The sequence below is a fragment of the Coregonus lavaretus genome (assembly GCF_964263955.1).
Source record: "Coregonus lavaretus genome assembly, chromosome: 17".
NCBI classification, from domain to species: Eukaryota; Metazoa; Chordata; class Actinopteri; order Salmoniformes; family Salmonidae; genus Coregonus; species Coregonus lavaretus.
Genome location: NC_140004.1, coordinates 16451542 through 16510623, shown reverse-complemented (window position 1 = coordinate 16510623; position 59082 = coordinate 16451542). Strand labels below are relative to the sequence as shown.

The 59082-nt window shown below is 43.7% G+C and overlaps 3 protein-coding genes across 4 annotated transcripts; 2 read left to right on the top strand and 1 right to left on the bottom strand.

Annotated features, from left to right (window-relative positions):
* Nucleotides 1-6122: 6122 nt before the first annotated feature.
* On the top strand, nucleotides 6123-21172 carry LOC311144876 (GDP-L-fucose synthase-like). 2 transcript variants are annotated; one of them, XM_084181040.1, is made up of 10 exons: nucleotides 6123-6282; nucleotides 6815-6929; nucleotides 7785-7913; nucleotides 8195-8268; nucleotides 18558-18691; nucleotides 18792-18856; nucleotides 18954-19020; nucleotides 19120-19199; nucleotides 19508-19607; nucleotides 19842-21172. In XM_084181040.1, exons 1-10 carry the CDS (start codon nucleotides 6128-6130, stop codon nucleotides 19895-19897), a joined length of 975 nt encoding a protein of 324 aa, XP_084037166.1. In that variant the 5' UTR covers nucleotides 6123-6127; the 3' UTR covers nucleotides 19898-21172. The 2 variants fall into 2 exon arrangements, with proteins under 2 accessions (XP_084037166.1, XP_084037167.1); XM_084181041.1 differs by lacking the exons at nucleotides 6123-6282; nucleotides 6815-6929 and adding an exon at nucleotides 7366-7471.
* Nucleotides 21173-22193: 1021 nt separating this feature from the next.
* On the bottom strand, nucleotides 22194-27008 carry LOC311145045 (general transcription factor IIF subunit 1-like; the record flags this gene model as incomplete). The annotated part of the gene is made up of 4 exons (XM_084181239.1): nucleotides 22194-22912; nucleotides 23820-23973; nucleotides 26551-26570; nucleotides 26905-27008. 4 exons carry the CDS (start codon nucleotides 27006-27008, stop codon nucleotides 22708-22710), a joined length of 483 nt encoding a protein of 160 aa, XP_084037365.1. The 3' UTR covers nucleotides 22194-22707.
* A 4900-nt stretch (nucleotides 27009-31908) lies between these two features.
* LOC311145044 (stromelysin-3-like) lies at nucleotides 31909-37954 on the top strand (the record flags this gene model as incomplete). The annotated part of the gene is made up of 8 exons (XM_084181238.1): nucleotides 31909-31926; nucleotides 32198-32463; nucleotides 33507-33650; nucleotides 33774-33907; nucleotides 34063-34304; nucleotides 34460-34664; nucleotides 36604-36864; nucleotides 37836-37954. 8 exons carry the CDS (start codon nucleotides 31909-31911, stop codon nucleotides 37952-37954), a joined length of 1389 nt encoding a protein of 462 aa, XP_084037364.1.
* Nucleotides 37955-59082: the final 21128 nt, after the last annotated feature.

The following is a 59082-nucleotide window of genomic DNA, read 5'->3' as shown; positions in this document are numbered from 1 at the left end:
GTGGTACCTGAGATGGTGCGAGAAACTTGGATCGTCAGATTCGCTGCACATGATGTCACCTGTAAGGCTACACTCAGTATAACCCTTTTTTTCCAAGGGTGTAGCTAGCGCACAGGTAGCCTATAAGAGCGACCGCACCTTGCGCCTGCGCCTTTACTATTGACATGTTTAGTGCGCAAGACAAGAGAGATAGCCTAGACCTCATTTATATTCTTCAGCGTACAGAAATAGGATTTAATACTGACTTTATTCGAGGAGGACAATCCTAACGAAACATTTTACAGGTTTGAATTCATACATTAACTTTGTGTATTGATGAGATACATATTTAAATAACATGAGGGTCTTGCCGAGTAAAACATTTGATTGATTATAATTCTAAATAGCCCACATAAACTATACGGATTAATATTTGAAATGTTTTGCCTTCATTCATATTTGAAATGTTTGCCTTCATTATCCTATTTATAGGCCTTTTTTCTTTTGTTGAATGAATGGGTGCTTTTGACTTCAACACATTATTTTTATTTAAAATAGTAGGCCTAGACATTTTCTTTCGACAAACTTCGTATAGGCTACTTTTAGCCTACTCTTGTTTGCGTTGCAAAAATAATGTCAGTGGTGTAGCCTATATGATCATCTGATGTTGTAATATACTATTTTGTAATATAAGCCTAATGAGCCTGTTATATCTAGCCTAGTTGTAGAAGAACGGACATCTGCACAGTTTCACATTGAACATCACTCTGTCGTTTAATGACATGTGCCACGCATTCTGACAACCCATTCATCCGTAACGCAGCACACTGTCGTAAACCATAACAACGTACAGTACGACGTACAGCACGTCGTACCATACATAACATCCCCCCCCCCCTTTCCAAAACCAGGGACTGATACCATATATAAAATGTCCATAGGGCAAGAACCTAGAGTGATACCTGTAAGAAATAAACATTAACCCTTAAACGGATGGACTCTCCAAACTAGCCAGTTCATTCCATTAACCTGGAGGTTGACTAAGACACCTAACGGAGCCTAAGAATGAAAAGAGGTTAAGTAGTCCCCCAGATAAGCAGGGCGAGTTCGTGCCCGCATAGGCCTTTCTTCCACCGCCACCGCTTGTGGCTCTGGCCCTTGGGGAACCCACAGAGGCTGGGGCTCAGGTGGTAGTGGTGGAGGAGGTCCATCCGGTGGCGTCTCTGGCCTGCATGTCTGTTTTGTGTGCCTTCGTGTTCCTTGAGGGGCAGGGACTTTTCTGAGGCGGCTGGCGTGCCAGCGTGATCCATTGCTCATCATGAATGTGGCGGGCCCCAGTTGTTGACTGACCTGCAAGGGGTCCGACCAGAATGAGGCCATTTTGTTGCACCGCTGAGGCCGTCGGGCTCGGACCCAGTCTGACACTTGAATGATCGACTTCTTCACCCTGTGTGCCTTGTCAAAACGCTGTTTCATTGCTCTTTGGTGCCTGGTCACTGCCTGCTGTTCTTGGGTGCGCCTAATCGCCGGTTCTGCTACTCTCTGTGTTCTGAGTCTGTCCAGTGGCAGTTCCATCTCACGACCTAGCATGAGGGATGCCGGGGAGACCTGTGTTGTTGTGTGTTTGCTTGCTCTGTAGTGCATTAGCGTTTGATTCAAAGCAGTTTGGAACGTGCACCCCTGGACCAGGTGCGCTCTGATGCCGTTCTTCAGCGTTTGGTTGAAGCGTTCCACCCCTCCGTTAGCTTGTGGGTTGTAGTAGGCCGTGCGGATGTGTTTGATTCCCTTGTTGCTGAGATATGAGGAGAACTCGGCAGAGGTTAGCTGGGGCCCATTGTCCGTGGTAAGGGTGAGGGGTAGGCCCCACCTTGTGAACAGGCTGTCTAGGATGTCCACGATGGCCTGTGCTGTGACAGTTCCGACAGGAACCACTTCTGGCCACTTAGAGTGGAGGTCATACACCACCACCAGGAAGCGCTGATGGTGAGGGACTGCGTGTCCATGGATCTCGCCACAGATGTCCAGTTGGATGTGCTCCCAGGGGTGGGACGGCCATGCGAGAGGCTGCAGGGGGGGTGGGGCGGACTGTCCTGTTTTCCCACTGAGGAGGCATGCAGCACAATCCCTGACCAGGGCTTCAATGTCGTGGTCGATGCCTGGCCACCACACCAGGTCTCGACATCGCTGTTTGACCTTGACTATGCCCAAGTGACCCTCGTGCGCCATGGATAGAACACGCGCACGCAGGCCACTCGGGACCACAGTGCAAAACCCTCGAGAGACACAGACTTCTTCCCAGCAAGAAAGTTCGTGCTTCACTCTGGCGAAAGTCGGCAGCTCTTCCGGCACATGTGCTGGCCATCCAGTGCGTATGTAGGTGCGCAGGGTAGACAGTGTGGGATCCTGTTCCGATGCTTGCTTCAGCTCCTCCAGTGAGACGACTGACTGAAGAGGAGCGTAGAGCATTTGTACAAGCTCTGTTTCGTTGTCGTCTGGCAAGACGGTCGGAGTAGGAGCGTCAAAGGAGCGTGAGAGGAGGTCTGCCACCACGTTATCCCTCCCCGGAGTGAACTTCAGCTGATAGTCATACTGTCTGAGGCGGTCGGCCCATCTGTGCAGCCGAAGTGGCTTGTGGCCAGTTCCTGATGCTGACAGTAGCGTTGTGAGGGACTGGTGGTCGGTTCGGAGTGTGAACAGACGGCCATATAGGTAGAGGTGCCACCTTTCGCACGCCCAGACACAGGCCAGTGCTTCTCGTTCGCCCACAGAGTACCGTTGTTCTGTGGGGCTCAGGGCCCTTGAGGCGAAGGCGACGGGCCTCTCAATGCCATTCTGCAGCTGTGAGAGGACAGCTCCTAGTGCTCCAGCTGAGGCGTCACATGTGACAATGGTGTGGCAGACGGGGTCAAAGTGAGCCAAGACTGGGGCTGTGGTGAGCTGGCTCTTCAGTGAGCGGACCGCGTCTGAGCAGGCTGCCGTCCAGGCCCATGGCTCATCCTTCTTGAGGAGCTGGCGAAGGGGCGCTGTGGTCTGAGAGTAGTGGGGCAGAAACCGGAGGTAGTAAGCTGTCATGCCCAAGAATGAGGCCACCTGAGAGGCTGAGGTCGGTTCCGGGATCCGGTGGACGGCTTCAATGTTCGACATGAGTGGGGCAATGCCTTTGGCCGACAGGCGGAAGCCCACAAACTCAACGGCTGGAGCTGCAAAGGTGCACTTTCCACCGTTCAGGGTCAGGTTGTTCCGCAGTAGAGCACTGAATACTCTGTGGAGTCGATAATCATGGATGTGGAGGTCAGGGCCGTGGACCACGATGTCATCCAGATAGACCGCCACCCCAGGTATTCCAGCGAGGATGGTGCTCATCACCTTCTGGAAGCAGCTGGGGGCGGAGCTAAGTCCAAAAGGCATGCGTGTATATCTGAACACGCCAGCATGTGTGACAAAGGCCGTGAGGTCTCTGCTAGCTGCATGGAGGGGTACCTGAAGATAACCCTGACGAAGGTCAAGCTTCGTGAAGATCGTGGAGCCATGGAATTGTGCGGTCAGCTCCTCAGCTGTAGGCAAGGGGTACTTATCCGGGACAACGGCCTTGTTCACAGCACGGAGATCCACACAGGTCCGGATTCCACCGGACTTTTTGGTTGCAATGACCAAGTTTGAAATCCAGGGGGCAGCGTTGACTGGCTCAATGATGCCTGCATCCAACTGTGACTGGAGATCTTTTGTGACGTCATCACGCAGTGCAAAGGGAATGCGCCGCAGGGGCTGCATGACTGGGGTCACTTCCGGATTCACTAGGGGCCTGTGAGTAAAGGCTGTGAGGCAGCCCAGTCCATCAAACAGAGTCGGCCAGTTCTGTTGCCATGTGCAGGTAACCTGGTAGATAGCTGACCCACTGTCATCTCTCAGTGTGAATCCCAAGCCTGTGAAGAGGTCGAGGCCCAGGAGGTTGGCACCCCGCTTTGCAACATGAAATGTGAATGATGGCAGATGTTTGGTGCCGTAGTGTACTGGGACCTGGAGGGTGCCTACAATGTCTATCTTAGATCTACCGTACCCACACAGGGCAGTGGAGGGCTGTTGGAGTGGTAGGTGACTGAAAAACTTGTAGTAAGTGGCAAGGTTGAGCAACGACACCGCAGCGCCAGTATCCAGCAGCAAAGGCAAACCCACCTCACCCAGCTGCACAGTGCATGTCCTGAATGACACATGGTTGGTGGAGACGGTTCGGATTTCCGTGTGTTCATGTTGAGAGTGAGATGAAACGAAGGGCCTGTTCTGGGTGGAGCTAGTAGCAGGGGCAGAACGACACACTTTCGCAAAGTGATTGTATTTTGAACAGTTCTTGCATATTTTCCCACGGGCTGGGCAGTTTGAAGCCCTTGAATTGTGAGAGCTAGCCCCACAGTTGCCACAGCTAGTTCTGTTTGTTTGTCTGTGTGCCTGCTGCACGGGCATGTCGGTGTCTGTGTCCATGCAGCTATCGACGCGGGAGGGCGTGCGCAGCGCGTGATCGTTGTAGTGCGCCTGCTCGGGCTGAAGCTGCTGTGTGAGAATGGCTGGGGGCCGAGTGTATGCTGCAGAGCTGTCTGTTAGCATAGAAGAGCATTCCAACGCCGCTTCAACCTGGAGTGCTATTTTAATAGCTCCATCTAGTTGTAAATTATCCGATTCCAAAAGCAGTTTCTCCCTTGTCTTTTCACATAACGCCCCCTCTATCAACTGATCCCTGATGATCTCGTCCTGAAGTGTCCCGTAGTTACAAGAGCTAGCCAAATCCCTCAGATTAGCCACGTAGCTTTGAATGGACTCACCCGGCCGTTGGTGTCTCTTCCGTAGCCAGTAGCGTCGGAGGAGCACTCGCTCTTTCCCGGCGAAGTGGTTCCGTAAGAGGCTGACTGCAGCAGTGAATGTAGGAGCCGATCCAAGCGCTCTGAAAATCCTCTGTCCCTCTGTACCAAGGCAGTGACGGAGCAGTGCTGTCCTCCGCTTGTCGGAGATTGTAGAAAAGTCCATAGCTTCTAGATAAGTGTGAAAACTATCAAGCCAGTTATTCCACGGGACTGGAGGTTCGCCAGGCACGGCGAGGAATGGTGCTGGCGGTGGTAAACTGAATTCAGCCATCTTCGTCGCCAATGTTATATCTAGCCTAGTTGTAGAAGAACGGACATCTGCACAGTTTCACATTGAACATCACTCTGTCGTTTAATGACATGTGTCACGCATTCTGACAACCCATTCATCCGTAACGCAGCACACTGTCGTAAACCATAACAACATACAGTACGACGTACAGCACGTCGTACCATACATAACAGAGCCTAACCATTATTTCGATTAAACACATATTTTTAATTTGAAAAATCAAATACTGTATCTGTCGGTATTGGCTTAAGCTATTTGTCCTTTTGCTAAAATTAACATTATCATAATGCAATTCATTCCGTTTTGGACTCTTGAGCTTAATATTTAATATGCCAAATTGAATTTATTTCAAAATAAAAAAGTCATTAAATGTAGACAGGAAATAAATACAATGAAGTAGTCTCCATGGTTAAACAAATAGGCTACAACGAAATCGTAAACGAAACGAAAAGTGTGTTAATACGTTTTCAACTTGCGTTTGATGTACTGAAGTGGCGCAGTGGTGTAAGGCACTGCATCGCAGTGCTAACTGTGCCACTAGAGATCCTGGTTCGAATCCAGGCTCTGTCGCAGCCGGCCGCGACCGGGAGACTCATGGGCGGCGCACAATTGGCCCAGGGTAGGGGAGGGAATGGCCGGCAGGGATGTAGCTCAGTTGATAGAGCATGGCGTTTGCAACGCCAGGGTTGTGGGTTCGATTCCCACGGGGGGCCAGTATAAAAAAAAAAAATGTATTCACTAACTGAAAGTCGCTCTGTATAAGAGCGTCTGCTAAATGACAAAAAAATGTATAGCATGTTATTAATTCCTTATTAGCCTAAATGTATAACTATTCTTAGTTTTGTATTATCATCATTATTACGTTTTAATGTGGGCTATAAATAGGGCCATGATCACACTGTCATTCGTATCAGCCTACTTTGCTTAGGGCTTCATCGTAATAGCGTTATGTGAATATCACAACTGAAAAATAAAAGTTAGCTTTCTTTGATCAGAGTGAGAGATGGATTCGCAGACTAAGGCTGCGCCGATGCGCGTGCTCGTCACGGGCGGATCCGGATTGGTCGGGAAGGCCATCGAGCACGTGGTGAAACAAGAAGGCGGCTGTCTCGAGGGCGAACAGTGGACCTTCCTCTGCTCCAAAGAAGCCAACCTCGTGTAAGTTATGTCACATAAACCTCATATTCTCAGCAGAGCTGGTCTGAGGCTTGGTCGTTGCAGATAAAAATGACCTAATCTATATAGAGATGCCATGATCCCATAGTCTACATGCCCGAGAAACACCAGCATGTCTGTTCTACATAACATATTTCTATAGGAAATGTATGTCACGTTGCACTGTATGAAACCCTGGTTTAAATATTAGTAAATTCCTGTTATGACCCTTTTGCTTCTGGGACTGGTTTTGTGGTTCCAACAGAAACGAAATGGATAAAAGAAGTCCAAAAAAGAAGTTCACTTATTATATTCTCTGCTATTCAATTATTTTCTATTCAATTCTATAGATAGATGGATTGATGGATAGATACAGTATATAGGTAGAGTTTCTATATAGTTCCTGTTGGAACCACATTAAATGTTTAGCTAATTACATTTGTGCATGCATACTTTTATGAGATTGATGTGTTTTCCATTAAATAGGATGATGATGATGATGATGAATGATGACAGTTGTACAATGTTCTGCCAGAGATCTACAACAGACAATAGCAGTTTTTAAGAAGTATCGGCCCACCCATGTCATCCACCTGGCTGCCAAGGTGGGAGGACTCTACCTTCAAATGAAGGAGAACCTACACTTTCTGGTGAGATTCATTATCTAACTACCCAGTTTGTTTCAATACCTAGGCTATATGTTTCAGTCCTAAAGTACATTTGTTCAATCAGGGATGGGACTAGAAATTCGGACCGGGCATTTCTAACTCACCGGACCATTTTTTTCCTCAAAGCTCCCACACTGGCCCATTTTTTAACCTAGAGGCCCCAATTGTTAACCAAATAATGATCATTCTGTACAAAACCCCCAATTTAGTCAAGCCGATGGGCTGAAGATGGAACCAGCCCACCTGGCATTTTGCCTGAACTGTCCAAAGGTCGGTCCGTTTCTGTGTTCAATTCTGTCGAGTATTTTGTTCAGATCAGTGACTTTTGGTCCCATAGCCTAGTATAATATTGAATGACACAAAACCGATACATCGAAACATACTATATGACTAAATATTTGTGTGTACTCTATTTGTTCTGTGTAGTTATGTCATATACAGTGTGTTTGTTTTGTGTTGTTCAGTACGTTTGTTGTCACAGCATTGCCGTGAAATGGTTTGTTTTATCTAGCTACCGGTTGACTGTAAGTAGCTCTGGAAAATATATTCTGCTAAATGAACTAAATATAAATGTCCATGTTTGCCTGGCTGGGCAACAATCTAGGCTGACATTTAGTTGAACTTGTCAAAGCGAAGTTTACACAGTGACTTTGTTGCCACACTTCTTAATCTTATTCCGAAAGGGTATTAATCCATCTGTGAGGAGAGTTTACAGGGGAGCTTGTTATCACAGTATCCAAATACATTCTTTGAATTCATTTGTGGGAAAACAAGTTATTGTGTAAAGCCGTAAAACGGGTTTGATTGAATTGAGACCACAGTGTTTTGCCTTCACAGAGGGACAACCTTCGCATCAATGACAACGTGCTGCAGACGTCTCACGAAATGGGCGTCATCAAGGTGGTGTCCTGCCTGTCCAGCTGCATTTTTCCTGACAAGACCACCTACCCTATCGATGAGAGCATGGTGAGTTGAACAACCAATAAGACCCTATCAATGAGAGCATGTTGAGTTTAATACTAAAATACTAGGGTTGCATCGCATGGCACCCAATTCACTATATAGTGCATTACTTTTGACCAGAGCCCTAATGGCCCTAGTCAAAAGAAGGAGATCAACAGTATAGGAAGCCTATGTGCCCAGTGACAGTATAACTACTGTATGTTTGGGAACCTCTGGCCCTTCAAAATGTGATTTTTAAGAAAAGCTGGTGTATGATCACTCATGCTTTCCTCCCCTTCACACAGATCCACAATGGGCCTCCACACGACTCAAACTTTGGCTACTCACATGCCAAAAGAATGATTGATATTCAGAACAGGTGAGCTGGTGACTAATCGGTTACCTGTGCAGGTACATTAGCACACAGTTTAAAGACCCACTCCAGCCTCCCTAGCACCTCATTTATCACCTGATTTACTTAACAAAAGGTGCATTTCAGTAGCTGGTACAGGTCCCTCATTACATGACACAACCTAGCTAGCACATAATGTTCTGAGAACCATATGTTTCTTAGAGCTTGGTGAGAGCGTGGTTGTCCAATGTTTATTTTCATTATAACCTTCCGACAATGTTCTGGGAATCGTGCAGGATACTGTTAGAAATTGCGTCAATTCAAATCTGGTATTAGGAACAAAAGAGGTCAACACGACTTCTAAGATATACTAGTTATTTTAATTAATGCATAAATCTTCAATGGTAAATATGATGTTTCGTATATACGGGCTCTCTGAGATGTCTCGCAGGACACTCCAGACAACTAACACATTGTTTCAGAAACAATACCCAAATACTCTGACAGAGGGAATTTCCCACTTCTCTGCTGGCCAATTAGAGTAGAGGACTGAGTGTGGTTTAAACTTTCTCAGCCAATCCGTTGGTTCAGGGGTTGGTCTCATCTCCTCGGCGCCATTTGTTGCACACTTCAGCCAGGCACAAGATTATCATAACAACCTATCATAGTGAGAAGAGCCAGCTCCCTTAGACATCATTCCTATGTCCAAGGAAGGCTCACAGATCACAAAGAACCAGTATAGTCTAGCATTTGAAGACACAATCCTTATCTTATTTTACCCCCTAAAACAGCTCTTCACATCAATCACAGCCTCCCCAAGTGTCACAACCTATATTAGCCCAGTCAAGAATGCATTCTTTCTAAGTTAGTCATCCCATCAATTTAGGAGAATAATAAATCCCCAATAGTCCCCCTTTTCACACCTAATAAGGTGTGATTCAAAAATAAGAAAACACAGATTGTCATTCATTATAATACAATACAAACAAAAAATCACACTTTTATTAATAGGCCATAATGATACAAAAAAATTCAAACCCTCAGTCCATCTACACCCAACTTGCAAATTGTTATCAGTCACCAAGGAACTTCAAACCATCACATAAGGAAAGACAAACATTCACATGATTAACTTGATTAATAAAGCATAAAACACAGGATTAATAGAACACAAAACATAAGACTATTAGAACATAAAACACAAACAGAGAAGTATATTTTGGCCCCCTTTAGACACCCTCTAGTGTCACTCCACCAAGCCTGGTAGGTCATATCCTCCATTCCTAGGTTGGAGTCCAGGATTGGGCCATATCTCACCATCTGTTGGGAAATCACCTTCCCCATCTCCTTTCTCACCAAACCTCAGACACAGGAAATAAGACAACATCCACAAAGAACAAGTATACCCATAGAAGCTATAACTTCACCCAGAATAGTTACAACAATAGTTTTCCATTTATCAAATATGTTATCAAACCAACCATTTATGGAGCTATCAATATCAGAGTTCTCAGCCAGTTTGTTCGTCAGTGTAGTTACTCCCCTGAAGCTCTTTTGTCACTGACCCGTCCGGTGCTATATTGTTTGAGGATGAAAATACAGCACATAGATCCAAACAGAACACAAACTCCGCCCCTCTCAGCCAGAAGCATATCTAAAGCTATTCTATTCTGCCTTGTCATTAAGATAGTTGCCGCTGTCTGCTCATCTAATCGCTTTATTGCATCACGAGTGTGGTTTATAAATCTTTGCTGGTTATAGTAAATATAATTTATCCAATCTACGTTTTTATTAATTGTTGACCACCAAAAAATACTTGATTCAAACTCAACTGCGATCTGATTCCTAGCTTTGAAATGTTCTGGAACCTCTCGAGGTACTCCTATCCCATCACAGGATCCTTTCATCAAAGGATCCCGGGAGGAGGTCCTACTTTCTACGTGACAACTCACCAGTCTCTGACACGTTTGATTGTTTACAAATGTAGTTGAGTTCACAATCAGTTATCACCACACAACCATCAGATGTCAGCACGGGCCTGGTTTTAGTTCCTACAATCCTCTGGCTGCAACAAAGAGGAGAGATTAGTCATGTTCTCTTTCAGTTGTGATATTCTCTGTGTAGGAGCAGAGCTAAGATGCCCTACTCTATATCCTATCTTACTAGTCCTAGAAAAACAATTAGAATCCCCTGAGACTTCAAACGTAGGCAACCTAGGTCGGAATGACTTTGTTATCGGGGGATACAGATAGTTCAAGTTACTACAAGACTCTTTCACCACATTCCCAGGTGGCTTGTATGGAGGATAAACCTGTTTTTGCGTACTTCAGACTTTCAGACAGTACCTACCCTTCTATGGGTCGCACTGCCATTTCTGGTAATTCCCTACCCTCACAACACTACACCTGTCCCCAAACTGTGCACGGAGACCTACACATCCCCCACGCTCTCGACATGAGCAACTACATAGTCCCAGGATGTACACGGCGACACACATATAGTGATGTCCTCCCCTAAAGTCCCTAATCTTCTCCTTTCCCTACGTCTAGCTGTCTCCTATGCCTTCATAGACTGTGCTCAGGTATTATTTTATCAACTTGTATTAGGTTAACTACTACTTTTGGCTGATCAGAAGGGTTTGAGTGTGTTAGGAATATGGCCCCCACAATCAGACAGCTACCTACCGTCAGGAGACCTGTGAATCCCCACCCTTGCCCTGAGAACATGTCAGATGCCAACCCATTACTTCACCTTCTACCAAACTCACACAGGGATGATCAGACAGGGTAAGGGAATCTTCGTTAAGGAGCCAACCCCCGAGCCCTAATGGTGATCGGATCTTTCTCCTAACTCTATGTTTGTTCATCAGGTGTAACTGGGTTTATCTTTTTGCAGTGTGTGACATGCACCCAGATGGATCTAATAGGACTTGATAGGGCCCTTCCCAACAGGCCTGCTTCCAGTTTTTCTTCTTTTAGGGACTGGATCCACACCCAGTCTCCTGGTGTGATAGAGTGGGTCACCTTCTCCTTTAGTTCACCTGTGGGGCACAAAACCTCTGACATACAGGTGTGGTTAATAAACTATCTTCACACATACATGTTCAGCTCTCAATTTCTATTGTTGTTTTTTCTTTTTAAGTATTTTTATTTAATCCTATCAATATTATTTAATCCTATCACTCCCCCTTTTTGACACATGATTTGCCCATGTGTCAATATTACCACCTTTCTAAACCATTCCTTATGTAACTTATCATCCTATTGCCATGCCTTTCATTTTTGGGATTATCTTTTGCTTCTTTATTGCTCCTCCCACTTCCTTTGTCTTTTATGGCAGTTAAATTCAACTTTCATCCAGTTCAGAATCAATTAGTAATCCAATCAATCAATCTCTTTATCTTGTAAAAACACTTATGTTTAGTTCAAACTCTGTTCTACCCAGGCTCTCCCGGGCTTGACCTGAAGACTAATTGTTGGACATGACAAGTCTATTTTTTAAGTCACCTAAGTCTTCTGTCTAGCAACAAAGAATAAAAATCTCTATGTTCATGATTAACCCAGTTATATCTAATAGCCCACCAAAAAACCTCATCATCTTTAATTCACTACCAATGTCATATCCCTCATTACTCTCTACCATTTGGATAACATCCCTGATGTATGTATGCCTCCTTAGAGTTCCAAATGATTTTACCATGGGCTGCCATTGCCTTCCCATAGATAAGATCACTTAATTTACCCGTATGCAGTACATAATGGAGTACGCAAACTTTACAGCACTTTATCATTAACAAAAAGCTCATCATTTGTTTTTTGTTTTAACGGTTTTGGCGCTTTAAATATAGCAGTTTTCCTGGATGAATTTAACATTCGCCCCTCCTGTGTTATAGTGTGTCCTAGGTAAATGACCTCACTCTACCAAAGTTGAAGTTTCTTTTTGCTCACTTTGTGTCCCTGTTCTGCCAGGAAGGTTAACAATTGGATTGTATCCCCCTTACATCCCTCCTGAGTGGGATTAGCCAATAGAATATCATCTATATAAACTAACATTTGCTTCCTTCCCTAGGTTCGAACTTTCCCAAATTCTTAGTTATAGCCTGGGCTAAGATTGTAAGACTTTCTGAAACTAACTGTAAGTCCATGACCATCCTCCAGTCGGCGCTAGGTGCCTCCTTTCTACCAGGAAATATTGGAGAGTTTCATTGTACCTCATCTCCAGGAATTATCACCCCCCCCTTAAGTAAATGCTCAAATGTAGGTGTTATCCCTTTTATTGCTTCTGGTTTCATAGTATATTGCTTTTGGTATGGTCTATTATCGAATCGAGGAATCACTTGTACTGGAGCTACCCCCTTAATTAGTCCTACATCTGTTGTCCTTGTGACCATAATTTGAACGGAATTGCTTCTAACTCAGCCTCCTGTTCCTAAGTTAAGAAAATATCTTCCTGTCATCCGTTAAAACTTATCTCCAGATGGACACTGGGCTGGGTTTTTGCTCTCAAATTAACTTTCTTCTATATCTCCCAGTGGAGTGGCCATACTGATCCCCATTTGGTGTATTCTGCCAGTCAGTAATGTTTTTCCCCTGTTTTATCCATTTACCTAGTGATAACCATTCCTCTGAATGTTCTTTCACTAGGGAAACATGGGGGCTCCACCTTTCTCTGTACAGCCTCTGGCTCTGTGAACCCATTTTAACCCAATTTGAAAAAACAACAATCACAAATAGCCAGGCCTCACTCAATTTGATAGCTCACTTTTATGACCTAAATACTGCCTAACTGAGATGAGCTAATCTCTTTCTCCTAGTTATAATCTAAAGATGGTAGTACACACAAAACATGATAGATATTCCCAGTCTTAACCCATGAATAATTGTTTGTATCATTCTAATTCCTCATATCTAATCCAGTAAACCACTCAAAATTCCTAGAGTATACAATGATTATTTAATTGATTAACCTAACTCTGCTACATGTGATCTCATCTCAAATGATCCATTTATCAATTATTTATTCAACGCCCTAGGAAAATCTGTCTCCCCTTCTATTGTTCCTGTCTCCCCTGTAAATGTCATATTTGAGTTTTTAGCCAATACAATCACGGTTACATCAAATGTTCCCTCATTTAATGGTATTTTCTTCCTAATATAACTTCCCTAAATGAGATTAAATCCCCTGCCTTCCTCTACTATCCTTATATCATTACTGGATCAATGATAATAACCGTAACAACTATCAACAACAATTGTGTCTTTTTTCTGATAATGCTACAATTGTAGCCTATTCCATCACCCCAGTCCAAAATATAAGTTTATGTAACAAATCCATAACCCACCACAGGCTGGCGCCATTCCCCAGCACAACAGCCAATGCATACTTTCATCCTAACCAAAATAAATTATCGTTTTAAAATGGTCCATCTATCTTGTATTTCCCCGCTAACCCATTTCAGTTCGCTATTCAATTTACTTAACTGTTCTCTCTGATTAGGCCCTAATTAATAAAACAAATACTTGCTATCGTTTATCAGCATACGTTTAATGATGTTCCTACCATCTGAACTGTACTGCCTCTCACCCTCCCCTTGCTCCTTCGGGGAGAGCGCATGGTAACCTTATAACATATTTTCATAGACTTTTCTAGAATACTTCTATTTAAGCTATCTAATTCAACCTTTCACATTTCTCAATCCACATAGTAATCTAGGTATATAGCCCCACTGCGAAAGCTTTGTCTACTGTCCCTACCTGTGTTCGAACCAGGGACATCGCCAGTCACTCCACACCATCTGCGATGCTCTCAAAGTAACTACTCCCATTTCATAGAGCAAGTGACGTCACCAAATGAAAATCGCAGTAGCTTTCACCTCAGCAAAAAACTCTCTCTCTCTTTGATTCCCTATTGAATAAGTTAGTTTTTCTATTTTACCCCTAAACACGCTCGCTACAAATAGTCCATTCAACATTACCAAACCAAATACTCATCGTACCCATTCAATCAACACATCAGCCGTGGAATTTACACTCATAAATGCAGATTGTTACTCCATGCCTTGAAATGATAAATAGATTTCCACTAATAGTACCATTAATGATCTCATCTTACCCTCTGACACAAAATGAAGTTCCCTCACTGTACTACGTTAGCTCTACCATGATAATTAGTTCAATTTAACCCTCTATTTGCTTTGTACTATATTATACATTACGTCTAAAACAACATTACTTATGGTCAGTTTATTCCGCCATCATATTATCCAACAACGCCACAATCTTTAACTCATATGGGGCGGCTGGCAGTTTAGTGACCAATAGCGCCGCGCCAACAACCGAGAGGTCTAAAAAAAAAAATCTGCCGATGTGCCCTCGAGCAAGGCGCTCAACCCCAATTGCTCCCATAAATCGCTCTAGACAAAAGCGTCTGCCAAATTACCAAAAATGCAAATGTAAACATTCTCTACTTTCTCACCCACGACGCTCGGGTGAGCAAGTTTAGAACATTTCTCGTCAGAAACCCACATGCGTTCCCAGCCATCTCCCAGTCTTTTCATGGCTCCAAAAGCCACACTTTCGCTCTCTCCAGCCCCTCCCCTCGCAACTCTACCTTTTTGAGGAGCTGTGAGGAGCTGCTTCTCGTCCCAGCGCGCCTCCAATATTCCGCCGTTACTCAAAGCACTCCAGTCCATTTATTTAAATCAAATAATTCCCACCTAATTAGTTAAAGTTGGTGCACGTTTATAAACCGAATTATTTCGGTCTAATTGTTTAACCAGTATTTTGCACGGTCCAACATCAAACGTTAAATCAAATAATAAACCAAATAGTTTCGACACAACTATTCAAAAGCAGTATTATGCTATTTCAAACACCAAACGTTATATTTCAAATATATCAATTCAAACGTTTTAGTTCAGTCACACTCATTCATCACTTTTCATTTCATGTTTTCGATTGTCACTGACGGGTTATATGGTTTGAGTAACCACAAATCCAACATTTATTCCCAAATTATACCGTTTGGACAGCCACAGACGTCTTAATATACAGGTTTATTATTTTTAATAACCCCTATTCACTATTTTATTTCGTCTGTGATCATTCGCACACTCATGCATACAACACCCAGTGTCCCCCTGACTCTATCCGTATCTAGCCTTCTGATACGTGTCAGTAGCGTAACACTATCTAAAATTTAAGTGGCCATTATGATCCTAGCCATATCTTCAGTGGATATGTGCCACAACGTTACACTTTAATAAATTAATCCCTGTATCTCACGGTTCCACCATTTGTGGTCCAGAGACTTCAGTATTTTCCTCAGAACCTAGCCATATCTCTTCTGGATATGTGTCTCAGAAACAATACTCAACTAAAATTTTGGCGCTCCTCTGATCCTGGCCATATCTCATGGATATGTGTCAGTAGCCAACGCCCTTAGCCAATAATTCCCTGTATCTCCAGTTCTCACCCCTGGTGATCCTAGCCTGGAGACTTCAGTATTTTCTCAGAACCTAGCCATATCTCTTCTGGATATGTGTCAGAGAAACAATACTCAACTAAAATTTTGGCGCTCCTCTGATCCTAGCCATATCTCTTCTGGATATGTGTCAGTAGCCAACGCCCTTAGCCAATAATTCCCTGTATCTCCGAACCTTAGCCGTACCCTCGCAGTTACGGACCTTGCCGGTAGATGTCAGCATTGTCTCCTGAACCTAGCCGTATCCATAGTTACGGACCTTGCCGGTAGATCAACACTCTCTGGTACCATGGTCTAAACATCACATTTATCACAGGTTTGCATGTCACAATATTGTGCTTATCTACTCATATTAGTTTCATAATTTAGTTCACTTACATCAGACAGTTGTTTCACAAAATTAATTTGGATAAAGCCAATGTGCAGATCTTCAGTTATTTAACAATAGGTATCTGCTTACCTTTTTAGAAGCCCGGGCAGTTTGTGAAACATACGGTTCGATGAAAGAGTTGACCAAATGTGCCGGACATTACCCAGCAAAGTCCCTTCTACCAGACCGCGTCGGGGTCACCAATTGTTAGAAATTGCGTCAATTCAAATCTGGTATTAGGAACAAAAGAGGTCAACACGACTTCTAAGATATACTAGTTATTTTAATTAATGCATAAACCTTCAATGGTAAATATAATGTTTCGTATATACGGGCTCTCTGAGATGTCTCGCAGGACACTCCAGACAACTAACACATTGTTTCAGAAACAATACCCAAATACTCTGACAGAGGGAATTTCCCACTTCTCTGCTGGCCAATTAGAGTAGAGGACTGAGTGTGGTTTAAACTTTCTCAGCCAATCCGTTGGTTCAGGGGTTGGTCTCATCTCCTCGGCGCCATTTGTTGCACACTTCAGCCAGGCACAAGATTATCATAACAACCTATCATAGTGAGAAGAGCCAGCTCCCTTAGACATCATTCCTATGTCCAAGGAAGGCTCACAGATCACAAAGAACCAGTATAGTCTAGCATTTGAAGACACAATCCTTATCTTATTTTACCCCCTAAAACAGCTCTTCACATCAATCACAGCCTCCCCAGGTGTCACAACCTATATTAGCCCAGTCAAGAATGCATTCTTTCTAAGTTAGTCATCCCATCAATTTAGGAGAATAATAAATCCCCAATAATACCCAGCTAGCACATACATTTCTGAGAACCATATGTTTCTTAGGTGGGAATTTCAGTACTTCAGCATAACGTTTCCTACAGGTTTCCTCATGGTTCTATTTAAAGTAATGTTCTCAAATTGTTCAGAGAACATTAAGAAACAACATTCTTCTGTGGGAATTTCAGTACTTCAGCAAATCAAATCAAAATGTATTTGTCACATGCGCCGAATACAACAGGTGTAGACCTTACCGTGAAATGCTTACTTGCAAGCCCTTAACCAAAAATGCAGTTTTTTGAAAATAGAATTAAGAAAATATTTACTAAGTAAACAAAACATATTTTTTTTAAGTAACAGGTTTCCTCAAGGTTCGATTTAGTCATATTCTCAGAACATTAAGAAAACTTTCCATAAAAACCACAAGAACGTTCTAAGAATGTTATTTATAAACATATACATTCTGTTCTCAGCATCAACAAAACTCTCTATCCTCTATCTTGTTAAGTGAGTTCAGGTATGTTGGCCCCACTCACTAATTGGCCACACCTGATCTTTATGAGTGCTTGTTTTATTTGAAATGGGATCTGTTTGAATAGACTAAAATGAACAGCTTTGTATAAGTTACAAAATATGGCATGCTAGCTAAATCCTGGTGGCGCAGTTGACTAATTCCATAGATTGCAAACAGAAGATCATAGGTTCAAATCTCACTGGGTCCGTGCCACAATAAAAAAGAGATGTGTTTGCATGATTAATGCCTAAGCAAATACATTTCCATGTGTCCCATCTGTGCTTGGTGTTCAAAACAATTAACCTATCATAGCAGTGTTATTAAAAGTTTTATTGAAACATGTTCTCAGAACGTTATTTAATTACCTTCAAAAAACCTATAATTTCTGTTCTCAGAACATTAATAAAACCTCCCAGGAAAACTTTCAGGGAACCATAGGAAAACGTTCTCATAACTTCCCTGCAACCAAAAAATGAATGTTCCCAAAACAGGCAACATTTTCACTTTCGTTTTCAGAACGTTTAAAAAATGTCAGTTTCACCAGTCAGGAAACTTATGGCTTTGTTCCCAGAACCAATGGGAAACCAAAAACGTAGGTTCCCACAACTTCCAAGGAACCAAATATGCTAGCTGGGAAGTGGGGGGTGGGCCTTTCCTCTTTTGTCCTCTATTGCTCTTCTATTGTTCTGGGAAGCAAGGGGGAAGGCTAATGACATCAGTGTGCATCCAATTTCAATTTAAGGGGCTTTATTAGAATGGGAAACATGTGTTTACATTGCCAAAGCAAGTGAAATAGATAATAAACAAAAGTGAAATAAACAATACAAAGTTAACAGTAAACATTACACTCACAAAAGTTCCAAAAGAATAAAGACATTACAAGTGTCATATTATGTCTATATACAGTGTTGTAATGATGTGCAAATAGTACAAAAGGGAAAATAAACACAGCCGTTTTCCATCATCCCAACCCCTTGACTTGCCAACTCCTGCCATTGTGTTGAAAAAAACACAATTTTGCAAAAAATATATGTTTTTACCCTTAAGGGTGTGTACCTTTTACTGTATGTATACTTGGAATATTGTTTTTCAACGGGAAAGTAAAAATGATTGTGTGTGTGTTTGTGTTTGTATGTGTGTGTGGGCTTGATTGACAACAGGGGATACTTTGCACAGCATGGGCGTCGCTACACCGCCGTAATCCCGACTAACGTGTATGGTCCCTATGACAACTTCAACTTTGAAAATGGTCACGTGCTGTCGGCACTCATGCACAAGACACATGCTGCTAAAAGTAAGTAACACACACACACTACTTGTACGCACTCACGCAAATACACACACACACACACACACACACACACACTTACTCCTTTCTACTCTCCTTCTGACAGAGGAGGGAACCCCTCTACAGGTGTGGGGCTCCGGAACACCCAGGAGACAATTCATCTACTCTCTGGTATGTTTAGTGAATTACTCTGTGTGTGTGTGTGTCAGTGCATGTCAGATATGTGCGTGTATGCATTACATCAGTGTGTGTGTGTGTGTTCTCTCAGGATGTAGCGCGTCTGTTCCTCTGGGTGCTGCGGGAGTATGATGACATTGACCCCATCATTCTCTCTGGTGAGTCCAACATGGTGTGTGTGGGTGGGTGGGTGATCAGTCAATGTGTGTGTACAGTATGCAACTGGACCAATCTCCTTTGACACTTGTCTCTCACAGTGGGGGAGGAGGAGGAGCTCTCCATCAAGGACTCCGTAGAGATGATCGCAGATGCCCTGGACTTCAAAGGTCAAATAGTTGTATCCTTCCATAGGCTGTATACTCCTGATAGGAGTTGCCCCCAGGCACAGATCTACGATCAGCATATCCTCCCCAAATCCAAACCTCAAGTTTGACCTTAGATCAGTGTCTAGAGCCAATCTAGTAGAATCCTTAGTACAACACCAGCAACCACATCTAGAGGTTCATTACACCTGTTGGACTGACAGACTTACAGTTGTAGTAGGTTAAAAGCCCACTCGGGCTGGCTACCCCCCATATCTGTTGTACTGTAACTATGTAATCTCCCTGTCCTTTGCCTATTGTGACCCTTGACCTATGACATCAGTTCGACACCAGCAAGTCAGACGGTCAGATGAAGAAGACGGCCAGCAATGCCAAGCTGCGACGCTACCTCCCTGACTTCACCTTCACGCCGCTCTCTGAAGGTCAGAGATCAAAACACTGAGGGATGCATTTTCTGTCCAGAAAACAACTCAATATTGTAGTGGGAATTAGTTGCCTTGTAAATAACACTGACACATTACCACATGATATTTGATACCTATCCGGTTATCAATAGTTTTATGATTATGATGAAAGGAACGTTCATGGTAATTAAACCACTCTTCCAAAATGCACAGTATCCATATATGACAGATTGTGTCTCTCCTCCCCTACAGGTATCAAGAAGACCTGTGATTGGTTCGTGAACAACTACGACATAGCCCGAACATGAAGACCAATGAAGATAGAGACATGAAGATTGTTTAATGAAAAAGACTAGGGCTACGTCCCAATACTACTACTGTGCCTTCCTTCTCTTGTGTCCTTTCCTTCATGTCAACTGATAAGTGAACGTTCTGGATAGGTTTCACCATATGGCCGGTTAATTTCTGTCAGATCAGTGGTCATGAAGGAAAGGCACACAGCACTCACAATCTCTGTGAAAGTGGAGGCAGGTATACCCCACCTTGTTGTTCTCCCCAGCACTGTCTGGAAGCAATTTTGGATCCTCTCCTCTATTTGCACCGTTGATGTCAGGGATTGACATTAAGGTCTAAAAGGCTCTTGTCCATCGGACAGCAGTATATTTTTGGTGGTTGCCTGATGATTATTGTCACTTGCCAGAAAATTTTTATGTAGTTGTTTACATGCAAAATGATCAATTAAAGGGATACTTGGGGATTTTGGCAATGAGGCACTTTATCTACTTCCCCAGAGTTAGTTGAACTTGTGGATACCATTTTTATGTCTCTATGTCCAGTATAAAGGAACTTAGAGGTAGTTTCGTGAGCCAATGCTAACTAGCATTAGTGCAATGACTGGAAGTCTATGGGTATCTGCTAGCATGCTAGGAAGCAGAAAAATCTGTTTGGATGCGTAACTTTTGCAGAGCGTGAGACCCTCCGACAACCTGGTTGTAATTGTACCAGCTCTGGGGGAGACTTAGATTTCAAAGCACAGCTCACACCCGAGAGCAATAGGATATAGTATTGGCTGGTGCTCTGCTCGCCCTGACCAAAAGTTACGCTTCCAGTGTAGCAGGTCAAAAAAGCCCCAGTGTAGCCCCTATGTTAGGCTACTGAAATTCAGCTTTAAAAAATCACCTGCCTAATGGGGCAACCACAGAGCAGGTTCAACTTGTCCGGCGGCCATAAATGCCATCAATTGTCAGTCTTTCACTTAAACAATGGGGATGAACCAGAATGATCAGTTTTAGGCTAGGTCTACTCAGAGCAGGTTCAACTTGCCCGACTGCTCAGTTCACTTGCTCCAGGCAATAGGGCAACCCTTAAGGTCAATCCCTGATTATGTCCTTCCCTGACGGTGGCTGAAACGGTCCAGCCACCTGATCACCTATGACTACCAGTTACTATGAGCAATACTGCAGGGTAATGTGTTTACACTCAAATATATCACATTTTTATTTCAATATCTAAAATATATAGTTGAAGTGTATGATCTATTTGTGATTGAATATTGACAAAAATATTAAAGGGCTTTTTCTTGATGTAAGAATGAGGTGTCAGAGTCGTTGAGGAGAGTGATACTGTATTTCTCACTACAAAACAACAAGTATAAGCCTACAGTAAAGTAGCCTGGATCTAATCATTGGAGCCAACTGTTTCTCATCATTCACTGGCCTTGGTCCAGACACTGCAGATAATAATACTGGTTTGTATTAAAAGAAGATAGACACACCATGTGATTTATCTGGGATGAACATAAACTAGAAGAATAGGCCTACCTATGTAGAGCCATCAGACACTGTAATATAAAGTCAACTTCCTGAAGAATTTTGAGATTTATGACATCGCTGTCGCTCCATGTCATTGTAAAAAATACAATCACTCAATCGTAGAAACATGAGCGGAAGAAGCAGGTTTTTAGGAGTCACGACAGTTTCTAATGTCAACAGGGTTTGACGATAACACTGAGGAAACCAAGATCAGTTTGGGATCTGCCAGTAATCATGCCATTAATAGACGGTCAGATGTGCCATTAGTAGATTTGACTCTACTTGGCACATCTTAAGCAATTTTCCTCAGCATAGGAAGAAGCAGGTGTACCATTAATAAGCCTACACCTGTCATGTCATGCTGAATAACGATGAATGACTCATGACTTCTGTTTAACATGGTTTCTCACTACACAACCACTTCTCTATGGCATGAAGAGCTACAGTCCAACAGTAGACTGTCACTGAAGTAAGTACACACTACTCTTATCCAAGTAAGTACACACTACTCTTATCCAAGTAAGTACACACTACTCTTATCCAAGTAAGTACACACTACTCTTATCCAAGTAAGTACGTACACATCGGTGCCAACAGTTGCTGCAAAGTAGATTTCCAATGAATCCACTGGATAGCACAGTAGACTTCCGGCAGAACCTCAAAGAATATTAGAGCTTCTATATTGAAGAGCCTTAAGATGTATGACATCCTTGTCCAGTGTTCTGCTTCTAATTATGCAAACCAACCAGAAACATGACAAGGAGACCAGCCATGGCAACAGCAGGGTTTTTATTAGAAATGAAAATAAACAAACAAAAAAATACTAAATTCTAAAACAAGAAACAGAGGCCTGGGGAGATACGCCAATTCGTACAAAATAACCCACACTTGTTTTGTTGAATCCAGTGGTTTGTGGTGGGAGATGAATCGGCAGGCAAGATCTACACGGAATGTTTTCATTGATACTTTCACATTGCCTAATTCATGGACAAACCTATATGTCTTGTAAAAGTAAGTGGTTTGACCTGAAAGGAATGCCACAGGAACACTTGACTTCAAACCATTTCTAGAGACAGATTTTGAAGCTAGTTTACACCGCATCTCAAATCACAGTTGCATAACACTTTTCTTTTTACCTTACTCCACTTTCTCTTCCTCGTCTACCCTTCCTCTTCCAATGACCCTATTCTATTCATCTCCTCCTTCCTCCCTGGGTCATATTCATTAGGCACCAAAGGGATTGAAACAGGGACTTGGACTTCGTTTTCCATTTTAAAACGCATGCCCTAATGAAACACGAGTCCGGTTCACTCGGTGAGATAGAAGTGCATCTTGTTGTTGACGTTCTTCCTCTCAGGGTTGAGGCGTTTGAGGATCTGGGCCAGGACGTTGACCGTCTGCTCGCTGCTCAGGCCCGTCCTCTTGGTCTGGAACTTCTTCAGCAGGTCCTTGGTGGTCATGGGCTTCTGAATCAGGTAGCGGCTCACCGCCTCCTCTGTCAGCTGAACGTCACTGTGGAGAGGGAGGGAGGATGGAGAGGGGGAGAACAAAGCAGGGGGAGGGTAGGTGGTGGGAGGGGGAAGGGAATGAGGCAAGAAGAGTAGGGGAGAGAAAGAGAGGGTGATAGAGAGTGGGAACATGAGAAGATAAGAGAGGAGGGGAGATAATAGAAGAGGAAGAAAGAAAGAGTATGTGTGGGAGAGGAGAGGAGAGTAGGGGACAGAGAAAAGAGGAAGAAGAGATAGAGAAAGAGAGAGAACAAGTGTGTGTGTGTGAGCTAGAGAGAGGGTAAGGGTGAGTGATAGATTAATTATTAATGACTAATTATTACACCCTGAAACTGTGTATAATGTGTTAGAAATGTGTGAGTGTAGGACCAGTAAAGGCTATGGCATTGAGCCACTATTTAGCGATGTGAGTAAGAGTTAGGCCAGACAACAAAGACAACTGAGAAACTAAGATAAAGAGGCCTCCCAATTTAGGGAGGGGAGAAACTGTTATGAAAACATGGTGCAGAATATTGTGAGAACAGCAATAACTGAGTAAAGCAGGGAGTAGGATATGTGTGTGTGTGTGTGTGTATGTATGTGTGTATGCATGTGTGTATATGTGTGTGTGTGTGAACTGAAGGTCAGTAGAGCAGTTTTAGAGTGGAAAACTACAGCCCGCCTACAGAGGGAAGGGATTTCTTTTTGTATGACGTATGAGTATAAAAGATGGACTCTGAAATTGTGATGGCAGAATTCTCAATGAATAAATATCTCTGACTATGCAGACCGGGACTCTGGCCGTTACTTAAATCCCAAAAGACTTACAACCTTTTGGGAGACGCACAGAGAACCTAAAATAGTTTGTTAAATAATTCACATAACAGTGAGAAAAGAGAACAAACAGGAGAGATTGAAGAGGAGGAATATACCTGGAGCTGGGAGTTGATTTGCCTGATGGGGGCTGTGGAGTGCTCTTCCCTGAGGGGGCAGGACTCTGGGTGGTGATAGCCGTGCTGCTGGACTCCATCTTCAGCCTCTTGGCAGCTGGAGACTCAGAGCTACCACCCACCACCTGTCTCTTACCTGTGAGGAGGGAGGGAGGGGGGAGGGGGAGGCAGAGCGCAGGATGTTGGAGACAGTTTTAACAACCCTTTATTGTTCAATCAAGAAGAGAGCCAAAAGTATAGTTTGTTAACAAGACATTTGTGGAGTGGTTGAAAAACTGGTTTTATTGATTCCAACCTAAGTGTATGTAAACTTCCGACTTCAACTGTACATTTTATGGACACAGTCAATTTTACAATAATTATATTTTGTTTGTTTTTACTCCTGAACTTCCTCTACCCTCAACCTCTCCAATCATTTTCATGATGTCCATCCGGTTTGCTTCTATATGCCATATCTTTCTAACTGTGCTCTTTCACAAAAGCTCTCAACCTATAACCTGTAGACTTATTATGGACACAGTATGCTTACATTATTAGTTATCTTGTTGTTATTAGTTGTTGTTAGTTGTTATTAGTCCCATCCTTCAACTCCATTCAACACCACCCATCTATCTCTTAACACCATCCATATTAGATTTCTATTTGCCATATATTTTTCAACTGTACTGTGATGTTTTACAAAAGTTCTGAACCTTTCTATTCTCATTGTTTCTACAGATTGTAAATTGAAAATAAACATTTTTGCTAAAAGTATTGTTATATTATTGATCGATTGACTATGACTTTTGAGATCACGCAGTAATGCTATCTGCAGGGTTAGCTCCAGGTAAATATTGCAATCCTTTAGCCGTTCCTGGACCTGTGTCCAAAAACAAGTTACAAATGGACAGTACCAAAACAAATGATCTAATGATTCTGTCTCTTTGCAGCAAAATCTGCAGAGCTGAGAAGATTGTATCCCCCATATAAATAACATTCTATTGGTAGCAATAATTTTATATAATAATTTAAATTTAAAAGTTTTGCGTATCAATTCATAAACACTATGCCATGGAATCGGTATGTCAAAACCCAACTATTTTTCAATCTATATGAGATGGCTGTCAATCCTTTGGTCCTTAAATGAAACTGGTCTACTTTTTTTATTTATCACAGTTTTCTTTAACCAATTATGGTCTTTAATACAGGGCCGACAGACAAGTTCCTTACTTTTTCCCCCTTCCACTTTCCTCTTTCCTCTTGCGGTAATGTTGCAATTTTTTGGTTGTAAATTTGGGTAGAGCAGACATTTCCATATGTTTTTGTTAGCTGCATGTGCGACATAACTCCACCAGTCCTACCAATGATATTATTTACGAAGATTATACCTTTTTTAAACATTTTGTAAAAAAACTAATGTTTTTTTATCAATTAGTATATTTGAGTTCAACCACAATATTTGTTCCATAATTTTTTTCTGTCGTTTCTGGAGGATTAAATTGAAATTGCAACCAACTTTCTATGGCTTGTTTTAGAAATAGTGAAATGTGGGAGATTATTTCCTTTTCAAATAACTGAAAGTGAGAGGTTGTGATCTGAATAAAGGGAAAAAGGCCATTCTTGAACATTGGGTGAGACAATCTTACTAATTTGCCAGTTCGGATTTAAGTATAACTTTTGTATGACTGAAGCTTTTAGTGATAGGTCTATTGCTTTAATATTTAATAATTTCTGTATTTCTGTACAAATTCATATTCATTATATAAATAGGCCCATTTAATTTGGTCTGGCTTGCCGTTCCAAATAAAATTGAATATTTTTTTCTCATATAATTTATAAAACTGTTCGCTAGGCGTAGGCAACACCATAAGCAAATAGGTAAACTGGGATAATTCTAAAGAGTTAATCAGGGTGATTTTTCCACAAATTGACAGGTATTTACCTTTCCATGGTAGCAAGATCTTTCATTTTTAATTAATTGTTTAACATTTCAAAAAACATAATTCCACTTATGGGATATTATGGGGTATTGTGTGTAGGCTAGTGACAAACAATCTCAATTTAATCAATTTTAAATTCAGGCTGTAACACAACAAAATGTGGAAAAAGTCAAGGGGTGTGAATACTCTCTGAAGGCACTGTAGGGGAGGGAGGGACCACATTGTAGGGGCTGTTTGTGTTGGAGCTTTGCTCAAATCAACACATTGGGGGTAGAGGGGTCGCAGACTGTGTAGAAAACTGAGGTGACTGGTGAAGAAGAGAACCTGCTCTGGTAAACAGGCTGAATGAATGTCTGTGTTAATGCTCTTAGCATAGCAAGTCCCATCACTCTCATGCTTTATCAAATGGACTACTGTCTGTCTTGTTGAAGGAGCAGGACTTTTCACTTGAATCATCTACCACGCTGGTGCTGTGTTTACCAGTCGTCTCATGCGCCTGTAATGCAAATATACAGAGAGAATAACTTTGACATTAATAAAATGACATAAAATCAAACTAAGTTGATTGAATGAGTGGATAGTTTCATTTACAATACTTTCAAACTGTTGTTTAAAAGAGACTTTGGGTAAGCTAGATCATGAGGTATATTTTTAGGACAGTAGTTCAGTGCGGTAACACCCACCAAGTGTTTCTGTCCTGGTCCCTGATCTTCTTCTCCATCTCTGTATGTCAGTGTCTCCAGCAGGGGGCACCACTGGTCAGCTTCACCTGTGTTCCCGATGGCTCTCTCTACTGTGGGCAGCCGGGTTCTCACTTCACAGAGACAAAGAGCCACAACAAATTACTTACACAAACATGAGACACAGCCAGACAGGAAAATAGCATGTTGCTGCAAGGGGTATTTTGGTATAGAAGCCCAACAGAGGCCATTGATATTGTCTGGGCAGTTACTTTTCATCTAATTCTTACATTGCTTCACAAACAGACTCTATAGAGTCAAGACTGTCTATTACGTTTCACCGAAATACAAAAACGATTTTTGATAGATTAGTCCTCTGTTACCAGCTCAGCTTTGAGTATTTGCTATGCATGTATTTGAGTGGGTGTACTGTACAAGTGTGTCTGAGCATCAATCTGTATATCTTACCTGAAAGCGTATGTCCTCTGGTGCCAACTAAGTTGTCCTCGGATGCTAAGCTCCGAGCACAGTTTCAGGGCAAACTTCTCTGGGGAGTTCTTCCTCTCTGACATATGGTTTGTGAGCTCTGTTAAGTGTTATTGTTGGTCTATGAGGGGTAAAAGAGAGGAGGTATAGCGGGACTGTTAACTTTCTGTTGTCTGGCTTGGAGAGAGCTGGGAGAGAGCTCCATCCACTCTGAAATCGTATTGGTGTATGAACTATGCATGCGCGTGATTTTATGACTCTAGAGTTACGTAAGGGCAAATGTGCCACTCCTCTGCGGGGAGACGCAGACAAAGAGAGAGAAGATTTAGAGACTAATAGTGTATTCTGGTTGTTAAATCGGCTGTTGTTTGACAATGAAACTGTTTTCTTGAGACCTATCGAATTGATAAACTAGAGATATGTTGACGGATTAAAAATAATTAAATAAATAAAATAAAATGTTATTGAGCTATTTATACTATTGGGGATGCAGGTAGCTTAGTGGGTAAGAGCGTTGTGCCAGTAACCGAAAGGTCGCTGGTTCTAATCCCCGAGCCGACTAGGTGAAAAATCTGTTGATGTGCCCTTAAGCAAGGCACTTAACCCTAATTGCTCCTGTAAGTCGCTCTGGATAAGAGCGTCTGCTAAATGACTAAAATGTAAAAATGTATTTCTGAGTTAAGTTTGCTTATTTCTTAGCGCGAATGTGAACGGAGGAGTATTGAATGGTTGAAATAACTCAGTGTGTGCATAAACTACTAAATTCTTGTCTGTTTCTTTGTTATTCTGTCATATGAGAGACGATAAGAAGGAGGAGGAGAGAGAGAGAGAGAGATGAATTGCTGACGTGTACATCACGCGACTGGGTGTGATGCGACAGGGTCTGCTGCAACGGATCCCGTCAAACTAAGGCCAGTACTGTTCTATTTACAAAACGTACCTTCCCATACAGGATATTTTGTGTGCCTAGCATATTTGATGTTGTGACAATTTGACAGGGACTTGGCAACAGACTGATCAACTGATGTAATTGCATACTGGAGTTTTCGTGAATGAGTTGGTTTGATTAGAGTTGTGTTGGGAATCGAGTACTGACATTATTCTGTAAAATTAAGGTCATTGGGTGCTTATTAAGCAATTGGTTTGTGAGTACTGTAGTGTTGCTGGATTATAGGTCTTTTCTTTTTTGGATTGCTCTGAAGTTGACTACTTTCCTTTACTTTTCCTGATCGGATGTGGTAAGATTGCCACTAATTAATAAAATTGGTAAAATAAATTGAGAAAAAAAATAAAAAATAAAATAATAATATATATATATATTTTTAATTATTCATAAATTGATTTATTAATTCATTGTTTAATAAAAAATAAAAAATATATTATTATTTTTTAGTTTTTATTAATAATTAAAGGGAGGAAACTATAAGCTATATAGTCTAAAATAATAAAATAATTCACAATAAAGGAATATAAAACAGTTGTTACAATGGGGAAAAAGGACATCAAGACTATGAAGGTAATTACACCTGTTGATATAGTACAAAATAGTAATCCTCTAGTTAATGGTATTGCAAGGTTATCTGGAAAATGGAATAAACGTTGGCCTGACATTGAACAACCATGGCCAGTGGAAGGGACTCTTAACCCTGACGTCATCAACATAATGAAAGAGCTTCTGTCAATTCATAAAGCAGTTCAAAAGAAAGGGACAAAAAGGGAACAACGTAAAGAAAAGAGACAAAGAGAGCTGGGTGTTCTTAAGCTGTTTGAAAATGAAGGACAAAAACTGATAAAAGATACCAGCGATAAAAGAAACAAAGGTATAGAGAAAATTGTAAATGCAGTGAAGGTGACAGAAAAACTAATGACAGAAGTCAGTACACCTTTCTCACATACGGATTCAGCAAAAAGACCCCCACCTTATGAGAAAGAAGTAGAGTTTAAGGACGTCTATCCTCAGCTTCCAGTGATCATTCAGGAGGGTGATTATTGCATCAGAGATGAAGATGAACGAATAATAGAGAGAGGACAAGCAGAAACGACCATAAAAATGAATCCAAACTCCAGAAGTAAGAAAAAAACGAGATATCTGGAAACTAAGGGTGGAATGAGGTTCAGGAGGATGGAACTTGATGATGATGATCAGAGTGATTCAGAAGAGATCATGGGTGGATATGACCCTGTGATCAGACGGAGGTTGGCCAGAGCGGAAAGAAGGGGTGATGGATGTTTCAAGAAGAAGAATACAAGAGATTCGAGTTCTGATGAAAGTAAAGATGGAGACAGCGATGAAGACTTGGAGATTAAAGGTGCTTCATATTCAAGAGGATTTTATCCTACAATGACTAGCAAAGAAGAAATAGAAAGAGATATAGACCGATGCGTATCATGCCTGGATAAAGCGAATAATTTAGAAGAAGTAAGAGAACTGGAACAACAACTCAAGAAGCTGAAGATACAGAAGAAGAAACTGCTGAGAAAAGGAGCCCAAGAATTGGAGAAAAAGTATACATTAAGGCCAAGACAAGGGAGCACCAGTAAGAAGATGTTGCCAGTCATCATTCGAGGACAAAACCTAGAATATAAGCCTTTGCAAAATACCGATATGTCAGATATACTTGAGAAGCTGCCTACTCTTCAAGATGGAGCCTATCCTTGGATTTCAAAATTGGAAGAAATTACGGTGGGAGCACAATCAGCCATAGGAGACATTAAGAGACTTTTGGCTAATCTCCTTGGGATTCCAGATATGGAAGAAATATTTCAGAGAGCGGGACTCAATAGATATGTGGGGACTGCAGTGAATGATCCTGAATTGTTGGCTGCAAGTAGGAACCGTCTGTGGAGAGCACTGAAAGATACGTTTCCAACAAATGTGCATCCTGATAACATTCTGATTGACCCACTGGGACAACAAGAAAATCCGAGAGCCTATGTGTCAAGAGTCCATCAAGTGTGGAGAAATATTACTGGAAGTCATATTGAGCAGTCAATTTTGAGAGCTAAACTGCAGATGGGACTGCCCTCACCAGTAAGGAGCAAACTGGCAGAGGTGGTTGGACTTGGAAGCATGACAAAAGGCGTCTATACAGATCATATAGCCCATCAAGTGGATCTGTAAAGCAAAAAGGAACACAACCAGAAAGAACAGGACCAAGAAACACTCAGAAAACTCAATCAAATACAACTGGGGGGAGAATAAGAAGGAGAAGAAAAGCTTTGGTTATGAAGAATCAGTGTGCACCAAATCAACAATCACTGCCACAGCTTCAACTGAACAAGGTCAAATGCAATTGTACCAGCCACAACTAGTGGTACAAGTTGTTTCATATCCATAGATAGTTTCTGGACTGAAAGAATTGGAGAGGAAGAGGACGAGAAGACTTAGGAAGAGGAGGAAGATTTAAGCCATACTTCCAGCAATCTCCAGAAGTGTGTTACAGTTGTGGACAGGTTGGTGACTTTGCTGTGAGTGCAATGGGCCAGGAGGAAACACAAGAGGGAATTTCAGAGGAAGATACAGGAGCAAGTGAAGATCATCTGGAGGACAGGTGAACCCTTACAGGGACAAGGAGCAAGGATTCTAGGGGTGCCTAGAAGATCCGAAAGGGGGGTGTCAGCTGGTAGCACCAGTTAGGAAAAATATCCAACAATTGAAGTGAAAATAAACAAAGGACCATGGGAGGTGATGATGGATAGCGGAACTGCTTTTATCTGTGTTCAGCCTGAAGAGGTTACACATCTCACTATGTAAAATCAACTAATTGGGATAGGGATTTGAGGGAGTAAAACAGTTGATTACTCTTAAGGAACCAATTGAGCTCTGCTATAAAAATCAAAAAATTACAATACCCATACTGGTATCAGAACATATACCTATTGTATTGTTGGGAAGAGATGCATTGTGTAAGTTGAACTGTAAAATAAGATGTACACCAGACGGCTGTCTGGTAGAAGTGCCAAAGGAAAAGGTTTACCAATTGTTGATGATGACAGAAATAGATTTGTCTTTAGTATTCTGGATTGGAAATCTCAGTGAAGATTCTTTAAAGAAGGCTAAGGTTAGGAGAAAGATTACAAAGGAGTATGGTTTTTGGGAATCATATTTGCTTGAAAAGGTTGATTATATCATAGGAAGGAGGACAATCTGTCTGAAAAATAATGTTAAAAGGGGGTGACTGTTATTCTTGGTTACATTCCTACACCAAGAGGTGAATAAGATGTCAAACTAGGCTAAAAGATGCTCAATCGTTTGCCAAGTCTGTGTGTAAAGAAGTCATAAGCAGGTGGGGACTTCCCGATCACATATCTTAAAATTAGAGGGAAAGGAATTTGTGGATAAATCAGTGAAATGGTTTTTGAAAGTTAGGAGAAAAGTCAGATTAAAAAGTTAAGAAAACTAGGGTTATTGGAACTCTAGGACAGTCAGCTAAGCTTCAATGTTAGTAGTAAGAGAGAGAGAACAGTGGTGAAGGGAAATTTAGAGTTCAGTGGGAAGATAGATATGGCAGGAGTTTAGATCTGTTAGGAGCAGTTGCATTGAGAAAGTATGCGTTGCTGAATGATAAGAGAAGCTTGAGGTTGATTGCAGTATCTATATGTACAATCAATAAGTGCATCGATGATGTCGTCCCCACAGTGACCGTACGTACATACCCCAACCAAAAGCCATGGACACATCAATACACTACATTCTCATGTTCTTAGTGTATTAGGAAATCTAATGGGTTTTACAGTAGCAGTGTCATAGGAAATGCACTATAAACACTTTTTTGATCATAAATACACCCCAATGCCTCCTGAATTGCAATGCTGCAGGAGCTGTAAAAGGCCTGGAATTGTACAACTTCAAAAAGCCATGGAGACGCTGTGCCACTGACAGAATTTCTCCTTTCTGTAATTTACGCTTGAGGTATGAGTTAATGAGCAGAGCCATTTCCTCTGGGTTCTGCAGGGGGATATGTACTGTAATAGTTCCTATGTGTAATGATAACTGACAGTACAGTAAACTCCAAGCCCACTCCAAGACAACAAGGGAAAACACTCTCTGATGCACAATTCTGTTTTTTAGGCAGTGGAGATTTCCAGTTATTTTTTACCTCTCATACTCCCACCTTCAGAAATACTTACAGGCAATCATGTTAAGGCAATGTCAATGCATGCATGGATTATAATAAAAAGTAATGCATTTGGATACATATTTCTACCAAAAATATTGTTATTATTGTAAACTTGTTTTCTAATAAATGTTGCTTATGTTCCTGCTTTTTCAAAGGGATGGCTCCAGAGGTCTGATCTCCACGACCTGAAGAAGAGAGGAAGAGTTGCCCATCCTCAGGACACACTCAAAGACACAGCCTTGGCCAGAGGAGACCCTATAAGAGCAGCACTGGTAACTAACATCACTGAGGTGTCTAACCGCCCCCGCTGTGGCGTTCCTGACTACCCCATGCTGAAAGATGTCCTCTACAGGAGGAATCACAGGCAGAAACGCTTTGTCCTGTTCGGGGGGCGCTTGGAGAAGACTGACCTCACCTACAAGTAAGGAGATATTATTATTATCTTCGTATAACCACACTGTTGAACGGCTTGTATGTATTTAGAGATGGATCTGGACCCAACCAAGGAAATATAATTTTCTATCAGGTAATAGGACATGTTTTGGTGCATAGTTGCCAGTACAACTGGTTATAAAGGTACAGTATGTCCAGAATCCAGTGTTACTCTATCCATCATTTGTTTATTGAGTCCCCTGTTTTGGTCATAGCTCTCATATTCTAACTCAACAAGGCAAGCAGGAGTTGCACTCTCATCACATTTGCCTTAAAAACAAAGTGTGTCTCTGAAAAGGAGGAACCTATAATGTTATTACTTTGCCTCCTCCTGAGACTCACGGCATGGAGTGTCTGGGCTGGGCTGTCTGTCGGCTGGCTGCTGCCTCTCTGTCTGTGTCCTCTGGTTCCTCTCATTGTAGCTGTTCTTTATCATAATGCATGGCATCTAAAGAGCCACTCAGAGAGAGGAGGAGAAGGCAAGCCATGATGGGCTACTGAGACTGCTGGAGTTGAGCAATACATTTGTCTTAATGTGACCAGGGATAGGAGTAGTGCTCGCCTGTGTCATGGCAGTGTTACAGTGGGAGCCCTCGTACTTAGGACAGTGGAATCACTGGGTTTGCCAAGGGCTTTAGTTTGGATAGTCCACTTAGGCATGCATTTGACATGAATGACAAGCCATTAAGAAATCATCAACATCTTTGATGATTCCTTAATTTAATTGTAATTGTTGACATATGAGCTCTCTAAATAGTTTCTTTGTATTAGTCATACTGGGTGGTTTTACCTGAGACAGCTCATGTAAAGGTGAAGGAAGAGGACTGTAATACACTTATCTTACAGAGCCTGAGGGTCTTTTTAACAGCACACCTCTTGGTTGATTTGATGGTTAGATATCAGATGAGAGGGAGGTTATAGATATGCAAGGCTGGTGGTCTAAGTGTGTTTCTACAGACTACAGATTATGGTGTGTGGGTGTGTGGAGTTTACGGTCTCTGATGTTTACATCTATATCTCTTCCTTCCTCAGAGTGGTTCGCTTCCCCTGGCAGATGAGTGAGGACAAGGTGCGGCGTGTCCTGCTGGAAGCACTGACAGTATGGAGTGAGGTCATACCCCTCACCTTCACTGAGGTCAGCAGTGGAAAGGCTGACATTGTCATCGACTTCACCAGGTACGCATGTGTGTACAGTAAGTGTATTCAAATGTCAGTACAGTAGTACAGTATGTGTATTCAAATGTCAGATTTTAAGTTACTGGTCTGCCAGCACTTTCCTGATATGGATCTCTACTGTAGGTACTGGCATGGAGATAACCTGCCCTTTGACGGCCCTGGGGGAATTCTAGCCCATGCCTTCTTCCCCAAGACCCACAGGGAGGGCGACATCCATTTTGACTATGATGAAGCATGGACCCTTGGCAACTACATGGGTGAGTGTTTGCTTGGCAGGGAACATGCAGGAAGTATGAAGAGTTGATTTACATAGAGCTCTATGTAAAATGAGTACAGTCAGGAAGTAGTTGTCAGCTCTGTGGTTGTACTGTGTATCCCCGTAGGTGTGACCCTCTCCCTGATTCCACTGCAGGCACAGACCTCCTCCAAGTGGCTGCTCATGAGTTCGGGCATGTTCTGGGCCTGCAGCACTCCTGGGAAACGGGTGCAGTGATGTCCCCCTATTACAGCTTCTCCTATCCCCTGGAGCTGAGCGAGGATGACAAGCTGGGGATCCAATACCTGTACGGCCCTCGTCCACATGTCCCGCCCCCACCTCCACTATCACCACCGCCACAAATCACCACAGAGACCAATGAGATCATTAGTAGTATTGTGAGTGTTAATCTTGCCATTCATATTTTTTGAGGCGCTGCACAGGCAAATAAAAATAATATAAGACATAAAATACAACTGAGATACTAGCCACACAAGAATACACATGATATGACAGTATGGAGATGCACTAGTGATCCTCTTTCTGTCTCCAGCCTGACGTCTGCCAGACAGACTTTGATGCTGTGTCTATGATCCGTGGAGAGCTGTTCTTCTTTAAATCAAGCTATGTGTGGCGCATTCGGGAGGGGCGGCTGGAGGCGGGCTACCCCGCTCTGGCATCCTGCCATTGGAGGGGGATTCCAGAGAGCATTGATGCTGCCTTTGAAGACCAATCAGGGAATATCTGGTTCTTTCAAGGTGTGTGACAGAGATATTGGTTGTTTATGCTGTGGTTAGTCATGTCTTGTGAGAATAGGGTTAGATAAGCCCCAAGTTGAATACAGACAAGTAAATATACAGTGAGGGAAAAAAGTATTTGATCCCCTGCTGATTTTGTACGTTTGCCCACTGACAAAGAAATGATCAGTCTATGATTTTAATGGTAGGTTTATTTGAACAGTGAGAGACAGAATAACAACAAAAAAATCCAGAAAAACGCATGTCAAAAATGTTATAAATTGATTTGCATTTTAATGAAGGAAATAAGTATTTGACCCCCTCTCAATCAGAAAGATTTCTGGCTCCCAGGTGTCTTTTATACAGGTAACAAGCTGAGATTAGGAGCACACTCTTAAAGGGAGTGCTCCTAATCTCAGTTTATTACCTGTATAAAAGACACCTGTCCACAGAAGCAATCAATCAATCAGATTCCAAACTCTCTACCATGGCCAAGACGAAATAGCTCTCCAAGGATGTCAGGGACAAGATTGTAGACCTACACAAGCCTGGAATGGGCCACAAGACCATCACCAAGCAGCTTGGTGAGAAGGTGACAACAGTTGGTGCGATTATTCGCAAATGGAAGAAACACAAAATAACTGTCAATCTCCCTCGGCCTGGGGCTCCATGCAAGATCTCACCTCGTGGAGTTGCAATGATCATGAGAACGGTGAGGAATCAGCCCAGAACTACAAGGGAGGATCTTGTCAATGATCTCAAGGCAGCTGGGACCATAGTCACCAAGAAAACAATTGGTAACACACTACGGCGTGAAGGACTGAAATCCTGCAGCGCCCGCAAGGTCCCCCTGCTCAAGAAAGAACATATACAGGCCCGTCTGAAGTTTGCCAATGAACATCTGAATGATTCAGAGGATAACTGGGTGAAAGTGTGGTGGTCAGATGAGACCAAAATGGAGCTCTTTGGCATCAACTCAACTCGCTGTGTTTGGAGGAGGAGGAATGCTGCCTATGACCCCAAGAACACCATCCCCACCGTCAAACATGGAGGTGGAAACACTACGCTTTGGGAGTGTTTTTCTGCTAAGGGGACAGGACAACTTCACCGCATCAAAGGTACGATGGACAGGGCCATGTACCGTCAAATCTTGGGTGAGAACCTCCTTCCCTCAGCCAGGGCATTGAAAATGGGTCGTGGATTTGTATTCCAGCATGACAATGACCCAAAGTACATGGCCAAGGCAACAAAGGAGTGGCTCAAGAAGAAGCACATTAAGGTCCTGGTGTGGCCTAGCCAGTATCTAGACCTTAATCCCATAGAAAATTTGTGGAGGGAGCTGAAGGTTTGAGTTGCCAAACGTCAGCCTCGAAACCTTAATGACTTGGAGAAGATCTGCAAAGAGTAATGGGACAAAATCCCTCCTGAGATGTGTGCAAACCTGGTGGCCAACTACAAGAAACGTCTGACCTCTGTGATTGCCAACAAGGGTTTTGCCACCAAGTACTAAGTCATGTTTTGCAGAGGGGTCAAATACTTATTTCCCTCATTAAATTGCAAATCAATTTATAACATTTTTGACATGCGTTTTTCTGGATTTTTTTGTTGTTATTCTGTCTCTCACTGTTCAAATAAACCTACCATTAAAATGATAGACTGATCATTTCTTTGTCAGTGGGCAAACATACAAAATCAGCAGAGGATCAAATACTTTTTCCCCTCACTGTACATGTAGGCATACAAGCAGTAAAATGACTGCATTATAGCGTTATGCCCTTTTTGGTTACCCAGAAAAGGGTTCTTCCAAGACCAAATTCAACAACCTTAAGTAGGGCATGTCAAGAGTGACTAGAGTGTTGAATAGCCAAGAGTTATGGAAACTATGAAAACATAGCCCAGATCCTTGAAGGGCCACAGCGGGGGCATCTACTGTATAAAGTTCTCTCTCTGTCTCTTGCAGGTCAAAGCTACTGGGTGTTTGATGCAGAGAGACAGATCACAGGGCCAGACCCTGTGCAGAGGCTAGGCCTGTCAGTCTCCCACATCCAGGCAGCCCTGTGCAGGGGCCAGGACAGCAACTATAACACCTACTTCTTCAAGTCAGGCAGCTACTGGAGGTTCAGCCCCAAGGAGAACCGTGTGGACTCTGTCTACCCTCGCAACATGCAGGACTGGAGCGGCATCCCCAGTGATGTTGATGCAGCCTTCAAGGACCAATACGGTAAAAATCTTATGAATGAATCACCCAATCAGCTTTCAATTTAGAATTTTAGAATATTGATAACTGGCAGTTGGGACATTGAGTGCGCAAACATCACTATGTTTGATGTACAGTTACAAGATGACATGGTGTTATACCCTGGGTTGTCCTGAACAGATGAGCCTATGTTTGTTGTATTGTGAATAAAATTTGCAGCGGTCCACGCATCTGAATGAACTTAAGACTCCGTTCTATGCGCACCAAAATTACGATCTGCTTCTCTGAACTGCCTTGTGAAAGCCTAACACTGTAAGATCATATTTGATAATTTAGCTAGTCATGTTGGCAATAGAACAAGCTTTCAAATTATGCCCACCTGACCTAGATTGTGATTTATAATGGACCGTTTTTGGATTGCGTAAACAACAACAGTAATTATGGAAAGGCAGGGATGCAGGGCTGTGATCCAAACAAAACAAATACAAGTGTGCTTGCTCTAGTTCCTTAACGGCACAGCTAGGAGAGATCAAAAAAGTTGAAGACACTTCTTTGAGTCTTAAAAGTGCATTGAAATGACTTAAGAACTGTGCACACTTTGGAGAGGTGTGTGGCCACTTGGAGACCCCAGTTAGTCCTCTCACTCAAACCCTTGTCATTTTTTTTGTCTTATGTTGCACCTACCCCACATTTCCAGGAAAATATCATGTTACTGAATGTATCCAGAATATTTTCAGATTTCGTTATCAATAAATGCAGCATACAGTAAATGTAAAATGCACATAAAATCAACAGTGTAATGTTTGGATTCAGTCTTGTGTTAAGTGAACTGTTGTGTCGTCACCTTTAGTCTAATAATATTTCCATAATCTCCAAACTGTTCTTTACTACCATGGTTATGCATATGTTTTCCATATTTCTTCTGTAAGAAACATTTCATTTTAGCCCTGTCCATATAGACCAATTCCCACGAGTGATCTTTTTTTCATTGACAGGCTATGTCCACCTTATCCGAGGGAGGCAGTACTGGAAGTTTGATCCTGTGGAGATGAATTTACTACAGGGGTATCCTCGCTATATTGGAATGGACTTCTTTGGTTGCAGAAATGCATGAATAATCATTATTAAGTGATGCTGCTGTCTAAAGATCAAACCCAAGTCCAAGTCTAGTCCAACCATGCTCTCGTCCTTATGGTCTTTTCAAATACAACATTGTAATGTTGTGCATTTTTGGGAACAAGACCAGTGCATCTACAGAGGCCTCTTCATCTTCATTAAAATGTTGAAGAAACTAACTATTTAGAGAGAGACTTTATTACTTTACTTGAGTGAGTTCCAAAAAATTAGTGTTCTTCCTCCAAATATGATTGTTTACACATGATCTTAACACTTTGAATGGACTAGATCCTTTTTTCTTCTCAGGAAAACACTAATTCAAATGTTTCCTCAGATTTTGGACATCATGTGCAGCTATGTACTTGTATTTATTTATTACTGGGTTCGGTTCTATGGTCAGAAGTTGCGTTGTTCAAGACCATGGGCTGAGAGGACAGTGCCATCTACAGTGCAGTACCAGCCCATTGCAGGAGGTTGTTTTTAACAATATTATATTACGTATAATTTACTCCAGAGATGTTACAGCATAAACATGTTTGCGTTGTTCTTAACGGGAAATATGTCTAAGGCACTGCAATTAAGGTGCTAAATCTGGAAATCACTGACAATCAGGGGCACTTTTTGTTCTCAGATGTTACGAACATTTACTCACGGTCTTACATGTATGACATCAAGTACATTATCGCGTCACATTTATGTTCTCTCTAAGATAACTATACTTAATTCAATAATGTTCCATCCATGTTGCTCTCAGTCAGTGCAAAGGGATGGAGTGAACTTGGTGCTGCATTATGTGAATCTAAGCCATGAGGATACGTAATTTTTTGGTGGGCCATTCACAGCAGTTTGTCAGTGCAGGACATTGATATATCTGCTTTACTGTAAATATGTATTTCTGATATTTTGTGTTTGACAGCCAATAGCTGCAGCCTGGCAGATTACTCGTTTTTAGTCTTTGTCTTCTAACATTTTGGGTGTTGACTATAGAGCTCAGAATGATTTCGGGACATAATTTACCTTTAATTAAAATAGCCATTATATCTGTTCTAATTACATATCTTTATGTTTTAACATGTTTTTCTACTCAAATGTCACATTTACTATGTAAATACAAATATATGAATTCTGGACTGTGTTTTGGTACAAATAAAATATTTCAGCTTGAGTACATTGTCCGTTTTTATTAATCAGATAGATAAATTGATTGATTGATTAATATAAACTGAACAAAAATATAAATGCAACATGTAAAGTGTTGGTCCCATGTTTCATGAGCTGAAATAAAAGATCCCAGAAATGTACCATACGCACAAAAAGCTTATTTCTCTCCAATGTTGTGCACAAAGCTGGGTGCTGAGGAGTATTTCTGTCTGTAATAAAGCACTTTTGTGGGGAAAAACTCATTCTGGACCTGGCTCCCCGGTGGGTGGGTGGAGGGGGGGCGGGGGGGGGGAGGGGGGGGGGTGTGTGTGTTTGTGACAGGTTAAAGGACATATTCATAGCCTGTTATACACTAAAAAGTATTAGTAAGTTCATGGTATGTAAGGATCTTAAAATATCTAAGGTTAAAAAGATCATGCATCCAGTACTAGTTCATAGAGATTGATAAAATTCATAAATGTGTTAAAATCCGTCAAGTGTAAAAGGGTAAATATTGTAAGAGGAATGTGTAAACGTTATATTGACTACTTTACTTTGTGGTGCCTAATTTAAGGGTAAAAGTGTTAATCTGTGATCTACTAAATGCTCTTAATCTATGAGCCTGAGATCGATTGCTCTGGTCTCCACCCAACTTTCTGGGGAAATCGCGGTCTTTTTTCCTCATTATACTAAAGTTTTCAGTGAGGAAACAACTGCATCACTCTCGTGATTATTTCTCCCCTTTTTCAGGTACGTTATTGATATAAAACGAGTTAATTTGAATGTAATAACTTGCTAACATGTCAAGAGAGTTTAAGGTATGTGTTAGTAACATCTTGAGTGAGTTAGAGTTAAGTTGAAGAGAGTTATTAGGTGCGTGTGTGAGTGAAATCTGCTTGGTTGCAGCGAAGATTAGCTTCGTACTGAGAGTAGCTGCCATTTTATGCTAATTGTGAATGAACATGTGCGCTGTTAATAATATATTTGGGGTTATTTGTATAATGTGTTTCGAATACTTTGTTGACATGGTTGATAAATGTAGTTATGGGTTACTGAGCTAAAGCTACTTTGTGTTTGACAGTTATATTGAAACATTTGTATATGTTTTAGTGAATTACAGTTTATGCTGTTGTGACTTGAATAAGCTTTGTACCCTACAAAACTCTGGTTCCTGTAGATCTGTTGTTCTGTAAAATGTGGTATTTTTGTAAAAGGATTATACTAAAGTTTTCAGTGAGGAAACAACTGCATCACTCTCGTGATTATTTCTCCCCTTTTTCAGGGGCGTAACATTTTGGAGGCTCCGCTGAGATTGCTGCTCAGATGTCCGGCTTCCACATCCTGGTCGCTGAATTCCGAGCCAGCTAAATCCCTACATAACAACCCAGGCAGGCTGCAGTGAGGAAAGTATTGCTGTTCGAGGGGAGCTGGAAGTTGGTGGTTAAGTACGTGTCAACTGAGGCCGTTGAGAGACCATCAGAGACAGTAAGGACCATCTAATTCAGAGTCAACTCCTGCACAGTAAAGGTTCCTCCTGTCCTGTCAACATGACAACCGCCTTGGAAGAACTACAGGAAGAGGTAGTAGGAGAATTGCACACCCTGACTAAAGACAAGTTACTAGACGTATGTGATTTCCTTGACATATCAGGCGAACAGAGAAGAGTTATTCAAGACAAATCCCGCATATCACTGATGACTCACATTATGATGTTCCTTGAAAGAGAGGAAGTTGCAGAGTTAGAAGATGGCGGCATGTCGGAATTATTGCTACTTAAAGACAAAATGACAGAGATTATCAGTGGCATAGATAGCAAGACAGGGCAAACTGACCATGATATTGAAACAGCCAGAACACATCACATAATCGAGGGACTGAGAACTGTAACCCCACAACAAGGGGTGGGAACTGAGCAGAGTACTGCAGACAAAGCCAGTGATTCTCTGCGCCAGCCCCAACCCCCTGCCCATCTTCAGAGGAGCATGCAGCTCTCACCCAGTGCACAGCCCGGCTCATACTGGCGCAAAGAGTTAAAAATTTCTGGGCAGATAGGTGAACCGGGCCAGAAAGATAAACTGACTTTTTCCAGCCTTGCCCATCAGATTGAGAATGGACTTAACAGAGGCTATCCTGAGGTAGAAATAGTAGACGCAGTAATCAGGGCTATTTCTCCAGGCTCACAGCTACGCAGCTACTTGGAAGGTAAACCCCAGCTAACTCTTCCCACACTTAGATGCATCCTGCGTTCCCACTTCCAAGAGAAGAGTGCAACAGAGCTTTACAAACAGCTAGCTTCAGAAGCACAGCATAGCAAGGAGACCCCTCAAAGCTTCCTGATGCGCGTCTTAGGTTTGAGGCAGAAAGTACTATTTGCGTCCCAGGAGTCAGAATCAGGGCTTAAGTATGACCCTGCTCTAGTCCAGCGCATGTGTTTACACACAGTCCTTACAGGTCTCCAGAGTGACAGTATCAGGATAGACATGCAGCCTCTCCTGCTTGATAGCGAAACATCAGATGAGGTTTTGCTAGAGAAGCTTAACATTGCTTGTGCTAATGAGATAGAAAGACGAAACAAAAAGCGTTTTAATGCCCCACAGCCTGCTACAACTGTAAGTGTAGTCCAGTTAGAAGATACGCCATCTGCAAAGTGTCCTGTGAAGGAAGCAAAGGCTAAGATACCCGCAGAACTGTTAACAGAGTTAGCTGAACTTAAGACAGGTGTAGCTTCCCTAAAAGGTCTCAGTGCAGAGATTGCTCAGATTAAGGAGACATTACAGCAGCCTATGTTTCAGTCATCGCCTTATGCCCATGCCCCACTTCCAGTTAGGATGCCAGATAGGGACCCCCAGCCACCTGTTTCCCAGCAGCAGTATTACAGCAACCACAGTCAGCCCCAAGCACCTGACCCTGCGCAGTATCAATATGCACCTAACCTGTATACCAACCGCTCTGCTCAAGCTCCAAGGAGGTGTTTTGTCTGCCAGCAGGCCAGAACAGATGCACGCTGCACACACTGCTTCCGATGTGGGAGTGGAGAACATTTTCAAGCTGGATGTAAAATCCGGGGAGTCAGACCATCAAAAGAGGCCCCTTTAAACGGGGAAGGGTTACCGCTGAGGGACAAGTGTTAACCGTAGCTACCAAAAAGTCCCAGAAATGTGCAAATTGTGCCAGAGAAGATTCATTTGAGAACCTGAAACAATGTTCATCATGTAAAGAGACACTGTACTGTTCCAAAGGATGTCAAAACCAACATTGGACTAAACATAAGGAAAAATGCACTCACCTGAAAATTGACTCTACCTGTGAAAAGCTTTCCTGTACAGAAGAAAATGCCCACTCTTTACCATCCCTAGCTCAAGGTTGCCACCCCCATAAGGTCACCTCGCTAGTCGGTAGACAGTGCCTTGTTGAGTGTCACCTGAATCGCCACCACCTCCAAGCCCTATGGGACACAGGCTCTCAGGTATCGGTCATTGATGAACGATGGAAAGCGGAATCTCTCCCAAACGCAAGGCTGAGGGATGTTTCAGAAATTCTGGACTCACCTGATGATCTAAGATTGACGGCAGCAAATGGGACTGAAATGCCGTACCTGGGATGGATTGAAACAACTTTTCGGCTAGCCTCTGAAACTGACCAAACGAAGGAACTGATCATCCCAGTGCTGGTAATGAAAGGCTGTCACCTATCTCATCCCATCATAGGTTTCAATGTTATTGAGCACATCCTGACAAGGACCGAAAAGACTAAACGGTACAGTACAGTAAAAAAAGCTTTCCCAAGCCTCAAAATAAATAAGGTGAGGGCTTTTATACAGGCTGTTAGCGCAGAACAGACAGATGAATACGCAGTGAAAACCAAGAAAGAGAAGGTTGCTGTACCAAAACACAGTAGCATTCAGATTGAGTGCCGTGTAGCTTCCCAGCCTTTCAAAGACGACATGACAATGCTTTTCCAGCCAGACCTCAACCCGCAGTGGCCAGATGAACTTGAGTTCTTTGACACACTAGTCAGAGTTAAGAAAGGTGTTTTTCCAGTTGTCATGCTTGATGTCTCTAACCCCACTGACCACGACATTGCCCTGCTGGGACGCACCATAATCGGTACAGTACAAACCATTATGACTGTGTTACCTGCCCAAGTCTTTGAAAAAGCTGTCACCCCAGCCACAGTGAATCACACCAGTGTTCAAACCCCATGTACTGCTACTGAACAGTGGGATCCACCAGTAGGTTTAAGTCACCTAACCGAAGAACAGAGAGAGGTTGTTAGGAAAATGCTTAGAGAAGAGTGTCACTCCTTCTCCAGATCAGACAATGACATTGGCTGCATTGAACGATTGAAAATGACTATTTCTCTAAAGGACTCTGAACCAGTCAAGCGCACATACATGTCAGTGCCCAGACCACTGTATCAGGAGATGAAGGGTTACCTTCATGACCTCATAGCCCAGGGTTGGGTTAGGAAGTCAAACTCTTCATATTCTTCACCTGTCGTTTGCGTTAGGAAGAAGGACGGGACCCTCCGGTTGTGTATAGATTACAGAGACCTGAACAGAAAGACACATCCCGACCGCCAGCCCATCCCTCGGGTCCAGGACATCATGGACAGTTTAGGTGGTAATTCCTGGTTCTCCCTTTTAGATCATGGAAAAGCATATCACCAAGGGTTCATCTCTGAAGAAAGCAGATCACTGACAGCATTTGTGACCCCATGGGGACTCTATGAGTGGATACGTATGCCATTCGGCCTCATGAACGCTCCTGCAGCTTTTCAGCGTTGTATGGAGGAATGTTTGGAAGGGCTCCGGGACAACATCTGCATTCCTTATCTGGACGACACGCTAGTTTTCAGTAAAACTTTCGACAGCCATGTGAATGATGTGCAAAAGGTTTTGCAGCGTCTCAGAGTATGGCATCAAACTCAAGCCAAGTAAGTGTGATCTCTTTAAACCCCAGGTCCGTTATTTGGGAAGAATAGTGTCTGCAGACGGCAGCAAAGTTGACCCAGCCGATTTTGAAGCAGTAAGAGCATTGAAAGAGATCAGACCACAGACTGTGGGCCAGCTCAGAAAAATGCTTGGTTTACTCACTTACTACAGACAGTACATCAAAGACTTTTCTAGGAGGGCCAGCTGTCTGTATGACCTCCTGAAAGCAGATTCAGAGAAAATACCTGACCACCCACGGAAAGCAAAAACAAAGAAAGTAAGTCATGTGGTGCCCTCAAACAAGCCAATCCTGTGGACTGACCAGCATCAACAGGCACTTGAACAGCTGATTGAGTGTCTGCTTCACCCACCAGTCTTAGGTTTCCCTGACTTCACTCAGCCATTTGTTGTACACACTGATGCGTCACACCAAGGCTTGGGAGCAGTTCTTTATCAAGAGCAAGATAGGAAGCTTAGGGTCATTGCTTATGGCTCTCAAACCTTAACAGCAGCTGAGAAGAACTATCACTACCACTCTGGAAAGCTAGAATTTCTAGCTCTAAAATGGGCAATCACTGATAAGTTCCATGATTATTTATAATATGCTCCGACCTTCACTGTATACAGTGATAACAACCCGCTCAGCTACATTCTGTCTACTGCAAAACTGAACGCAACCACTTCCAGGTGGGTTGCAGAATTGGCTGATTTCCACTTTACAATAAAGTACAGGCCAGGCAGAGAGAACAGTGATGCAGATGCTTTGTCGAGGATGCCACTGGATGTAGAGTCACTGATGAGAGAATGTTCTGAGGAGCTTCCACCAGACACCATTGCCGCCACGATACAAGCAGTAGAGGTACAGAAAGAGCCTTTTGTGCCTTGGTCAATTTCAGCTGCATCTATGTCAGTATCAGCTGAAGGTGAGACAACTACAGCAACAATCAGCTCGATACCAAAAGAGGGGATAAGAGAGGCACAAGAGTCTGATCCGGTCATCCGTCCTGTGCTCGATTTCAAGCTGTCTGGTTCCAAACCGCCAGTTAAAGAGCAAAAGGAATTCAGTCCAAAGACAAAATGCCTATTCAGAGAATGGGACAAATTGACAATCGACAGTGATGGTATTCTTTACAGAATCACTACAGCCCGCAAGCAGTTAGTTCTACCAGAGCAGTACAAAGGTAAAGTGATGGAAGAGTTGCACAATAACATGGGACACCAAGGTTACTGACCGCACTGTATCACTAGTACGTGACCGCTTCTTCTGGCCTTATATGCAATCTGACATCGAGCACTATGTGACTAAAACTTGTAGCTGTGTCAAGCAGAAAAAGCCAGGCCATGAAACAAGAGCTCCTCTGACAAACATTGTGACAACACAGCCATTTGAACTGGTATGTATAGATTTCCTCCATCTCGACAGATGCAAAGGGGGATATGAGTACATCCTCGTGATTGTTGATCATTTTACACGTTTCACTCAAGCCTACGCCACCACATCAAAGTCAGGAAAAACTGCTGCAAATCTCATCTTCAATGACTTTGCCCTGAAGTTTGGGTTCCCCTCCCGCATCCACCATGACCAAGGGGGAGAATTCGAAAATCAGTTGTTCCATCAGTTAAAGAAACTCAGTGGCATGGCGGGGTCCAGAACAACACCCTACCACCCTATGGGGAACGGTCAAGTGGAACGAATGAACAGAACATTGTTGCAAATGCTAAAGACACTAACTGAGACACAAAAGTCAAACTGGAAGGAGTCTCTAAACAAACTGGTTTATGCCTATAACTGCACCCGTTGCGAAGTGACTGGCTATTCACCATTTTATCTTCTGTTTGGGAGATCACCCAGGCTTCCAGTTGATATGTTCTTTGGATTGTGCACAGAGGCAGGTTCCAGTAACCAGCGAGACTACGTGGAGATCTGGAAACGAGGAATGGAAGAAGCATACGCCATTGCAAATGAAAATGCTCAGAAAGCTGCTGAAAGAAGTAAGAAGTACTATGACACTAAAGTTAGGAGTTCAGTGCTACAGCCTGGCGAGCGAGTTCTGATTAAAAACCTGACACCAAGAGGAGGACCAGGCAAACTCCGTAACTATTGGGAAGATCAAATTCACACAGTAGTGAGACAAATGGGTTCAGACCTGCCAATTTATGAGTTGAGACCAGAAAAGGGTAGGGGACGCTCCAGGGTCCTGCACAGAAACCTGCTCATGTCCTGTGACCACTTACCTTTTGAGAGACAACCAGAAATGACTAAAGATGACAAAAGTAAGAAAAAGAGACATCAGCCTGGATCACAGCCTCTAGATTCTGATGAAGACAGCGGGGATGAATATGACCTTCATCATGAGCCGCTACAGGTCCCCACATCTCCTACAGTACCTGAGAGGTATGCTGAACCAGCGAGAGAGTCGGAAAACAGGCCCCCACCAGTGAAACAAACAGTGGCGGTGCCAGTTCCTGATATGCTACCAGCACAGCCGCTTGTTGAAAATCAGCTGGAGGAGAAAACAACAGTTAAAGAACTGCCTGCTGAGGAGATGAACTTGCCTGCTGAAAATGTGCCTGATGATCGTCCACTAAGTGCCTTTCCTTCATTAACTGCTGCTGCTGAACCTGAGGAACCAGCTTACCAGCTGCCACAAAGAGAGAGACACCCTCCAAGACGTATCACCTATGATCAGCTTGGTATCCCTTCCTGCTACAGTATCCAGCCACAGCCACAGTTGTTCCCTGTCTACCCTGCACCAGGACTGGTTCCATGGCTGCCATCACTACAGGGATATTACCTTCAGCCACCCTACATGTATGGACTTCAGCAAACTTGAGGCCACAGACAGAGTTGACATGTTTGACCATGGACTACTGACTGATTTCACAGACTTTCACGAGACAATTAGCAGACTATGCATATAGATCATTAAAACTGATGGACTGTTGACAATAGTATGAGAAAAGACTGCTTATGGACTGTTTATACAGCTGGTCAACAGATATGGACTGTGAATATAACTTCTTGGTTCTATTTGAACTGTGAACTTTGACCTCTGCTCAAGGACTAGATTACAGAAGAGGATTTTCTACGTCCAGTGCTTATAGACTGTTTAAGAAGACAATATTGGTAATGTTGGGACAACATTTATTTTGTCGGGGAGAGTGTGACAGGTTAAAGGACATATTCATAGCCTGTTATACACTAAAAAGTATTAGTAAGTTCATGGTATGTAAGGATCTTAAAATATCTAAGGTTAAAAAGATCATGCATCCAGTACTAGTTCATAGAGATTGATAAAATTAATAAATGTGTTAAAATCCGTCAAGTGTAAAAGGGTAAATATTGTAAGAGGAATATGTAAACGTTATATTGACTACTTTACTTTGTGGTGCCTAATTTAAGGGTAAAAGTGTTAATCTGTGATCTACTAAATGCTCTTAATCTATGAGCCTGAGATCGATTGCTCTGGTCTCCACCCAACTTTCTGGGGAAATCGCGGTCTTTTTTCCTCATTATACTAAAGTTTTCAGTGAGGAAACAACTGCATCACTCTCGTGATTATTTCTCCCCTTTTTCAGGTATGTTATTGATATAAAACGAGTTAATTTGAATGTAATAACTTGCTAACATGTCAAGAGAGTTTAAGGTATGTGTTAGTAACATCTTGAGTAAGTTAGAGTTAAGTTGAAGAGAGTTATTAGGTGCGTGTGTGAGTGAAATCTGCTTGGTTGCAGCAAAGATTAGCTTCGTACTGAGAGTAGCTGCCATTTTACGCTAATTGTGAATGAACATGTGCGCTGTTAATAATATATTTGGGGTTATTTGTATAATGTGTTTCGAATACTTTGTTGACATGGTTGATAAATGTAGTTATGGGTTACTGAGCTAAAGCTACTTTGTGTTTGACAGTTATATTGAAACATTTGTATATGTTTTAGTGAATTACAGTTTATGCTGTTGTGACTTGAATAAGCTTTGTACCCTACAAAACTCTGGTTCCTGTAGATCTGTTGTTCTGTAAAATGTGGTATTTTGTAAAAGGATTATACTAAAGTTTTCAGTGAGGAAACAACTGCATCACTCTCGTGATTATTTCTCCCCTTTTTCAGGGGCGTAACATGTTCAGTTACGGTGTTAGGAGACTGATGGTTTCTCGACACAGATTATTTGTTTACATAGCAGGTTAGGATAATTTACGTGGCAGGTTAGGAAAATGAATGTGGCAGGTTAGGTGAATTAGCGTGGCAGGTTAGGAGAATGAGGTTAAGGTTAGGAAAAGGGTTAGGGTTAGGCTTAGCTACAATGCTACAGAAAAAAATGGCCACGGACCAATGACGAGCATCAATGGGTGTAACTTGATATCAAGAAACCCCGATATCAGAAAACACCCCTAATTGCGGTCTGCAATTACACCCTTCTCGACCTACCGGATCAATACAAATGTATCACAGGCGTAAACTAGTATCTTCCGACCATGGCTCATAGCTTAACTCAAGATTATTACCAGATTCCTTCCATTACCAGAGTGTACACTACAGCTTGCATTTTGGCTACAGCTGCGGTGGTAAGCGACTGACTAGTGGCATCTAGCAGCAGGCTTGCAGGAAACAGAATGCAGAACAGACGGTGCATAGGCTGTTCTCTCTGCTACCGCAAGGCAAGCAACTTACAGTTAGTGAGTGCATACATTTTTCATACTGGCCCCTGTGGGAATCGAACCCACAAGCCTGGCGTTGCAAGCGCCATGCTCTACCAACTGAGCTACAGTTGACATCATAGAGCAACATTCTAGTTGTAACCATGGTGAAGCTATATAGTGTTTGTTTACATTTACTTTGTTGCAAAACATCTGTGTAAAACAAGCTTATATTTTGGGTTCTGATGGGGTATGGCAGGAGGAACTACGCTCATGAGGCATTTATAAGTAATATTCTTCAAGAATTGCCCCTTTAAGATGCTAAGCTTGGTTTGAAACCCAAGAGTGGCCTCCACTTTCACACACACACACAGGGATGTTTTCCTTACCGCCCCTCAGCCTGTAGTGCCACAGAGCTGACCCAAGCCAGACTCTTGCCAGTGTTGGTGAGACTCCAGGCAGCTAAACCCTGGATAGCCTCAGGACAGTGAAGTTCACAGAGAGCCTCCACCAGCATCACCAGAGGAGCCTCCAACTCTGGACCCGGAGTGCTGCTGTTCTTGTGCATAGTCTACACATGTTGTATTCGGTGCATGTGACAAATAAAATTTGATTTGATTTTGATAGGATGTTTTGAAGCATTTGGTTCAAGAAAGAATATGGGTAGTTGACATGACGGCCCTTTTTTTTGTCCATGATGGCAAACACAAATATAACTGTACTTAAATTGGCTAAAATTGTGATATAATACTAAAAGCTTTGTTTCTTTACTGGGATCATGAGTATATTCATGCAGTGTAGCCTATTATTTGTTTTCTTAAAATGTTGAACCAAACGTGACAATTTTCCAATGGTGTGACTGTCCCAGGTAAGGTGGTGGAACTTTGAACTTAAGTAAATTAATGAAAACATTTATAAAATTCCCTTCAGCTATACTCTTTTAGTCATAACACAAGTCTATTTAAAAAACAATAGTCCCCAAGTCTATTAATGATATTTCCAAATTATTTCAAAGGTTTTGATTGATTACATTTTGTCCCTAAAAACAATGTCCACTCGGTGTGAGTGACACAATTCTGTGATTAAATAATGAGAAAACATTTGGGCACCATTGAGCTGGGGAGAGTTCTCTTGCAATGAGGAAGTACAGAAGAGCACATGGCCTGAACAGATTGTAAGTTTTATCAGAAATAGTGCACTTCTCTGCCATTGCGATAAAAGGAGTCCGTTTCTTAGTCCTTTGGTGTGATGCCTTTTGAATGTATATATGAAAATAATAATACTTTTTTGACAATTGAAGTATAAAAAGCAATGAAAACATGTTGTGGTGAAATCATATGGAAGGCTTACTGTTAACAAAATGGCCCAAAATGGACCATACAGCCTGAGATTTCCAACAGTGTGACATCTTTTTTCGCTTGGTGTGACATGAAGATGGTATATCCCATTAATAAACTTATATAATTACCTTTTAAAACTCATGTTTCATCAAATAACACTTATTTGCGTTAGACCTACTTGTATCCTGTTGCAATTTTGAACGATTTTAGTGATTATGAGTGCAATATTTATGTATTAATTATCCCAAGCATGGTTTCTCACTTTTGGCAGGTGAACATTGCTCCAGCAACCTCTGGGTCTGTCTCTGCCCCCTGGGGAGGGTCTAGTTCTTTTACCTGGCCCTAGTGATGGTACAGGCAGATATTGTCTGTGGTGCTCCCATTCCTGGTTCTCACTCCCTGCATTAGACCATCCATCCCCTTGGTCCCTCTCTGTCTGTCCTACCAGTTTCACTCCTGACTGATTGGTATACGTCATCCACCCTGGGAGGGCCCCCATCAGGCGTGCCTCTTTTGGCGACTGTTCCCCCCCCCCTGCTCTACATGATTGATCCTGCCATATTCTTGTCCCAAAGATTAAGCAATGCAAGTCTTATTACACACGGTCGGTACTTTGAAACTGTGAATGGTTTATTAAATCAGTTATGGTTCCATTTATCACTCCAATGTTACTTGGACAACTGTGGCAATTCTAGTGCTAAGATATGCAAACAATTTCTGACCTTTGGGGACAGGTTGCATTTACCAGACCCAAAAACCATACAGGGTGCTGTCGGGTGCCCCTGGCCACTTTTGGTGACCCTTTGTGGCACTGGCATCTCATTCGAATGTCTTCCCTATCAACTTTCGATGGTACTTTCTGTGCCTACCATGGTGACCACGGGTAACGGGGAATCAGGGTTCGATTCCGCAGAGGGAGCCTGAGAAATGGCTACCACATCCAAGAAAGGCAGCAGGCGCGCAAATTACCCACTCCCAATTTGGGGAGGTAGTGATGAAAAATAACAATACAGGACTTTCGAGTCCCTGTAATTGCAATGAGTACACTTCAAATTCTTTATTGAAGATCCATTACTGATGTTTAGAGCTGATGTTTAGAAGCATTTTTACAGTGGTAAGAAACGTATGTTTTAACAGTAAAATTTGACTGCCTGTTGTGTATTGTCATTCAGTGTGACGTAATGTCCTATGGGCTGACGCCAATAAAGGGAAGGAAAAAATACACAAGTAAGAACATGATTACTGATTTAAAGACAGAAGTAACTAAATAATGTATTGTCTATTTGGGAATCCTTAAACCTTTATAGTAACATTAATTGTAATGGCACACCAGAGGACAAATTCAAGGCACTAATGTATGAAACGGTTCATTAAATTAGATATAAACTCAACATTGAAGCTGGCCATATAACATTTTGAGTTGTTGAGACATAGTTTATTGTAACTATATGTTTTTTATACTTATGCCCGAGACGATACCGGGGTGCCGGGATCCGGTGGCGGTCCACTTGTCGTCGATACCTGGAGGTGGTCTTGAGAAGAGCCGACCGGGCTCTCCTCCAGGTATGACGACAGCGGCAGACAAACATCTGGGCCGAGGGTATGCCGACCTCTTCCTCTTGCTCCGGGAAGAGTGGGGGCTGATAACCCAGGGAACATTCAAAGGGCGAAAGACCTGTGGCAGACCAGGGAAGGGTGTTGTGGGCGTATTCAACCCACACTAGTTGCTGGCTCCAGGTGGTGGGGTTGGCGGAGACCAGGCAGCGCAGAGTCGTCTCCAGGTCTTGGTTGGCTTGCTCTGACTGGCCATTGGACTGAGGGTGGAAACCGGAGGACAGGCTGGCTGACGACCCAATGAGTGTGCAGAATGCCTTCCAGAACAGGGTAGAGAACTGAGGACCCCGGTCGGAGACCATGTCCACTGGGAGTCCATGGATCCGGAAGACGTGCTGCACCATGAACTGGGCCGTCTCTTTGGCGGAGGGTAGCTTGGGGAGAGGAATGAGGTGGGCGGCTTTGGAAAACCGGTCCACAACTGTCAGGAAGGCGGTGTGCCATCAGACGGGGGAAGACCAGTGACAAAGTCTAGGGATATGTGAGACCAGGGACGGTGAGGAACAGACAGAGGTTGGAGGAGACCAGCCAGAGCTTGCTGAGGAGTCTTTTTCTGCGCAGTGCAGTGGGTGACAATCGCGGAGACGTCAGGAACCATGGTAGACACCAAAAACGTTGTCGCACAAAGGCCAGGGTCCGACGGGAGCCCGGGTGGCAGACAAGCCTGGTGGAGTGGGCCCACTCCAGGACCGAGGAGCGGACAGCGTCAGGAACAAACATCCGGTTATCTGGGCCACCCCTGGGGTTCAGCTGGGAATGCTGCACCACCCAGACCTCCTTCCCTATTCCCCACCTGAGTGCCGTCGCCAAGCACGAGGTGGGAAGGATGGTCTCGGATTCCGGGGTTGTAGCCACGGGGCTATAGTGGCGTGACAGTGCATCTGGCTTGACATTCTTGGATCCCGGTCGGTATGAGAGGGAGAAGTTGAACCGGGTGAAAGGCAGAGCCCACCTAGCTTGTCTGGAATTGAGATGCTTGGTGGTACGGAGATATTCCAAGTTCTTGTGGTCTGTCCACACAATGAACGGATGTTCCGCCCCCTCCAGCCAGTGCCTCCACTCCTCCAATGCCATCTTCACTGCGAGAAGCTCACGGTTCCCCACATCGTAATTCCTCTCTGTGGTGTTGAGGCGATGGGAGAAGAAGGCGCAGGGATGTAACTTGAGGTCCAGGGCCGAACGCTGGGACAGGACCGCCCCCACTCCGACATCTGAAGCATCGGCCTCCACCACGAACTGGCGGGACGGGTCAGGATGAACCAAGATGGGGGCAGTGGTGAAATGGTGTTTGAGGTCCCGGAACACCCGGTCAGCAGCTGGGGACCATGTGAATGGAACCTTGGGAGAGGTGAGTGCCGACAGGGGGGAAGCCAGGGTGTTGTAACCCCGGATAAAGCGGCGATAAAAGTTGGTGAATCCCTGGAAATGTTGCAGCTGCACTCTGGACGTAGGCTGGGGCCAATCCACCACAGCTCTCACCTTCCCGGGATCCATCTGTACACTCCCTGCAGCGATGATATAGCCCAGGAAGGGGATGGTGGAGCGATGGAATTCGCATTTCTCCACTTTCACAAAAAGCTGGTTCTCCAGGAGGCGTTGGAGGACCTGTCGGACGTGGATAGCGTGTTCTTGGGCAGAGCGGGAGAAGACGAGGATGTCGTCGAGGTAGAAGAAGACGAACCGGTTCAATATGTCGCGGAGAACATCATTAACCAGGGCCTGGAACACAGCTGGAGCATTGGTAAGGCCAAATGGCATGACCAGATTCTCGAAGTGACCGCTGGCCATGTTGGATGCAGTCTTCCACTCGTACTCCTCCAGAATCCGCTCCAGGTGGTAGGCGTTCCATAGGTCCAGCTTGGAGAACACATTGGCCCCCTGGAGCGGCTCGAAGGCCGAGGATATGAGTGGTAGCGGGTAGCGGTTCTTCCCCGTGATGTCGTTGATGCCCCGGTAGTCGATGCATGGGCGCAGGGTTTATTCCTTCTTCTCCACAAAGAAGAACCCTGTGCCGGCAGAGGAGGCAGGAGGACGGATGAATCCGGCAGCTAGGGAGTCCTCAATGTAGGTCTCCATAGCCTTGGTCTCCGGACCCGACAGTGAGTACAGTCGTCCCCGGGTCGGAGTGGTGCCTGGGAGAAGGTTGATTCCACAGTCATAGGTTCGGTGCGGTGGAAGCGAAGTGGCCTGGGCCTTACTGAACACCTCCCGGAGGTCCTGGTACTCCGCGGGAATGGTGGAGAGTTCCGAGGCAATTTCAGAGCCCCCAGGAAGACGTCCCGGGGCAGGCTGCGCTGACTTCAGGCAATGAGCGTGGCAGAACGGGCTCCAGCCCATGATGGCACCAGTAGACCAGTCAATAAAGGGGTTGTGTCGCTGGAGCCAAGAGAAACCCAATACCACGGTGTTATGATAAGTTTCTCTGGTATCAAGTAATTCAGGATGCAAGAATATACTTGTTGATGCAAAGTATTTAATTGCGTTGCCTCCTGTCATCCGAACTCTGGACAAAGGAAATCTCTCAGTTTCTATACTTCATGTTACACGTTTCTTCAACAACATCTGGTAACTATCAGTGGGCACTCCCCACTCTGATGTTATTACCTTGTACCCCAAGTCAGTACAGTTGAAGTCGGAAGTTTGCATACACTTTTTTCAACTACTCCACAAATTTCTTGTTAACACACTATCGTTTTGGCAAGTTGGTTAGGACATCTACTTTGTGCATGAGACAAGTAATTTTTCCAACAATTGTTTACAGACAGATTATTTCACTTATAATTCACTGTATCACAATTCTAGTGGGTCAGAAGTTTACATACACAAAGTTGACTGTGCCTTTAAACAGCTTGGAAAATTCCAGAAAATGATGTCATGGCTTTAGAAGCTTTTGATAGGCTAATTGACATCATTTGAGTCAATTGGAGGTGTACCTGTGGATGTATTTCACTTCCGGGATGCCTCGGAGGCGAGGTGGAATCCTTGGGCGGGCGAGTGGAATCGGACTTCCTCTCCTTCCTTCGTTCCCGTAGTCACCCATCGATCCGAATGGTCAAGGCGATGAGCGAGTCGATATCCGTCGGTAGTTCCCGGGCTGCAAGCTCGTCCTTTACTTCTTCCGATACTCCGTGCAGGAACGTGTCAAACAGCGCTTCCGGGTTCCAGGCACACTCAGCTGCCAACGTGCAGAAATCCACTGCATAGTCTGCGGGATTCTTGCCGAAGCTGGAGTAACTTCCGGGCAACCTCTCTCCCGGACAATGGAGCATCGAAAACCTTCTTTACCTCCTGCATGAACTACTCAAGACTGAAGCATACAGCCGACTATTGTTCCCACAATGCCGTAGTCCAGGCGAGAGCCCTCCCGGACATCAGCATGATGAGGTACGCTATCTTAGAGCGGTCTGAGGGGAAGGAAGAGGGCTGCAGCTCGATGATGAGTGAACACTGAGCGAGAAATCCCAGACAGGTTCCCAACTCTCCAGCGAAGCGTTCCGGGGGAGGTAAGCGGGGTTCTCGGGAAACCTGGGTGGCCGGGAAGTCTGCACTGCTAACAGCCGGGTTACTGAGGGGCTGGGAGGTTACCGTCGTGGTAGGCTGCCTAACAGACAACCCGCAGAATTGCTCCAGCAATGTGTTAAACACTCAGTCATGGCATTTGGCGAAGGTCTGGAAACCTTCCATGAGACCACGAAGCAACTCCTCATGCCTTCCAATGGTGGCTCCTTGGGAGGAGATGGCGTTGTGGAGCTGGTCCGAGTCTGCTGGGTCAGTCATGGCCAGTTCGTACTATCACGTTTCATGAAAAGAACCAGATGCAGACAGAGTCGAAGTAACAAATGTTTATTACAAAAACAGGGGGCAGGCAAACGACAGTTCAAGGCCAGGCAGAGGTCAGTAATCCAGATCAGAGTCCAAAAGGTACAGAACGGCAGGCAGTCTCAGGGTCAGGGCAGGCAGAGGTCAATAATCCAGGGTGGTGTGACAAGGTACAGAATGGCAGGCTGTCACGATCGTCGGATATAGAGGACCAAGGCGCAGCGTGGAAGGTGAACATACTTATTTATTAAATGATACACGAACAAAACAACAAATCGATACGTGACGTCCACAGGTGCAAAACACAAACCAACACGGAACAAGATCCCACAAACACTGTGGGAAAACCACCTGACTAAATATGGTTCCCAATCAGCGGCAACCAGCAACAGCTGATACTCGTTGCCTCTGATTGAGAACCACTCTGGCCAACATAGATATACAAAAACTAGACTAGACACAACGAGCACAAAACATAAACTCTACACACCCTGGCTCAACTTAAAAGAGTCCCTAGAGCCAGGGCGTGACAGTACCCCCCCCTAAAGGCGCGGACTGCGACCGCGCCTAAACATCACCGAACAGGGGAGGGCTGGGTGGGCATTCCTCCTCGGAGGCGGTTCCGGCTCCGGGCTTGACCACCACCCTCTACTAACCCCCCCGTAGTGCCCCTGGTCTGGTCTAGCCCCACTGGCTGGAGCTGGACTGGACTTCGGTGGAGCGGATTGCTCAGGCTCCGGTGTGGAGCAGCTGACCGGTACCTGACCAGGCACCGGTGAAACGGGCACGGGCTGGCGATGCGCACCACAGGTTTGGTGCGGGGAGCAGGAACAGGCCGGACCAGGCTGGCGACGCGCACCATTGGCTTGGTGCGGGGAGCAGGAACAGGCCGGGCCGGGCTGGCGACGCGCACCACTAACTTGGTGCGGGGAGCAGGAACAGGCCGGACCGGGCTGGCGATGCGCACCACAGGTTTGGTGCGGGGAGCAGGAACGGGCCGGGCCGGGCTGGCGACGCGCACCATTGGCTTGGTGCGGGGAGCAGGAACAGGCCGGGCTGGCGACGCGCACCATAGGCTTGGTGCGAGGGGCAGCAACAGGCTGGGCCGGGCTGGCGACGCGCACCATAGGCTTGGCGCGATGGACAGGAACAGGCCGGACCGTACTGGGAATAAACACAACTGGCCTTACACGGGGATCAGGAACGGGCCGGACCGGACTGGCAATACACTTCAGTACCTCTCGCCGTGCCTCTACATTTTCCTTCCCTCTACACACCAATGGCTCCCGTAACCCGGTGGCCTTCTCTCCTCATCCACCAACTCGCCCCTTATCTGCCTCCAGTGGCCCCTTCGTCCCTGCCATGTGACCCCCCTAAAAATGTCTTGGGGGTGCCCCTCGCCTGTCCGACGACTGCCCGGTTGGCGCCGCTTCTCCTCTCCTGCCTGGGCACACTGCTTGGTCCTGTATTGGTGGGATCTTCTGTCACGATCGTCGGACATAGAGGACCAAGGCGCAGCGTGGAAGGTGAACATACTTATTTATTAAATGATACACGAACAAAACAACAAATCGATACGTGACGTCCACAGGTGCAAAACACAAACCAACACGGAACAAGATCCCACAAACACTGTGGGAAAACCACCTGACTAAATATGGTTCCCAATCAGAGACAACCAGCAACAGCTGATACTCGTTGCCTCTGATTGAGAACCACTCTGGCCAACATAGATATACAAAAACTAGACTAGACACAACGAGCACAAAACATAAACTCTACACACCCTGGCTCAACTTAAAAGAGTCCCTAGAGCCAGGGCGTGACACAGGCAGGCTCAGGCTCAGGGTCAGGGCAGGCAGAACCGCTGGTAGGATTGACGAAACAAAAGAAACTGGCAACAGCCAGAGAACACAGGTATAAATACACTGGGGATAATGGGGAAGATGGGCAACACCTGGAGGGGGGTGGAGACAATCACAAAGACAGGTGAAACAGATCAGGGTGTGACACCCAATACACCCTGGTACCCAGGTTCAGAAGTTTCCCGTTCCTTCACAGCTATAGCCGTACTGTGCATTCCTGAAGAATAATATAAGGTAGTCTCCAGTTGTTTTTCCAGTTAATAACCTCCTTCTGCTAATGTGCAATGGTCTAGGTAAAATGTTATGAGTATGTTTTTGTTTTGTGATATGCAGCAATACATTTTATGGTTTACCATGTCTTTTCAGCAAACAAATTACATGTCTACACACCTGGTATAATCCAAGGTTGGCATATTGCAAGTATAAGTTTCTACTATCTCTATGTCTTTAACTTGAAGGTCTACACAGCTGTTAGGCCTCTTTGCCTACCTGTTCTTCCTTGGCCAGGTTTTCACCATCATGCTGGTGTACGTGTGGAGTAGAAGGAAACATTATACACACACTAACTTCTTTATCCTTCTGAACGTCCAGGCACCATTTCTGCCCTGGGTGCTCATGGGATTATCAGTGCTGCTTGGCAATTCCATTGCTGTTGACTTTCTAGGTACAGCATGTTATCTGTCTCTCACATACCCTGATATGGCAGCGTGGAACAATATGGGTTTTCCCCTACTTTAACCAAGCTGGCAGTCTACAGTGTTTATATCTTGTATCTACCTCAACAATTGTGTCCAGACAAAAAAATATTATTTGTTCTCTTGTTCCTTTATGTTTAACGATTAGGTCAGTCATTGCCTGGCCCATTTCTTGTGTGATATCATGTCATTAACTGTAAATGCTACTGATAGATTGCTCCTCCACCTCAGGGATCACAGTAGGACACATCGACTACTTTCTGGAGGATGTGTTTCCAAAGTGTCCCTCAAAGTGTCTGATGTTTCAAAGCAATGTCAGTTAATGCACACTTGTTTTTTGTTGTTGCAGTCTAACCGTGTTTGACACCCCAGAGGAAGACCCTGGCTACTTCCCTCTCCCTGAGGAGCAGGCTGGAGAGTTCTGGCAGGACCAAAGAGGAGAGGGAGGGGAGCCCAACCAGGGGCTGTAGCAGGGGGACCATCTAACCCCATATAAACCCAAGGGATACTACCAGCACCACTGAAGAAACCAGGAGCCATGGGAGAAACGTGGATAGAGAGGGTTTACTCCTCAAAGGGATGTACCTGTACGGTTCAGTGTGTCCACGTAGTGCATCGTCTTCATGTTATGGACTTGGTTTTGTAACTAGAAATGTCTAATGCAATCAGAGGCCAATAAGCAATGCAACCATTCCATCACAACCTGCATTTCTGGTTGTGGTACTAATGGCACACAACAATTGGCCATCAAACAGCACATAACACCTTTTAAATACAGGTGCAAACTAAATTCTTGCCTTCAGAAGTATATATATTTTTTGGTGACAAATGGAGCTTCGCAAACTGATATGCAGTGTTGTGTAACATTTGTTGTGGACCTTCATTCCTGTTGGGTTCAACAACCTCCATTGCTGTTAGACTCATTCATAAATCTGCCGACTACTGTATTTGAAATCCCGTTACCCAGGTAACCTGCACCGTTTACACTTTCAAACTGTTGCCTTTGTGGGTGAAGCACTGGTGCCTAATATAAATCACTTAGTACACCAACAACTGGGTTGTGCTGGGTGTTGTAAGCATGAA

Bases quoted from the DNA above. Each gene is read 5' to 3' on its own strand.
- LOC311144876 (XM_084181040.1), top strand. From the start codon at position 6,128: ATGGATTCGCAGACTAAGGCTGCGCCGATGCGCGTGCTCGTCACGGGC. The intron at 18,857-18,953 runs GTATGTTTAGTG...GTGTTCTCTCAG, and splicing joins GACAATTCATCTACTCTCTG to GATGTAGCGCGTCTGTTCCT. The intron at 19,021-19,119 runs GTGAGTCCAACA...TGTCTCTCACAG, and splicing joins TGACCCCATCATTCTCTCTG to TGGGGGAGGAGGAGGAGCTC.